The 71,626-nt window shown below is 44.4% G+C and overlaps 2 protein-coding genes and 1 non-coding gene across 3 annotated transcripts; 2 read left to right on the top strand and 1 right to left on the bottom strand.

The window, feature by feature from the left end:
• Nucleotides 1–3,541: 3,541 nt before the first annotated feature.
• Nucleotides 3,542–6,340, top strand: SLC25A5 (solute carrier family 25 member 5). Its single transcript, XM_065915232.1, has 4 exons — nt 3,542–3,744; nt 4,727–5,213; nt 5,399–5,539; nt 5,931–6,340. The coding sequence occupies exons 1-4, from the start codon at nt 3,634–3,636 to the stop codon at nt 6,086–6,088; spliced, it is 897 nt and encodes a 298-aa protein (XP_065771304.1). The 5' UTR covers nt 3,542–3,633; the 3' UTR covers nt 6,089–6,340.
• A 48,169-nt stretch (nt 6,341–54,509) lies between these two features.
• STEEP1 (STING1 ER exit protein 1) lies at nt 54,510–70,773 on the bottom strand. The gene is made up of 7 exons (XM_065914862.1): nt 70,615–70,773; nt 68,997–69,114; nt 63,559–63,600; nt 61,714–61,852; nt 61,090–61,179; nt 60,396–60,488; nt 54,510–58,542 (listed from the first exon to the last, which is right to left on the bottom strand). Exons 1-7 carry the CDS (start codon nt 70,736–70,738, stop codon nt 58,480–58,482), a joined length of 669 nt encoding a protein of 222 aa, XP_065770934.1. The 5' UTR covers nt 70,739–70,773; the 3' UTR covers nt 54,510–58,479.
• LOC136154862 (U6 spliceosomal RNA) lies at nt 58,681–58,787 on the top strand. Its single transcript, XR_010660568.1, has one exon. It is a non-coding gene; the product is annotated as a U6 spliceosomal RNA (small nuclear RNA).
• Nucleotides 70,774–71,626: the final 853 nt, after the last annotated feature.

The following is a 71,626-nucleotide window of genomic DNA, read 5'->3' as shown; positions in this document are numbered from 1 at the left end:
ATCATATTTATTTTTTCTTTGATCCTTTTGACTTTTAAAACACACACACACACACACACACACACACTCTCTCTCTCACACTCACACAGGTTAGTTAACCTATCTGACTATGCCCAGCATTCCTTTGTTTAACAGATCCAGACCAGTCAGTCTTGGTCTGTTTCCCTAAGATTCTTGTCATTTTCACTTTACAATGAGATCTTCCTTACTTATTATCAGGATTAAGCCTAGTTTAGCAATTTACCTCATTGCTTCTTCAGTTTTCTGAGAACTATAATTATCAGCAAGAAAGTCAAGTAATTCAATGTATGACAAAACCCACTGAAAAAAAAATTAAATTAAATTAAAAAAAAAAAAGAAAGTCAAGTATTTATCAGTGTGTTGCTATCAGAATAATGAAACTTGTAGCAGATACTCAGATGATTTTTGTCTCTGATCAACATTTCTCCCCAAGATGATGACTTCATGAAGTACTATTCATAGCTTTTATCTATATGGGCAGTCTCTTGTATGCTTCCACAATGACAATCACTTTCATTTCTCCCTTTCATTTTCATGGAATGCTTTTCACCCTTCTACTAATGAATTACTGGCTATACTTTCTTGATATATTACTACTCTGCTCTCCTATATGGTTATCTCTCTGAACCAGGTTTACCCTTCTTTTTACTGATGCCAGTCAGAAGTCCCATTCTACCAAGTTTGAACAATACCTATAAAATTGTCTTTTCTTGCTTAACATTTTACATTCACTTTATTACTCATACAGTGGGTGTGTGAGTACATAGATAACTGAGGCATTAAGTATCATTTCTGACCTTCTTCCTTGTTTTTTCTGAGATAGTAGGCACTGCTTTAGCTCTGTTTTCTCTTCCTTAATTTTACGTGTATTCTACACAACTTCCAGAAATATAGTAGTTACTAAGAGCTCCCACTATGTCTCAATGAAGGCATTTCTTTTGAATGAATTGACTAGTCTATATCATTATCAACATCATCATCATTATCATTGACATTAGTCCCTGTTTGCCTAGACTCTTGATCCTGGTTTCTTTTCTTTTTCCTCTTTTTTTTCTTTTGACTTTTTAATTTTTTTAACTTTCAGAAATAAAAATGTTGCCCACAAAAAAAAAAAAAAAAACACCAGTATAAAGAATTTCCATGTATCCTGCACTCAGCTTCTTCAAATGGTAACATCTTACACAACCATTGTAACTAAAAATACTATTGGTAGAATATTATTAACTAATCTACAGATTATGTATCCAAATCTCACCAATAGTACCACCATTTCCTTTTTCTGGTCCAGGATCCAATCCAGGATCACACATTGTATTAACCTGTATTTCTCCTTAGTCTCCTTTAATCTGTGGCAGTTCCTTAGTCTTTTTTTTTTCATGACCTTGACATGAACATCCAACTCCTTGAAGTATACCTGGTCATAGGCAACCAGGAGAGCTCCAGTTCACAGTGGATTCAGCAAAATACCAAGTCATGGCATGGAGTCACTCTTAAATGTATTTCACCTTCAGTAAAACTACACTTAAGCACCCAAAGACTGAGAAGGGGCAAATTTTACATAATTATTTGATCATCTTTTTGTGGAGAGTGAAATGTAACAGAACAGTAAATGTGGAGATCCTTGAAACAGTAAAAGAGCTTTGGAGTAGAATATGGCAGGCACATCATGCTCAATGGAAGTAGCAGATGTGGCCAAGGAAAGGTTAAAAAAGAAAAGGGTACATAAGTGATAGTGAGCTGGGTCAGAGTAATTAATATTTGAATAAAAATGTATTCATCAGAATGTCAGGAGTTCAGACTAGAAAGGTTTTGAATTGTATAGTGAAATGCATTCTAAAACCACCTCCCTCTAAACAAAATGCTGCCGATGTTTTGTTTTCACTGTTCACTCTCTCACCAGTAGAGGTAGAGGATTGGCTATCACTTTCAGAGAACACACTCTACCATTGAAACTGCACAGCAAGGTCATTTCTGTATCCAGCTGCATTTCTATTATAATCAACTAGCGAGAACCAAGTGGCCTCTCCAGAACACTGGTCAAAGATAGCCCCCAGGATCAACAAAGCTGGAGTGAAAATTTCTCTTCTCCGAACACGTACTGTGTGTGCTCATCACTTTGGATTGCTCAGGTTCATGAAAAGACTAATGAACTGCAAAGTATTCTTAGAGGAAGATCCTGACATGCCCGGAGGAATCTTAGAGTTGGGTCCTTTAACAGGCAGATATGGAGAAGGGGGGAGAGGGCAAGAAATTGACTGGTATGCCATCTATGTTTTCAGTGTGCTGGGTACCTAGGGCTCAGCTACATTGGGTGTTTTCAACAGTTATTTTTGTAAACATGGCTGTGATGACTTAGACATAGGATTTGTGAGGACACCTTCAGCTTCCGTTCTGAGTCTGAGGAAGGGCATTCAAGCTAACAAGTAGGTTTTTAAGGGCATGTGTGGCAAACGTTTTCCCAGTGCAGAGATTAAGGGACTCAACAAGCCCTTGTCTCTTGACAACAATGGGTGTCAATCTAGTTCTGTTGATTCCTCTAGACTTTTCTGGAGATTAGCAATCCACTCAACGCAAGAGCGCTTTACCTGGGCCCAGAGACCCAAATACCAATCTAGTTCACACAATCTCTTAACCTTAGTGATATACCCTCTATGCTTTGGCTTCTGGCTCAAATAATTTCCCAACCCTCCAGCCCAGTCCTTTTGGACGCTCCTCTGCCAATTCCCCCAAGATCTTCGTTAAACTGCATTTGCAAACACGGGTCTGGGGCACCCGAACAGTGTCCCAGCTCTGCTGCTCCTCCAATTTCCCGCTTCACCAGCGAAGTTCCAGGCCAGGGCCAGACGTAGGGTGAGGAGAGTGAGGCACTTGCCCGGGCGCCAAATGTTAGCGGACACCAAACAACTCAGGAATCAATGAATGATTCTTTTTAATGCACCATTTAAAAAATCCAAAGGAATGCAAAAATCCTTGATGAACGTTTCAAATTTCTGAATAAAGACAGGCTCTCTTCTTGCACTGGCGGGGCCCTGCCTCACTTGCCTCACCCTCACCCCAGCCTTGGGGCTCCAAGTAAACTTGATTTACAAAAACAGGCGACCGACCAGCGCGCCTCAGTTTATCTATATGAATTTTTAAAATATTGCATTCAATAAGATTTCTCTTGACAACCAAATTTGGGTAGCGGGGGGGGGGGGCGGTGTTGTTCATTGGTTCTTTGGGGTCCCCTTAAATACCGCGCCTCACTCTGGTCCAGACACACTGTGATCTCTCCCCCTCCGCGCCCCGGGGCCTCCCCCCGGGGTCCCGCGTCGAGGTCAGGTACTCTGGGGCCGCCGCTTCCTCGGGCCGGGTCAGGTGCTCCTGGCAAGCCTGGGCGGCGCGGAGGGCGGTCCCTGCCCGACTCCACGGCTCCTCCCTCCGCGCTCTCAGCCACTCAGCGGCCCCGCCGCCCCGCGCGCCGGGGCTCTGCTCCCGCCCCCGACGCCGGCCGCCCGGGCGCCGGCTCCCCCTATATAAATCAGCCATTTGCTTCGCTCCGCCCCAGAGCCCCGGAGTCCAAGCCGGTTCCTCGCCTATCTTTCAGTCGTTCGCTTACTCTTTCCTTCCAAGATGACAGATGCCGCCGTGTCCTTCGCCAAGGACTTCCTGGCAGGTGGAGTGGCCGCGGCCATCTCCAAGACCGCGGTCGCGCCCATCGAGCGGGTGAAGCTGCTGCTGCAGGTACGTCTCGGGATCCGAGAGCGTGACCAGGAAGTGGGGGGAGGGGCCGCGCGGGAAGCGGTGGTCCGGGGCCTGGGGGGAATCAGCCCTCGGGATCTGCCCAGGGAAGTGGCAGCGTGGGAGCTGGGGTGGCCGCGGGGTAGGACCAAAAGGCAGACTTGAGAGAGGTGTTTTACTGATCTGAAGTTCAGGATCTCGGAAAGGGTCGGGGGCGGAGGGTGGGCGGAGGAAGACCAGGGCCTGGGCATCCCAGAGGCAGCGAACTCGGATGGGGCAGCCCGCGAGTCAGTGGCTCCCGGGCCTTGGGGTCAAGGGCGAAGGTGCTGAAAAGAGGGACACCTGCCCGTACCGAGGACCTCAGGGTCGTGGCAAGGAGATAACAGCCTGGGGGGAGGCCATGCGGCCGGTGGAGCGGCCTCGCAGCCGGCAGCCGCGCTCAGACCGGCCGGGCCGGAAGCCGGCGCCGGGAAGCGCGTGTCCCTTGTGCGTCCGCCCCCGCGCAGCCGCCGGCGCGTCCCCGCGGCCTGGCGGCGCGCTCTGCTACTCCGGCTCTAGAGGGCGCGCCCGCACAGGCTGGCGGGTGGTGGCCCTCGGGTCACCTCCAGGAGAGGGGGACCCGAGCGGAAGGGAAGCTGCTCCCGGGGACCTGAGGCGAAGGCCACGGTCACCAGGGTGACCGCGCCTGATGTGGGACTCGCCCTAATGCCTCTGAACCAGGGTCTGAGATAATGACCTTTCTCCCAGGTCTAAAGGTCACGGCTCCGCTTGAGGGTGGCACCTCCTCACCCAAAGGGGTGGAGGCTTAATGCTTCTGTCTGTGACAGCGTCAGAAGGTTAGGAGGGACCCACCTGTGGGACACAGAAGTCTAGACTTGGGGCAGGCGGGAGCCAACTAACCTTAAAGGGTGTCTGTTGAGATGCTATATTCGCTTCCTTTCTCGTGATTGTCACTCTTTCTGTTGGCCTCCTTCTTGTCCGTCAGGTGCAGCATGCCAGCAAGCAAATCACTGCAGATAAGCAGTACAAGGGCATCATAGACTGCGTGGTTCGTATCCCCAAGGAGCAGGGAGTCCTGTCCTTCTGGCGTGGTAACCTGGCCAATGTGATCAGATACTTCCCCACCCAGGCTCTCAACTTTGCCTTCAAAGATAAATACAAGCAGATCTTCCTGGGTGGTGTGGACAAGAGGACCCAGTTTTGGCGCTACTTTGCAGGGAATCTGGCATCAGGTGGTGCCGCCGGGGCCACGTCCCTGTGTTTCGTGTACCCTCTCGACTTTGCCCGTACCCGTCTAGCAGCCGACGTGGGCAAAGCTGGAGCTGAAAGGGAATTCAGAGGCCTCGGTGACTGCCTGGTTAAGATCTACAAATCTGACGGGATTAGGGGCCTGTACCAAGGCTTTAACGTGTCTGTGCAGGGTATTATCATCTACCGAGCTGCCTACTTTGGTATCTATGACACTGCCAAGGGTAAGTTTGCCCATGGGCTTCAGAACTGTCCATATGAGATGGTTTAAAGGGTTGTCTGAAGGCAGCCAGGGTCACCCCATACAGCCCTTGGTGTGTAGAGGAGATGTTGGGGGTGGGGTGGGGACATGGAAAACAAGTCAGGAAGACTTTGCTTACTGGTAAAAGTGTCTCTCTCCTATTCTCAGGAATGCTTCCAGATCCCAAGAACACACATATCTTCATCAGCTGGATGATTGCACAGTCAGTCACAGCAGTTGCTGGGTTGACTTCCTATCCATTTGACACTGTGCGTCGCCGCATGATGATGCAGTCAGGGCGCAAAGGAAGTAAGTTCCACTGGAGCAGAAGATACAGATGTGGGCGTGGCACATGGGCACAGACCAGCCATGCCTGCCTTTGAAAATGGCGGTCTGTTGAGATCCCAGCTGGGGTTGATTGGTCTGTATCCACTGCAGTCTCCTTTCAGCGGGCCTTTTGGGTGCCTGTGCCCAAGAGGGCTTGCCTGGTGTCAGGTTAAGGCCAGCAGGTTGTCTGCACCTCCCTGTTGTCCTTTAGTCACCATATTAAGATTGCAATATTGGCCACACTAATGTGTAAATGTTGGATTTTTTAAAACTGATGGTAACTCTTAGAGGTGGGGCGCTGGGTTAGTCTAGTTAAACATAAGGACTTTTCATCAGCCTCGGGTCACCAACCCTTTGTCTTTGTCCTTTGCAGCTGATATCATGTACACAGGAACGCTTGACTGCTGGAGGAAGATTGCTCGTGACGAAGGAGCCAAAGCCTTTTTCAAAGGCGCATGGTCCAATGTTCTCAGAGGCATGGGTGGGGCTTTTGTGCTTGTCCTGTATGATGAAATCAAGAAGTTCACCTAAGTTATTTCCTAGTTTTTCTCCTGTGACTAGGCATGTTGTATTATATAACATATCTTGAGCATTCCTGACAGACTGTTAGCTGTCTATTTATCAGTGGCAACTATTTACTGGTTGAAAATGGGAAGCAATAATATTCACCTGACCAGTTTTCTCTTAAAGCCATTTCCATGACGACAATGGGACCCAATTAATTTTTTATTTCAGTCACTCCTGGCAAATAAATTTGAAGAAATAAAAAATACCTGGAATAGTTTTGTTTGTGGTTTGTTTTCATTTAAAAGTACATTTGATAATTTAGTAAGGGCTACATTTGAGTAAATGCTGCCTGTTTAATAAATGCTGCAGTATATCCTGAGGTGACAGAGCTTTCTTCTAAAACCAATCTTAAGCCATCCATTTAGCAAAGAATAGCTTGGCTGTGTGACCCATCGACATTCCAGACCCAGAGCAACCAAAAACTGTTGGTCCATTGCCTGTGGACAGTCATAGCTGATGAGCTTTCTCTAAAAAGCACTCTGGACCCACCTTTCCTATCTTGTGCTTAATAATGAAATACTAGCTGAATTTTACACTTGAATTTCATCTCATTTCATGATGAAATTCATTCCATGAGTTTCATTTAAATGTGTTATAAGGTGGTGCTAGTGTTAGTCGTGTAGTCATGTCCAACTCTGACCCCATGGACTGTGGCCCCCCAGGCTCCTCTGTCCATGGAATTCTCCAGGCAAGAATACTGGAGTGGATAGCCATTCCCTTCAGGGGATCTTCCTGACCCAGGGATCAAACTCAGGCCTGTATTGCAGGTGGGTTCTTTACTGTCAGCCACCAGGGAAGCCTATAAGGTGGTAACAGTTACCAATTTTTGTCCAGTTGCCGTCCCCCCTCCCATCTTCACCTGTCGCAAGTCAATTTAATCCTGTTCAAAGTAGAGGATTAGAACTGGCATAGTTAGGCAGTGCTGAGATGGCAGTGCTGTTAAAGATTATGGAGAGAGCTGCCACGAACTCAAATCTCACTTTACAAAAAGGAAACCGCATCTACATTTTGGCTGGCATTTTAATCAGCCCGGTTAATGGAGGATGTGTTTCTTTTGGAAAAGTCCTTCCTTGCGATACACATGAGAATGTTTGCAATTTCTGCAGGTCTTGTAGCCTCAGAAATCCAGGGATTTTACCTGGAACACGAGGTTTGTAGGAAGCACCATGGCTGGCAAACCACAACAGTCAAAGTAGAACCACTTGCACGGGTGAAAATTCCTGAGGAATGCGACACACTAGCATGTTTATCTGCCACTCGTAGATAGGGTCTGCGTGGCAGGCATTATTCCCACAGGATCCTAGAGTTTTTTGTTATGTGCCACCTGGCCAAGCACCTGAGTCAACACAATGTACACGTATCAAGTTATATACCTTAAATATACACAATGTTTATATATAATGGATTTATCCCTGACCTTCAGTGATACCTACAATAAAAGGTATCTTACTAAAGTTGCTAAAAAAAAAAAAAAAAACACCACAAAACTGCTGGTATCAAGCCTGGATTATGCCACAACTGTGCTGTTGGGGAAGTTAATTTCAAGCTCCAGGTTTCCTCATCTATAAAATGATATTAATAATGCCTGCCTTTGAGAGTTGTTTCAAGGATTAAAGAAGGAGATTCTGTTTTGCTCCCTGGGTCAGGAAGATCCCCTGGAGAAGGAAATGGCAACACACTCCAGTATTCTTGCCTGGAGAATTCCATGGACAGCAGAGCCTGGAGGGCTACAGTCCATGGGGTCACAAAGAATTGTACACGACTGAGTGATTAACACTACCACCACGTCTACCATAGAACATACATAACATTGTAAGTGGTAACTATGATAATTATTAAGAGACTGAAGATTTCAGGGGCTCCAAAATCAGAAGTACCTGGATTTGAAGTAAGCTAGCTCTGCTGCTTACTTAATTGTATGGCCTTGGGCAAGTCACTTATCCTGGGTCTCAGTTTCCTCATCTGTAAAATGGGGATATAACAGTGCTAGCCATATTTCCTTGGGGTCTTGGGAGTGAGAGTTAAATAACATAAAGCATGTAAAGCAATCAATGTAGCGCCCAGCATCTAGTAAGCTCTCTGATGTGACTTTTTCATAACTAGACATCCATTTTGTGGAATGAAGATCTGCCCAAGCAGAGAACAACTTAAGAACGAACTCAAACCCATTTCTCTTTTCTCTGCAACAGCCTAGATATACTATGTTGTGTAGGATTTATATAAAATAAACTTCAGATTGGGTCTTTTTTCAGAGAATTTGATCTTGAAAGGGGATAAGAGGCTCTTCACTTAGGGCTGAAAACCATAATACAAGAGAACCCAAGCCCCCTTTATGGTTATTACAATAGATGTGGACTCACTGAGCTGGCAGCTATTAAAATAAACCTAGGACCAAGCGTTAATGATCAGAAAGAAAGAAGTGGTGCTTCCTACAATTGGGTGGCTAACATAGATGAGGTGTTTTTTTTTTTTTTCCCCTCGCTCTTTCTATTCTTGTTGTTCAATGATATTTGAAATTTAATTTAAAGACAAAGTGGTTTTAATCTCTCCAAGCTGTGCAGGATAGTGCTATAGAATTCATTATGTCCATTATGCTCATGTGAACATTGATAGTACACAATCTTAGCAACCCCCTAATTTATGCCATTGTTTTGTTACTATTCAAAGCCTAACAGAATCCGTGAAGCCCGATTCCAGGTGAGAGAGACAGTATACAGGTCAGCTTGCACACAGCCTCGCTCTCCATTCCAGGGGCCACTCGGCTCAGTCACTGGAGGCAGTGCTCCGGGTGCTCCGACCGCCGGATAAAGAAACCAAGGGTGTCTTCCCACAGGGGCAGTTGTTGTGGATGGTAAGTCATTTAAGCCATTATTTGTGTATTAAAAGAGATGTGGATATGTTAGCGAGTCTATTGCACAATTTGAATGCATTTTAAAGCTGTAGAAAGAGTTCTGGCACTGCCCTCAGACCCAGGGGGAACCCTTTCAGCCTCCTCTGCTATTACGAATACTAAGGTACAAAAAAATTTTAAAGTACTGCTGTGCCGGATACTAGATTTTCAAGGGTCCGTGTTCCTGCGGTACGTTTCCTTTTTCCTAGGAGGTTTTAAGCATAGTATTTCTAATTTGTTTTATGGGTTTTTAACACAGTTAATATCTACATGGTCCTCAAAGTTTAACAGTAAAGATATAAATGAAAAGTAAGCATTTCCTCTGTCCCATCCCTAACCCCTGTCTTCAAAAGTAACCATTAGGAACAGTTTCTTGTCTATTCAGACAAAAAATTTGTAATGCATATTGTTGTGAGAGTGGCTGATTCGTTTTTCATCTGAATCCTATTCTGACGGCTTGAATTCAAAATGGCATGATTCTTTTAGACCGGTGTCAGACTCTGGGGACCAGGACTTACAGATGCTGTTGGAGGCAGGAGGGTGGGGAAGGGTTAGTTTCTGAATTCTGAGCAAGGATTTCTAAATGTGATCCTTTATTAAAACCTTAAAAGGAAGCCAATATTTTCCTTTGCAGTTTTAGCTTTGGTTGCTGAGTGACCTGGGGGCAAGTCACTTTTCACATCAGAACCTTAATTTCTCCTTTAAAGTTCCTTCCAGTTGAGATGTTCTCTGGCTCCATCATTTTTACATAAAGCAGAATCAGTGAAAGGACTGGGATTAGGTGATTTAATCCTCCCCGAGAACATTTTAAAATATCTAACACAGTCACAAGTGAATAGTCTCTGACTCAGAACAGTCATTTGCAGACTGTGTGGGTGGGTTGGTGTTGGCAAGTAAAATTACAAATGTAAAGATTTACATTAATTTCGAGACCAAGAAGCTGAGCAACAAAATTACAGCTTGGAGTTTGGGTCAAAGGAGGTCTGATTTACCTCAAAATAGTTAATATCCATCTTTTCAAAGCCTCATCTTATTATCTGTAATATGCACTTTGGTATGCAAGTGGAGATTTATTTGAACAACAAATACTGGATGCTACAATTTCTGGACACAAAAAAAGTACCTTGTGTTCCACTCAAAATTTTTGGAGGCGCTTTCCCATCATTTCAGCCATTTATTTGGTTTAAGTGCAGGTGAACAAGTTCAGATGCATGGTGCTCTTCTTAGCCAAAGGCTTAAAAGAGCCTTTGGTATCCCGGCAACAAATATAAACAGCGTTCAAGTGACAGATTGGGCAGTATTTTCGCTATACCCTCTTCAGAGACACAACTGAGTTACAGGCTAAAAGTATTAATCCATGACTGTCAGTTGAAGAGAGGTCCCCATCCCGGGATTTCATTTCCTTGGGTGACTTTTGTAATGAGGGGAGGAAATTTAGCACTGTTGAGATTTAAGGGAACTTCTGGGATCTAATCACAAGACACGTTTTACCATCTCTAATGTTTTCACTCCCACAATGGAGATGATTGTGGCCATAAAGACATAAGGGCAAAGTCTTTGCTTGACCGCTATTGACAGATCAGCTTCCTAGGGTTTCGTGTTTGGGAGTGCAAAGGGAAATGCTTGTCTAAATGAGTTTCCAATGCCCTGCTGGGCGAGGAGCAAATGTACTCTCTCCTAATGGAGAGAGACTTGCCGAGAACCTAATGATGCTTCAGCCTTGAAGACACCCATTGCATGGACCCCTTCCCAGCCCTCGGAGGTGCCACAGCAATATATTCATTTGGTCATTGGGTTTTGTAAAATGTTCAAAAGATATGTTTGTGTTTTTTAAAAAGGGGCACCCAAATAATATAATTATATAAACTGATATCTCCACAAAACCTGCATCTACGCCTGCTGGTGGAGCTGGAATAGTTGAAGGAATTTGGAGGCAACCCTGTACATGAAGGCAGAGGCATCACCCAGGTCTGGGACCTCCTTCTCACCTGGTCTCCTCACTGTTCCCCATCTTCTCACCCAGGACTTGCTCATAAGACTCTTCTGGACTGGAGGTCTCATTTTTCTTTTTTTTCTTTTCTTTTTTTAACTCAAGTATAGTTGCTTTGAGGGCTTCCTCGGTGTCTCAGATGATAAAGAATCTGTCTGCAATGCAGGAGACCGAGGTTCGATCCCTGGATGGGGAAGATCCCCTGGAGAAGGAAATGGCAACCCACCCCAGCATTCTTGCCTAGAGAATTCCATGGACAGAGGAGCCTGGAGAGCTACACTCCATGGGGTCGCAAAGAGTCAGACACAACTAAGCAGCTAACACACACACAACACACATTGTTGCTTCACCATGTTGTTAGTTTCTGCTGAGGTCTCAATTTTCAAAGACCAAACTTTCTCATTTGACAACTATCCAATTTTTACCTAACTGCTTTCTGCCTCAGTTTCCCCATCTGTCATACACAGATAACAACAGTACCTACCTCATGAAGATTAACACGGTTAATATGTGTAAAGTGCTTAGAACAATGTGGACACCTGCTTTACACAATTTTGCTGTTATTATGACTGTTCCTGGGCTTCCCTGGTAGCTCAGTGGTAAAGAATCTGCCTGCCAATGCAGAAGACATGGGTTTGATCTCTGGGTAGATCCCCTGGAGAAGGAAATGGCAACTCACTCCAGTATTCTTCCCTGAGAAATCCCATGGACAGAGGAGCCTGGTGGGCTACAGTCCATGGGTCACAAACAGTCGGACACGACTTAGCAACTAAACAATAACAACGACTGTTACTGTTTTATTGGAATGCCTTAAATGAGTTTTGTTTCATCCATGGGAGACTGATGTAATGGACTTATCCCTGACCTACGGATTTCTAAAACAGTCGAGAAAATGCCACATGTCCCATAGAAAGTGAATCTCTCTCTCTCCCACACACACACAAAGAAAGAAAAGGTTGTAAAGAAAAAAACACTTGGAATGCACTGAATAGGAACATGTGGTTATGTTGGTAATCCTGAACTCTTAAGTTAGAGCACTTATTTTACATTTCTAGTTATTCAAGGGAGCAGAGGCCGAAAAAAATCCATCCTCCTTCACACCCAGACCCCCACTGCCCTGCTGGCCCAGGAGTGCTATGTGATCACCAGGGTTCCCTTTGTTCTTACAGTATTTCAAGGAACCCATGAGGTCCTTGCCTGATTACCCAAGTCTATGGTGTGACTCCCTAGGGAAAGAAGCTGCTGGGGAGAGGCAACACTGAGACCTTTGGAAGCAAAAGATCTCCTTTCACTTTTGCAATTCAGTTCAGGAGTCAAGAGTTCCTTTATTATAAAATCTGAGCCTTGTAGTGGGCTGACCCTAGAAGTGAAGGTCAGAGGCCAGGGGCTTGGACTTCTGGGTAAAAGCATGCTGCTTGCCAGTTAGGATAGAAAGCTGGGAGTTTGGCCACTGAAATTGTAATCCCACTTCAGCTCCATGCTTCCCTGTTTCTCTTAGGTCATATCAGAGCTCATCATGGATTAGTGCCTCAGTCTGTCTACCAGGAAAATTGGAGGTCAACTTTTCTTGTTTGGGTTACAATATCATTTTCATTTATTTATTTGTTTTTGGCTGGATCTCTGTTGCTGTGCATGGACACTAGTTGTGGCATGCAGGGGCTACTCTCTGGTTGCAGTGCTCAGGCTTCTCATTATGGTGGCTTTTCTCGTTGTGGAACACAGGTTCTAGGGTGCACTGGTTTCAGTAGTTGGGGCACACAGGCTTTGTTGCCCCACACCATGTGGGATCTTCCCCGACCATGGATCAAACCTGTGTTCCCTGCATTGGCAGATGGATTCTTGACCACTGGATAACCAAGAAAGTCCCCATTTTAAAAAAAATTTTTGTTGAAATATTGCTGATTTACCATGTTGTGTTAGTTTCAGATGTACAGTAAAGTTATACACACATATGTGTTTGTGTGTGTGTGTTTTTTAACAGTATCAGCTGCAACATCATTTCTTAAATCTTCTACCAAGGGCTGTGACTCTTTTCAGAATTTCTAGAGCTAGACAGATTGGATTGTTAAGCCTGCTTCTGCTGATTAAACAATCAATACAACCAAATGCTATGATTTCTCTAAAACTACAGAAGCACGATCATAACTAATTATTTTGACCTCCTATATGCCAATGTTGTGCTATTCACTTTGCCTGGATTAACTCTCCTGATTCTCTCAATAGTCCTGAGAAGTAGGTATTATTATAAGCTCCATTTTACAGCTGATGAAACTGAGGCTTTAAGAGGTGAGGTAACACTCTGAGCTATCCTTGACTTTCAAAGAGAACTTTAAGGTGAGCCTGTCCAACTATTTATTTTGAGTCATGATATATTAAAATATGAAAACTGACTAGTTTCAACCACAGACAACTACTTGGCAAATATTAAATAGAAATTGTAATAACCAAATCACTGTTTACAGAGTTCATTTTTAGAATATGAGTTGTTTACTATTCCACCCAATTTAAGAATTATTGTTCAAGAATAATTACTTTAACCTAAAGCTACATTTGATTTATTCAAATTTCTTTAACTTTTTCAGGACAGACCCTCCTTTTAAAAGAAGGCTCTTAGCAAGGAATGCTGAGCCCCCTACTAAGGTTACTTGCCTGCGGCAGGGGCTATTGTGTTATTGGACCATTGGGTAAGGCTCAACCCAACTAACACAACCCCATAACCAGGTGGTGTTTGGCACCCCCTCACTTCTTGCCAAGGGTGGGGTGCAGGTCTCAGAAAAATGCTGACACCAGGGCGCTGGTCTATTTTAGCTGATCGAACCATCTATGGAGAGACAGTAACTTGTGCCTTTTGTTCTGCTACATCCGTGCATGCTCCAAAGTCCCAAACCAAACCACTTGCCATTCCCTCACCAGGTGTTCATGCTCATATTTCTAAGATTTGATGTTAGTTTACTGCAGAAAAACCACGACCTAAAAGGTGTGAGGTTTGTTTTATTCAGGGACCTTTTTGAGGACCATACTCAAGGAGATGGCCTCTCACATAGCTCCTAGGAAATGTTCCAGAAAGGCAAAGGAGGAGCCAGGATACAATGGAGTTTTTGCTGGAAAAAAAATATATAGTCAAACATCAGAAGATTACTGCTAATTACAAAAAAACAGACATCTCAAGTTAATGATTGAAGCACTTTTGTATGTATAGAAGATGCAAGAATCTGGGCCCATTGAAATTTTTCCTCAGATATGCATCTAGGGTTGGTATCTTCTTTTTCTCCATTCTGAATTCCTCCCCCAGGGCACACTATGTTAATGTGGGAGGGTGGCAACTGCAGTCGCTGATGGCTTGATGGCAGGCAACATTCTTTGTCTACTGAAATGGACAGCAGTTTTGTCCAGTTACTTGCCACCCCGCCCCCCACCCCACCCACAAACTGCCTTTCCCTACCTCTCTGCCAAGGCACGGTCCTTCAAGACCCAGTTGAGATCATCCCTTTTTCCACAAGTCTTCCCAGACTCCACTAGCCAGTGCTTGCTGCCCTTTCCTCTGAACTGCTAAAGTAGTCTATTTATGCTCAGTTCATGGTTGTATCCCCAGTGCCTGGAATAGTGCCTGGCACATAGTAGGTATTCAAGAAATAATTAAGTGAATGAACTCTAATGTTTGTGTCATTGTATAATGACTAAGTATTTGTCTGGCCCCATTAGGGACTGTGTCTTGTTCCTCTTAACATTCCTAACATGGAGTAGAAAACTTTGTGTGGTAAATGTCCATTAGAGGGAGAGATGAATGAACGTGTGAACTTTGCTCCTTGGTTATTGATCTGCAGGAGTAAATTTTGACTGGATCCAGCCTCTTGCACCCTGGGAACAACTCTGCAGTAATATGTTGCATTGGGCCTTCTTGACTGGCATCTATTGTTTGCCCAGCTCCTGGGCTTAGAGCGAGGCTCTGGATACAGCAGGGATTGGGGAATCACCGTGTTCCTGTATTGCTGCTATGTGGTCCATGCTAGAGCCAGGGCCTTGGAAACCCCCCTTCCCCAAATCTATGTGAAAAATAGATATGACTCCATAGCAAGTGCCCCTAGCTTCCTGGGAATATATGCTGCCTATTTGATCATGAACCCCAAACACGGATCCCTCCATCAAGTAAATACTTGATGGATATCTGGTTGTGATGGTGACAGTGCTGAACACTGACTGTCACACAACATGACTCAGGCCACTCCAAGGGGAGAGGAATAGGCATGTTACTGGGGCACCTGAGGACGCTGCCATCAGAGCTGTACCGACTGCACACCCACGTGATATATTAGGGCTGATTAGACCAGACATACTCCTGTGCCTGGGCCTGATGTTCCCAGCTTCCAAGACAGCCCCGGCCACAGAAAGCCGAAGAGAACCCTAGAGTGAAGGTGACCCTCTGATCTACTCTGAAGGCAAGTGGGTTTGCTCCCTGTTTTGAAAGTGGGTGGGAAGCCCCCAGGGATTCTGTCTCTTATTGCTCACCCATTGTCACTTCTTGAGCTTTTTATCGTGGGCCAGACACTCTTCCAGTGGTATGTGGGTTCTGTTATTTAATCCTTTCAGCTGCTTTTTGATGCAGGTGCTGTGATTACCATTTTCCAGATGAGGATAACTGAGGCAAGCCACATATGTTTATAAATAGCACCTGCAGCTAAAAACCCTGAAAGCAGAGCTCAGCCCCCCATGTAAGTCAGGGCCAGGAGATGATGTGGTTCCTGGAAAATGACCAGGGAGTCCCGAGGAAGGAGAGTGGTATGAAGGGAACCATCCGCCTGGGTGGGGAAGGACCTGATGTCTGCAGCGTCAGGAGACACCTTGGTGTAGTGATTAGAGGATGGCTCTTCTTCTTTCCAGGTGTGAGGCCAGGAGGTGGACAAGGTACTAAGTTCTCAGTGCCTTAGCTTGCTCAGTGGTAAACTAGGGTCAAGAACAGAACTACTGTGCTAAGTACTATGAGTTAGTACTTGGGAGGCTCCTGGAACTGAGCTGGGCACAGAATTTGTGCTTAGATGTGAAATGACCACGGGGTTCTCTGGAGACCGCCAGCCTCGTCCGTTTAGGTGCCGGATTTTTCAAGGGAAACATTGTAGTGGGCGCTCTCGGCATGTTGGCGACAATAGTCTTTGCGGCGGATGGGGAGTGGAGGCAGTAGCAGAGGGAGATGTCCCCTCCTGCCACGGAGGCGACTGCAGGCAACTAAGAGAGAGGAGGGGTGGGCACGCCCTGAGGGGAAAACGATGCTGTCGTGGACCTGATGGCGACTGAAAGCTGCTGGAAATGCAAGGCTGGCTGACAGATACAGGCTGGGAGACCCGCCGCGCAGCCGCCGCCGCGACCAATGGCGAACTCGCCTCTCCGGGCTCAGTAGCCTCCTCGCAGCTGCCTGCAGAGGGCGCGCTGCGTCTCTGCTCTGCCGGGCACTGCCGAGCTGGGTCCGGGCTCGGGGTCGGGGCGGCGGGGTTGCGGCGCCCTCCACGCCGGCTGCTCTCCACCCAGCTTGTGCCAGCCCACTTCCTCCAAGTATCCTGCTCTGACCTCTGTGGCCATACTCTTCCTCCCCTGATCCCCCAAAGCATCATCCACGCTTGCATAATTTAGAACTCGGATATGTGCCGGCTGGCTCGCTAAGTGTGTCTGGTGTCCTGGGAAGTCTTGGCTCCACAACAATATCAGAAGGGTTGAAATATCAGCCCTCCTCACCACCACACGCGGCCCCTGGCACACTGGTAGCCACAGAGCGAGTGCCCAAAGAACACTTGACTCACCTCCATGAAGTCCCACTGTAATGACTCCCCAGGAGAGTGTCGGGGTCCTCCATGTCAGAGCACGGAGGTGGCAGAAGGGGTGCCTAGCAGGATGTCTGCGTGTGCTCACTTGACACCTGAGCCTTCACTAACCGGGTGGGACTGGTATAGCCCTCCTCCAGAGGCAGTGAGTGCCTTGTGCAGAGGAAACCGGTGTGTGGGAAAGCCCACTGACAATGGAAATATCTGCTGAGTCCCAGCTTCAGTGCAGAGCACCGTGCACAGCACCCGGGACACAGGTATGTAAACAGGGTCCTTTTCCTCATGGGAGGCAGCGTGCAAAAATGGAAACAAGAGATTCAGAGTCAGAAAATCGCCACACACTCGCTGTGTGACCTTAGTCACTTCTCTGAGCCTCAGTGTCTTCTTCATCTGTATCTCTAACAGAATCTGGAATGGGAAGGCATAGGGGTGGTCAACAAGTATGGTAGCCAGACCTATAGTATTTCCACTTTCATGAGGAGAATATATTTATTAAGTAATCTAAATTACCATTTCTAAGTCAAAAAATAAAATGGAAGTGGTAGCATTTTGTGACAATCAAATGATAAATTAATTATGAAAACTTTTTGTTAATTCAAAGATGCTCCACAAAGGTTTATCACTTTCTGCACGGCTAAAAATACATAGTAGGTGCTTGGATAAATGTTTCTTGAGGAGTGAAAATGTTTCCCATTATGAGATGAAAAATCAAGTTGTTACAGAGTCCAAGCTCACTCAACCCGCTGCACGACAGGCCAATGAATCCAAGAGATGAGGTGTTGAGGCAAGGAGAGCCAGCAGACTGAGAAGATGGCAGGGTAGTGCCTCAAAATAACCATCTTTTTGGGGTCTGGATGCCAGGTTCTTTGATAGATCAGAGATGAGGGTAGGGGAGGAAGCAAAGTAAAAAGGCCATTAATTTTGCAAACATCCCTAGAATGGCAAGCCTCAGGCAGGGGATGTGTTAATTTCTTCCTTCCTGCCAGGTGCACAGGGTTCTGAACAAAGGCACTTTAGTTTAACAGTTAGGCAGAGAGGCAGGATTCTCTGAGGCTAACCATTCTGTATGATTAGCAATGAAAAGCAAGTCAAAGAAACAGTTCCAACATGGAGTCAGAATTGGCTTCCTCCCTGCAACAAAGTCAGGGTTACAAGATCCATGCATAAATGTGGAAGTTAAGGATACAAGAAGGTCTTGCATGTGTCAAGTGACTTGTTCAGATGGTAAGTGTTGAATGACACCACCAATCACTATGGGTGGATGGTCAGGCAAGGCTCCCCAGCAGGCAGGAGACTCAGACTCGAGATCAGCTTTGATGATTGGATTGGATTTTGGTAAAGAAATACAAGGAAGACCATCTAGACAGAGGAATGGCCTGAGTAAAGGTGCAAGGCAGGAAGGAATGAATGGCTGTAAACTGCAAGTGCCAGAGTGTAGTTTTTTGCTCACTATTGTATCCCCAGTGACTAGCTCAGTCCTTGGCACATAGTGTAGTAGAATCTTGATAAGTGTGGAGGGAAGGGAGGAAGGGAGGGAGGAAAGTAGGAGGGGTGGAAGGGAGGGAGATGAATGAATTTAGCCAAGTGGAGACCAAAGCTTCCCACACCTCACAAGTCGGAAGAGACAAATGGAGATTAGAGGGATACTGACTTGTCTAACATCTCTGAGACTCATTTTCCATTCTGATAATAATACTTCGCAGAATTGTCCTGAAGAATCAAGGTCAGAATGTGTATAAAGTGCCTGTGGCAACCCTCAGAAACTTAGTAGCCATTGTGATTCCAGCCCTGAGGTTGGAACAGATTTCTAAGGAGCACTTTGTATACAATAGACCATCAGTCAGTAATTTCGGCTAAGAGGAAGGTTGGGGATTTTGAACTTGAACCCTGTTGGCAGCGAGAACCTCCTATGCAAAGTGGGGTGAGGCGAGGGCTGCAGGGCGGGAGGGGAGGAGGTGCAGGTGTAGGCTGCTCTAACTGGCAGGGGATTAGGACAAGCTAGGGCGGGGGCAGTGGAGACGGAAAGAACGGAATGATGGGAAAAGGAGCAGGAAGGGAACTTATTTTTGAAAGGAGACTGCTGAGAGCTGGCTGCAGACTAAAAGGGGAGACAGGTATGAGGTCAGAAAGATACAGAGACCTGCTAAGTGGGTTTTACTGCAAAGTGCGAGGAGCCAGGTGCTGTCGGAAGCCCCAGTCAGAGTAGAAGAACTCAGAAGGCTCAGAAGGGCTTCTGTAGTCCCTGGTCAGTGAACATCACCAGTTCCCAGGCCCTGCACGATTTTCAGACAAAGGTATTTTTCCAGGAATTTTAGAGACTGCGTCTGTTTTCCTCTCCTCTTCTCCCCAGGTGTCAGAGGAGCACAGTCCACAAGGGGGCAGATGATGTCTGGCAGAGTCTGGTTGCCGTTGAAATGTAGTGATATTAAAAGGTGATCTTCCCGCATAGATAGCCCAGCTGTCCAAACAAGCACAAGCATGAACAGGATGTCGGTGTCATTTATTTTCCCTGCCTCATTAGCTGCACTGCCAGAGATGTGCAGTGTGATGTGGCCACGAGGTGAGCAGCAGGAAGCCACGGAGCCATTGCCTGATTTCAGAGGGATCATTGGTCATTGGTCACACTTGCCGCTGCCTCCTGCTTCTAGCTCCTGGCTGCCTTGCTGTTTGCATCTCCCTCTCAGAGCTAAGTAGAAGCAGAGGCTGATGCCCAGAGGGGTATGATGGTGAGAGCAGAGCTCCTGCAAACTGAGATCAATTGGGCAACTGCCCACTCCAAGCAGAGCTCAGGACTGGGTGTTTGGAGGAAAAATCTGGAAGAAACAAAAGACTCCCTTAACGAACTGAATCTAATGGAAGAGAACAGGTAAACTCACATTCGTTCAAAGAATGGCTCTGGGATCCGAGAGACCTAGGTTCAGATCCAGGTCTACCACTTCTTAGCTCTATGTCCTAGGACAAGATATTTAATTCCCCTGAGTCTTAGTTTCCTCACCTGGAAAATGGGGAGAGTAATTGTTATTGCACCTGTCTTATAGTGTGGCTGTGGGATTTCAATAAGATAATGTGTAAATGAAAGAAAGTCTAACAACAGCTCTCAATGAATGTTAGCTGAAGTCCTTGGGATTTTTGTGTTGTTTTCTTTTGTTTTTGTCCGGTTAGTTTTTTTGACTGCACCACGTAGTATATGAAGTCTTAGTTCTTTGACCAGGAATCAAATCCATGTCTCCTGCAGTAGAAGTGTGGATTCTTAACCACTGGACCACTAGGGAAATCCCCTGAAGATTTTGTTATTGTTAATAGTAATAAGAAAGCAATGGGCTACATATTGAATACAGAAAAAACTTGGAAGACACAATGGCGTGCATAGGAGGTAGGTTTTACCGTGAGTCATTGAAGGTGAAGAGGCAGGAGTGGTGAGAGCAGAGTGGGGAGGGCATTCCAGGAAGAGGGAAAGAGTAGATGTCCTCAGACTTGGTGGGCGAGTTCACAGATTGGCCCACTGTGTCTGTGCTAGCAAGGACAGGGCTGCTGCCCTGGGGTTGGTGCAGCAGGACCCTCGGGCCGGCCTGGGAGGCAGTTGAGTTCTTACCTCAGCAGGAAGAAGCCAGGGAAGAGATATGAGGGAAAGAGTGTCTCCAGTGACTATTGCTAGAAAAGTCTTTTGGTGTCCAGCCTCAGCATGTTAGAAGATGAATGCAAATCCATGAGAGTAAGTATATTAGTCTGGGTTCTCCAGAGAAATAGGATGTGTGTATATATTATAATAGACATTGGCTCATGTGATCCCTGGTGACTCAGATGGTAAAGAATCTGCCTGCCATGCAGGAGACCTGGATTCAATCCCTGGGTCGGGAAGATCCCCTTGAGGAAGGAATGGCTTCCCACTCCAGTATTCTTGCCTGGAGAATTCCATAGAGAGAGAAGCCTGGCGGGGTGCAGACCATGAGGTCACAAAGAGTTGGATATGACTGAGCGACTGAGCGACTAACACTTTTTCACCTTCATGTGATTATGGAGGCCAAGAAGTCCCAAGACCTTCCATCTGCAAACTGGTGATGTAACTCAGTTAGAGTCTTAAGACCTGAGAGCCAGGTCAATGATATAAGTCTAGGTCCAAGTCTAAAAGCCCAAGAATCAGGAGCATCCGTGTCTGAGCCCAGTAGAAGATGGACAAATCAAAAAGAGCAAATTTGACTGTTTTTTCTGCCTTTTGTCCTTTTTGATAGGAGGGTGGGGGACCTGCAACAGTTTGGATAATGCCCGCCTACACTGGGGAGGTTTGCCTTTTTTACTTCTACAACTGATTCAAAGGCTAATCTCTTCCAGAGACACCCTAACAGACACATCTAGAAACAATGTTTCACTAGCTATCCCTCAGCCTAGTCTACACAGAATTAACCACCAGGACAGCAAGCTAAGAAGGAGAAGAGTCCCAGGGACTGTCGGCCTGCAGGAGTACCCACTGTGGGACTAAACCGAGAATACAGAATAAGGGAGTCAGAAAGTTTCTTTGTTCTGAATCCTAAATGCGCATCTATAGTTCCAAGGTGATGACCCAACGGGACCTAGAAGTTGGCTTCTCACCCACAAAAGCCTCAGCTATCAGCTACAAAATGCTTATCCCCAGGCAGTACCCTCCCCACCCCAACCCAGGGGCAATAAACTGGAAAGACGCTCTTGGCATTTTTTAGTCCCTGGGGCCTGGTCTAAAGGCTTTCATTTCCATGCTGATCTTATAAAGAGATCTTTTTTCAGGCCCTGATTCAGGGTCAGCTGAGCTGGGCTCATTTCCTGTCTACCAAAATGGCATGCACCCACATAACCCTTGGGTACCTAGGCCCTTGGAAGAAAGCCTTGGCCTAAATAGCCCCAAACAAGAAATCACAGAAAAAATTTTATAGTTAACTTTAGGATATCATATGTGATTTTTTGGCAGCACACTTCCCTTCCTAAATAGGGTTGGCTTAGGCTAATATTAAAATTAACTTTATGAGAGGCAGTACCGCAGAGTACTTAAAAGCCTTAATAGCGCAGTGGTTATAGGCTTGTAACCGCTGTCTGGTCACCACCACTTACTAGCTGTTTGTCTCTCTGAGGCTTAGTCTCTTTATCTAAAAAGCCAAGAGGAAAAAAAAAAAAGAAAGCCAAGAGGGCCACAGTCCCTTCCTCACTGGGTGTTTGTAAGGACTGCATGAAATAAAATACATGTAAAGCACTTAGCCTGAGCCTGGCCCACAAGAGCGTTCCATAAGGGTAGTGATCATAGTGAGCAAGGAAGCTGGCAGGTAGCGAGGGGCATGTGAGGGAAAGTCAGCCCAGGATTGAAGACTGTCAGCATACAATCCAGAAAAAAAGTACTCCACACTAGAAAATTGACGATGTCCATTTGTTACCCTGAAAACCACTAGAACCTGCTTTTTTGACCCTTGTTCTCAGACTTGGGCCAGCTCCTCAGCCCGGTGAGACTCAGTGAGCAGGCAGCATTGGCCGACGACCAGCCAGACACCCAGCCTGTTGAGAGACACTTCTCTGTGCCTGGGGCAGGCCTGGCTGGGGAGCCGTGTGTGTTTGCCAGGTGAATGGTTCTTACCAAGCAGTTACCTTTGTCCACGAAACAGGGAGGAGGCCAAAGCTGCGGAAGGATAAAATCCCTTCTGTCTTGGGCAGGTCTCACCTGCCTCCGCATTCTTGTCAGGTTTGTAGTTTCTTCATGGAACATGTTTGGGGGAAGAAAAAAAAAAGACTAGAAAACACACTTTTTTTTCTCTAGTGAGGACATTGTAAAAAAAAAACCTCTTGAAAATAACCGGCATGGCTAAAGCCTGGCCTGTGTCCCAAGCCAGGAGGACAAATTGGTAAATTCAGTCTTTCTGTCCTGGTTCTTCCATTACCCACAACCCACAGCTCTTTGAACATGTCCTTGTGAGCCCTTATCCTGCTGTTGACTTTCCTATTTACTCATCTTCATGTTTCTCTCTCCCTCTTATGTTATTTATTTTTTGCAGAGGTCATATACAGGTAACATGTGCCTCTGAGACAAAACTCACAAGGCAGAAAGGGTTTGCACCCTCCCACCACGGGTCCCTAACTACCCCCAAGTGATCTCTGTCCCCAGATCCCACCGGTACCCCACCCACCCACCCACCAGGGATCATCTTTGTAGACATGAGCATGCAAGAGGTCAGCACAAATGGTAGCATTCTTACTCACATTTGTATTCCCGGTGCCCAGAAGAGGGCCAGACACACAGGCCTGCAAAAAAGGTATGTTGATTGCAGGATTGTTTGCTCCAAAGTTTGTTGCCCTCACCCATGCCCTGGGAGTCCATTCTGTCTATTTGAGGTTCCCACAGGCATACCAACATGTTACCCATTTGGCCTCTGACTGTGCTTTCTCAGGACTAAGCTTTATGAAGAGGTCATTGGGGCCTTGCTGACTGTAAACAGCAAGCTCAGAAACGCCATCCTGGTGCACTCGCTTTCTTCCCTGCTGTTTAGTGACAAGCCAAAGCCTAGCTTTGGCTGCTCTTTGGTGGTGGTTGTTGCTTGAGGCTAGGGTTAAAGAGATGCCATGCTCATCTCTGGGGAGTCTCTAAGCACATTCAGCTCAGAATTTTGGCTCAGGAAATAAAATGCAGGAGTTTCGGAACCATGGCGGTATGTCTCAGCCCCTGCTAGAGCTGGCTTTTCCAGAAGCATCCAAGCATTCACAGAGTGCCTTCATTCGCATTCTCTCTCACACTCTTGCTGTCTCGCTCACTTCTCCTCATGTGAGTAGTGGACAGGCTGGACTCCACTTGATCTGTAATGAAAGTGCCCAAGGAAGAAAGGAGGGTGCTGAGGGAGAAGGGCCACTCCTTATACTGCTCTGTGCTCACAAGGTTCGCAAACCCAGGGCGGGCAGCAGGACAGAAGGGTAAAGAGAACAGGGTCTGGGGTCACACTACCTGGGCTGGAGTCCTGACTCTGCCACTGATCAGCTATGTGACCTTAGGCAAGTTATGTAACCTCTCTGCGCCTAGGTTTTCTTCAAATGTAAAAATGGGCATGATAACTGTACTTACTTTAAAAGATTGTCTTGAGAATGTAATGAGTTAGATTGTGAAGCATTTAAAACAGTCCCTGGCACACTGTTAATGCTATATAAGTGCTTTTGAAATAAAAAATAAAACTTTTAATGTTAGTGGTTCCCATGTTATATCTATTTTCCTGAATTTAGCCATTCCCTAGCTGTAAGTTTCAAGAGTTTCACTTAGCTGATCTTGGGCCCCTGGGTGCAATTTTTTTTCCTACTGGGAAAAAACTGAGTGCTGTCTTACATAGAGAGGAAAACCTAAAGAACAGCTGATATCTAGGCTAAAATTTCAGCATAAAGCTGGAGTTGTCTCACTACGCTGACTCCTGCCTGGGGCTGCTCTTGAGGCTCCACTCTGCCTCTAGGGGGCTGAGCTGAGCATTCTCCAGAGCTCCCCCAGCCAGTGCCTTCTGGGAAGAGTTGTTCTAGTTGCCAAGCTGGGGCATGGCTCAGCCTCCCCAAAGATGTATGTGCTGCTATGGCAATGGGCCTCCACTCTGAGGGGCTGCCGAGCAAGATGAAAGCCTGGAATCCAGGTCCAGATCTGGGCAGTCATCAGAGGTCATTCTGCCTGAGTGGCAGGCTAAGCTCCAGACAAAAGGGATGGGTGGTCAGCCCAGCTCCTCCTAGGCTGTCTCACTGGGTCTCTCCTGCTTCTGCATCAACCCAACCACAGAGCACCGTGCCTTCCAAATGGTCTAGCACCAGAAAGGCATCCAAGATCAGCTTGCCAACTGTGTATAGTTCAGCCAGGAGCTCCTGGGAAGGGTCCCTGGGAGGAGCCAGGGACTGTCATCTGGGAAGGCTTCAGGCCTCAGGATGGGTCCCTGACAGCCCTCAGTCACTCTCAGAGATGCCTCAGTAACAAGAACCCTGGTGACCACCACCACAGGCCCCTGCGTTCCCTGTGCTTTGTGACCAGGCAGGGCTGGGCCCAGCTGGGCTAGAAGAGCGGGGTACAAAGGGCTCAGCATGTGGTTTATAGGTATTTCCCACAGAGTTCAGTGCAGTTCTGTGGAAAGGGAACAAACACGTTTCCTTAACGACCAGTATACACATGAGGACTCATTCAACAAAGGTTATTTCCACACCTGTTACAAACGAGGCCCCGTGCCAAGTACTAAGGGGAGGGGCAGAGGATACAGAGATGAATTAAGTGTGGTCCTTGCCCTTAAAGATTTTGTCCTCTACCGGAGAAGTCAGCCATATATATAGGTAACTAGCTGTAATACGAGACCCACCTCTGTAACTGCTTTGATGAATATATCTTCTGGGTGGGGCACAGCAGAGAAGGAGAAAGAGAAAGTTCTACCCTTGACAAGTTCGTTTCCCAATAAGGGAAGCAGATAAGTAAGAAGACAATGATAATATAACATGACAAGAATGCTGATGGGGTCAGCAGACAGAGCATTGGAAGCAAAGAGCAGGATTGCCTAATTGACACTTGGGGAATCTGGGAAAGCTTCCAACAGGAAATTCCAAGAAACCAAGACCCAAGCTGCCACTGGGCATGGCTACAATGTAAAGGGTGCCCCCTGCAGTTGCACACCACAATTTGTGGTAGCCCAGACTGAAGGGTGAATAGGAATTAGCCAAGAGTCCTTAGCAGGTGTGAAAGTGAAAGCCGCTCAGTCGTGTCTGACCCTTTTTGCCCTCATGGACTATACAGTCCATGGAATTCTCCAGGCCAGAATACTGGAGTGGGTAACCTTTTCCTCCTCCAGGGGATCTTCCCAACCCAGGGATCGAATCCAGGTCTCCCACATTGCAGACGGATTCTTTATCATCTGAGCCACCAGGGAAGCCCATGAGTACTGGCATGGGTAGCCTATCCCTTCTCCAGGGGATCTTCCCGACCCAGGAATTGAACCTGAGTCTCCTGCATTGCAGGTGGATTTGTTACCAACTGAGCTATCAGGGAAGCCCTTAGAAGGTATGGTGAACCAAAAGTGGCTCAAAATGGTTAGAGTGGTAAATTTTATTTTATTTTTAAATTTATTTATTTATTTATTTTTTTGCCAAACTGTGGCATGGTGGGGATCTTAGGTCCCTGATCAGGGACTGAACTGGTGCACCCTGAGTGGAAGCACAGAGTCTTAACCACTGGACCACTAGTGAAGTTCCCTAGAGTGGTAAATTTTAAAATTAAAATTTTGTCCTGTTTCCTTTATCATTTGGGCTCTTTCTCCACACACACGTTTTAAAATACAGTTGACCCTGGTAAATGTGGAGGGAGGGAGTGTGGGAACTGGAAATGCATCATTTTATGGCAATCATTGTAGAGATTATATTGGACAAAAACCATCCATAGGTGCTAAATTTAGTGGAGATTTTAATGAGACGCAGGATATTTGCATGATCTTAAAGTGTTTCCCCACAGGCTGCTTATTATGGGCAAGGGAGAGATTGAAGAGTAGGTATAAAGTCAAGTGTCACTGACTCGATGGACATGAGTTTGAGCAAACTCCGGGAGTTGGTAATGGACTGAGAAGCCCGGCATGCTGCAGTCCATGGGGTCGCAAAGAGTCGGACATGACTGAGCGGCTAAACAATAAAGTAGAGAAATCAGGCACCACCTTGAACTCGTGATCAAAATTAAAATCACCAATGAGAGACAGACGTACACTGAGTACCTCCACATCAGAAAGAATATTAGCTCCACAGCAGCATGCCAGCAGAGAGGCACGACCCCAGTTGACTCATGAGGAAACAACATGAGGAGCATTCATTATGTTAAAAGTGCTAGCAGGAGAAGAACTGTAGTCTTCAGAAATCACTGGGTCATAAAAGACCCCCAAAATGCTGTGGAATGTTCCAGTTTAATGAAAGCTAAAGAAGGAGCAACTCAGTTCAACACCCGACCCTAGAGTAATTCTGGTACTAGACAGGGAGGAATGTCCTGAAGGACATCAGTGTGTTACCTGACAAAAGAAAAATACGGACAGTAGAGGCAAGTACTGTGACCGTGTTCAATTCATGAACTGAGAATTGGGCCATGGCTGTGGCAGAGGGGATGCCTCTGTGCTTGGGAGATAGAAACTGAAGTGGAGGCGTAAAGGGTCATGATGTGTACTCCTTACTCTCAAATGGCTCCGAAAAAGTGTGTATGAGTGTGTAAAAGATGGATATACAAATATGTATATATGTGTATGGTGTGTGACCATATACTGTATATACATAATTAAGTGTGTATATATGGATAGAGATAGATGGAGAGAGACAGACAGAAACAGAGACAGCCCTTGAGATGTACAGTTGGCCTATGAACAACATATGTTTGAACGGATTCATTTATATGGGGATTTTTTTCAACAGTAAATACTACTGTACTACACAATTCTTGGGTGTAGAAATACAGACACAGAGGAAACACATATATGTATAAGTTATACAGATACTCTAAGTTATACATGGATTTTCAGATTTTTTGACTGCTCAGATGGTCAGCGCCCCTAACCGTATGTTTTGCAAGGGTCAACTGTACATACAGGTTGTGTGTGTGGAGAGAAAAGCCAAATGATAATGGAAACAGGATTTTAAACAATTGTTTAAAATTGTTAAAATTTTAACAATAGGTGAATCTGGGTAAAGGGTATACAAGTGTTCCTAGTGCTATTTTTATTTGCACAACATTTTAAAATTTGAAATTATTTCCAAATAATAAAACAATTATGATCAGGTGTCACAGACAGAGGACCAGGGTATAGGACATGATGGTTTGGTACACTTTCGTATTGCCAAGTGATTACCATCACTAGTGTTAGCTAACGCCTCCATCATGTCACATAATTACCATTTCGTTTTTGTGCTGAGAACACTTAAGATCTATTTTCTTAACAATTTTCAAGTATATAATGCACTATGATTAGCCATAGTCAGCAGACAGTATATTAGATCTCCAGAACTGACTCATATCTGGAAATTCGTACCCTTTGACCAACATCTCCCCATTTGGCAGCAGCCAAATCTTGAAGTGACTTGAGTGCCACAGTGGGAATCTGGGCTTTATCTGGAGGACAATGAGATACACATAACAGAAATACTTTTTAAAAAAGACTTCGCACCACAATGTTGATTCATGTTTGGATTTCTAATTTGTAGGTTTTGGTAGTTTACAGATTTGGAATCATTGTCACATACACTGTATAACAGGGCTGGGAGGGAAGGTAAAAATGTATATTCTTGAGACTTTCCTGGTAGTCTACTGGTTAAGTCTCCATGCTTCCCCTGCAGGGGGGCACAGGTTCAATCCCTAGTCAGGTAACTAGGATCCCACATGCCATGCAGTGCAGTCAAAAAACCTTTTTCTTTTTCTTTTTTTTTTAAAAGATATAATCTCAACAGAGGGCAGGGAAGGGGCTTGGCTTCAGAGGATGCTCAAGGATGGAGAAAAAAAGGCAGCATGCTGTAGGCTGAGCAGAGGGAGGCATACGGCTAATTTTCTGAGCACCTGTTATGTTTAGGGGACACTTCACCCAAGAGGTACAAAGATGAGCATGGTGGTCCCTTCCCAAGAAGTCCAGTGGTGTTATCTTGCTGGAGGACTGGCGGGGTGGTGTCCTGAATCTGTCTGAGCAGCCAAAGAGGGCTTGGGCTTCAACCTGGTCTTGCAGGACGATAGTGGGGGACTGGTGGAGCTATTGCTGTAGGGGGCTGTCTCTCCGGCAGACCTAGAGGATGGGGGTTGGGAAGACAGCCTTGTGTTTTGTGAAGACTTACCAGGAAAGAAAGGCGCGACACCTCCTTCAGACTCTGAGAATCAGGCCCCACCCACCCAGAGCAGAAACGTGGGGCTCTCACCTCCTCAAGTCAGAAGTCTCAGGGGTAGAATGGGAACTGCTTTTCCAGACTCACCCTAAATTTCCTCTCCCCGGTTCTTCCCTCTCTTCTGAAAGGAAGCTCCAGACCACATTCTGGAAGATCTGAGCACCTTCCCTCTGGGAAATCTTCAGTGACTCCACCCCAGAGAGACCTGGAGCTCCCCAGTCACTGTAGGAGCTGCCCACCTGAGACCTCTCCGTTGCCAGGGTAGTCTTCCTTCCAGGTGGTCCCTGCAGGACCCAGGTCACCCCTTTTCTGGAAGCCACTTCCCCAAATCCCAGGAATGCCCTCTGGCTCTGTGGACAGGTGCATCACCCTATTCTGGGCATGCTCTCGACTTCCTCATTGGTGTCAAAACTTCCTTTCCACTTCATGTTCTGTCCTTACTGTCCAGGAAAATCTTATGTCAGTAGGATAAATCATATAAACTGGGTTGTGTTCACCCACGAGCTAGCTGTGAAGTCAGCGTCTGTCCCCAGAATTGACTGGAACTTCAGGTACCTGAGACTCCGAGAGAAAGACCTATTCAGTCAGGCAGGGCCTTCTTCCTGTTGCCTTGGGCGCATCATTCAGGACTGGTTGTGGACAGAGTAGAGAATGGAGATGGGTGGGTAGGGATGGTGGGGGACCTGGAGGCAGGAAAACACATCAAGAGGCTGAGACTGCATGTCCAGGTGATGGTGGCCTGACCTCAAGTCTTGCCAGGGTGTGCAGGGCTAGGTTGATGAAGTGAAAATGTGCAGAATGGAAGAGGCCTGACTTGGTGCCCAGACATGTGGACAAGTGGGATGAGAGGTTGCCCAGGTTTCCTGCTTGGCCATATAGGTGAGCAGCAGTGCCTTTATCGAGAAAGGGCTCATCGGGTGGGACAGACTGTGGGTTTGAGGGGGAGAGAAAGGAGTCTAGTGTGGTTGGGCCTTCAAATTTGAGTTGCCTCTGGGACAGCCAAGTGGGGCTGGCCAGGAGGTGCTTGAATTGAGGCCACAATGTGTGGTCTGGAGCATAGGAGCAAAGTTTGGCCTGGAAACAGAAAGTTTTAATATTTTAACCCAGACACACACACCAGAACTTCCAACTTGGTACACTCCCCAGGTCATCCAGCCCAGGGCCTGCTAATAGAATAAGGCATGGTTTTACAATGTCTCCTTAATAGGTGGTATGGAGCCATAAGGACAACAGTCCTAGTGACCCGGACATGTGGGAGTCCAGAGAGTCATGCCTCTCTGCAAACTACACAGCAGGCCTCTCCTCTTCTGTAAACCCCATGAATGGTATGGTCAGAAGGCACCGGCTGGAGATGTGTGTGTGGGGGAGAGTGGTTTGGGTGGGACATGGGTGCCCAGCAGGGAGTGGGACTTTTGTAAATCTGTTTGAACCCTCCCCTTTCAGAGCCTATTGAGCCTTTGTGTCTGCATCGTTACCCTCGCCAGTTCCCATCCCCTATACCACAGGAGGGCAGCACTGCTCTCAGCTGCCCAGGATGTTCTCAGACTGATGCCAAGAGTAGATGGCTCCCAGTTAGCACTTCCGTTGGCCTCGGAGGGCATGGGGTGGAGTGGGGGCTGGGGAGGGGTGCAGGGGATGGTGGCAGAGGTGACTTTTCTCCTAGGTTGGAAGAGCAACAACTGGTGTCTGAACTTCCCGATTACAGAACACCTACATGCATACTAAGTCACTTCCATCATGTCCGACATAGCCCACCAGGCTCCTCTATCCATGGGATTCTCCAAGCAAGAATAGTGGAGTGGGTTGCTATGCCCTCCTCCAGGGTCCACTGCTCTACTTCCTGCCTGCTAGCTCTACTGATTGGCCTAGGCTAGCTTGGCACCTGCACCCAACAAGTAGATAGAATGAAAAGAAATTGAGGGGTGGGATGGAGAGAATAGAGGCAATGAGGGAAGTCCAGAAAAATACAACCTAAATGGGAAACCATTTGGCTTGGGAAGAAAAGTACAGGTCAGTCTTCTGACCGGACGTCTATGGAAATTTCCAGTTTTACCTACCACCTAGTATCTGGGAACAAGTCACTTCATGTCTCTGTCTGTCTCAGTTCAGTTCAGTTCAGTTGCTCAGTCATTTCCGACTCTTTGTGACCCCATGGACTGCAGCACACCAGGCTTTCATCAACTCCCAGAGCTTGCTCAAACTCATGTCCATTGAGTCAGTGATACCATCCAACAATCTCATCCTCTGTCGTCCCCTTCTCCTCCTGCCTTCAGTCTTTCCCAGCATCAGGGTCTTTTCCAATGAGTCAGTTCTTTGCATCAGGTGGCCAAAGTATTGGAGCTTCAGCTTCAGCATCAGTCCTTCCAGTGAATATTCAGGACTGATTTCCTTTAAGATGGACTGGTTGGATCTCCTTGAAGTCCAAGGGACTCTCAAGAGTCTTCTCCAACACCACAGTTCAAAAGCATCAATTCTTCGGCATTCGGCTTTCTTTACGGTCCAACTCTCTCATCTATACATGACTACTGAAAAAAACCATAGCTTTGACTAAATGGACCTTTGTTGGCACAGTAATATCTCTGCTTTTTAATATGCTGTCTATGCTGGTCATAGCTTTTCTTCCAAGGAGCAAGCATCTTTTAAGTTCATGGCTGCAGTCACCATCTGCAGTGATTTTGGAGTCCAAGAAAATAAAGTCTGTCACTGTTTCCACTGTTTCCCCATCTATTTGCCATGAAGTGATGGTACTGGATGCCATGATTTTAGTTTTTTGAATGTTGAGTTTTAAGCCAGCTTTTAGAAAATTATCTAAAGGGGCTTTTCTAGAAGATCTCCTTGGTTTCCTCCAGCCATGCTGTGTACTGCTGACATACAAACCTGCAATCTGGTGGGCAGAGGGAAAGGCTGATACCCTAGAAAAAGGGCATCATGTGAAGTTTGGGAGAGGCGTGGTTTTTTTGTTTGGCTTTGATTTTTTGGAAGGGAGGATGGCTGTGCCACATGGCGTGTGGGACCCTAATTGCCCAACTGGGGATGGAATCCTCCTGCACTGGAAGCGTCGAGTCTTAAACACAAGACAACAAGGGAAGTCCTGAGAGGTGTGTTTTTAAGAAAATAATTTCTTTAGAAGGAAGCAAACATGTGGAAAACATCCCAGTTGATGAGAGAGGCTGAAAAAGACAAGTTTCTGAAAGAATTGGGTAAACTCATGGCTGACAGTTTACTCAAGGACGATGGTGGGGTCTTTGCATCTAATGATGCCCTCGTCTGGGTTAGAGGAATGGGGCCTCACCCACAGGGTGGCATTTTTATACCCTTGTGTTCTCGTGTCCTTCAAACACCCTGGCTCATGTCCTCGATGCAGTATAGACATACCCACACCTTTTCCCACATCCTGAAACCACTGCCCAAAGACAGGCAAGGTGATCTGAAAATGAAGCCCAGCAGCTTCCAGGGTGCAGAGAGGAGGATTCCTCCCAGCCCCTCCTCCCTCCTGCTACTTCCGGTCCCCAACTGCAGTCTGGGCTCAACTCCTGATGAGCCAGCCCTTGGCCTCTTGCTCTGCCTGTGCTTTATGATGTTCATAATAACCCTGTGGAAATGATAAGGCTGGCCTTTTTCAATCCTGCCTCTACACTGCAACCTTCCCTAATAGTGTTTTTCTCCTGCTACTCTTCTGTTCAGAATGCCTCCAACTGCCTGCTCTCTTGAGTCCCAATTCATGGCCTGACATTCAAAGATAATTTACCATTAATTCAGCACTTACAGCGTGCCAGGGATTAAATCTAAGCATCGTGTGCCCTGATTGTAGTAGCAAGTCTAGGATGGGACTTGCTAGGACCTCCGCTATTTGTCAAATGGGGATGAGTAAGTGGTCAGGACAACCCTGAAAAGCAGGTATTATTATTCCCCATGATACTAATTATGAGAGTGAGGCTTAGGGGAGTGAGTAACTTGCCCAAGGTCATGATTAATAAGAGGACATGTCAGGATTCAAACCCAGGTCCTGATTCTAAATCCTGGGGATGTTTATATAGATGGCTCTTCAAGTCTCCCCCACCCTCAGCGTCCCTCACCCAGGAAGGTTCTGGCCCAGTGAACACATCCTTGTGATATTTTTGGTTCCAGTTATTCCTGTGGAGATGACTGCAGCCTTCCAGACAGAGGGCACGTAGGATAGATGCCCCACCTACAGGCAGTTGTTTAGTGGCTCAGTCGTGTCTGACCCTTTGCAACCCTGTGGACTATAGCCCACCAGGCTTCTCTGTCCATGGGATTCTCCAGGCAAGAACACTGGAGTGGGTTGCCATTTCCTTCTCCACAGGATCTTCCCGACCCAGGGATAGAACCCACATCTCCTGCATTGGCAGGTGGGTTTTTTTTTTTTTTTTTACCTCTGAGCCACCTGGGAAGCCTGCACCTACAGGCACTACCTGCCACAACTGGCTCATCATGTCCTGAGGATTGGCCATACAATAAGGCAGCTGCCCCTGGAAACATCCACAGCCTTCCCAGGAGAGGCACACCCCTGGCCTGGCACAACCTCTTATCTGTCTGGGGAGGAGGCACATCCTGGAAATGCTGTGTAGCAGGATTTCCTTTTAGGGAGCTCCCATGTGGCCAAGGCTGTTATCACAGAGAAGAGCTCCACCTGCCGCTGCCGTGGAGCCGCCTTCAGGTGTCCCCTCTGCTCCTACAGACCCTACTGACCTCTGGTGGGCAGAGTGTAAAGGTACTGTGCTGGCTGGGCACTCTTAGAGGGCTTGACTCTCAGCCAGGCTGTGCTCTCACATCTTCTGGTGTGGGGGAAGCCAGCTACCCGTACCAGGTTGATTCATCTATGCCGTACTGTGGCTGGGTCTCAACCTCACTATGCCTCAGTTTCTTCATCTGTGAAACAGGGATAAACAAAGTCCCCTCCACTGTACCTGAAAACCTGAGACAAAGCTTTAACTGGGGAGAAGATGGATGGGTTAATTCAAGATGCCAAGGCCCCAGGGGGGCACTTGTGAAATTCTTGGTACTTGACCAGAGGGATTAGATATGATTTATTAATAACAATGTGAAGCCACCTTTTTCATGTTGCAGCACACAGAGAACTTTTGTCTAGCACCCTGGGATGAAAAGGAAGAGCCATCTCAGGCTCTACCCAGCGCCAACCCCCCCGCTCAGTCCAAAGACTGACAGCACCAACATCTCAGCATTGCTGGAATCCTTTTGCAGCACCTGGGTGGCAAGCTCCATCTGCTGTATACAAAAGTTGTCACAAAGGCAGTGGTGAGCCTTGTTAGGATTCGAATTCCCTTCTTTCTACATGAAGACAGTCAGCCAAGGGTTTGGTGGGTGGCCCTGCAGTGACCATAGGTGCAGGTGGGAATGGCCGCTGAGCAGCAGGAAAGGGTCTTCTATGCCTGCCTTGGCCCCCAGGCAGAGCTCTGCAGACTCAGCTTTACTTGGGCTCCTTTTCTGAGGCAGAGAGGCAACAAGATCACAGCCACCCCACAGGCCTCTGGGCCAATGCAGATTGCATCTGGGGATAATGTGCGTGGAGCAGAGACCAAAGACATGGCATCTGCTCAGAGCAGAATCGTGGGACCAGAGCATCTGCTGTCTGCCACCCCACAAGCTGCTTCTCTTCCCTCCTTCTGCTACACTCAGGCCTTGTTGACTCATTCATCCCCGAAGTCCTTAATGAGGGGCAGCCGACTGCCAAATACCGTGTCAAGTACTGGGACCACAGGCTGGGACTGTTGGCTTCCAGCAACTCAGCCAGGTAGAAAGAAAGACATGGAAAGAGGGGCACTGAATAGGGAATGTCTATAAAGAGGAGGGAAGGTGCAGGAGGGCCTAAGACAGCCTCAGGGAGTCAGGAAAGTGTGCAAGGACACTCGAAGAATAAATGGGAATGGGGGAGGGAAGAATAACTGGGGAGTAATGAGGCAGTTTTCCAGAGAGAAGGACATGTACAAAGGAAGCTTTGAGATGGGAAGAGTAAGGCATGTTCAAAGCACGTCAAGGAGTCCAGTTGTGATAGAATAAAAAGTGCTAGATGGGAGTGGGAGTAGGGTGATGAAGCCAGGCTGGCAGCAGTCAGATCAGAGAGATGCCAGTGAAAGGAGTTTTTTTAAACTTATTTTTATTATTCTTATTTTATTTTTTAATATTTTGGCCACACCATGCAGCACGTGGTATCTCAGGTTCCTGACCAGGGATTGAACCCACGCCCCCTATGTTGGGATTGTGTAGTCTTAACCAGTGGGCCACCACGGAAGTCCCTGAAAGTTTTTACTTCATTCTGAAGGCAGTGGGGGGGGGGTGGTCACTGGAGCATTCTGAATAGGGGAGCACTGTGATCCAAGGCACTATTAAGCAACACGGTTCTGGCAGCAGAGAGACGGGCAGGCTGTGAAGGGCCTGCTGAGGAGGTCGCTGCAGTTGTCTGGATTCTGTGGGTTCAAAGTCTGAATGAGGACGTTGTCAGGGAGGGTATAAAGGAGGGATTTAAGAGCCCTGAAATAAACAGAATCAACAGAATCCGGTGGGTGTACAAAAGTAGGTGATAAGGGAGAGATCATGACAAAGGGCTTCCCAGGTGGCGCCAATGCAGGAGACATAAGAGATGCGGGTTTGATCCCTGGGTGGGGGAGATCCCCTGGAGGAGGACATGGCAACCCACTTCAGTATTCTTGCCTGGAGAATCCCATGGACAGAGGAGGCTGGCGGGCTACAGTCCATAGGGTCTCAAAGAGTCAGACACAACCAAAGAAACTTAGCATGCATGCACATGTGTGTAAGGGGAGCTGAAGTCATGCTCATGAATGAGATGAGGAATAGAATTATGAATAAGAAGAGAAGAGGGCTAAGGATGGAACTCTGGAGCTAGTGCACAGGCACTTAAAACATGAAAAGGAAATGAGAGCGAGCCAAGTGCCCTAGCAATGAAGGGAGGAGAGAATGGCTGTCAGAGCCAGATGTACCAGAAAAGAGCAGGGACACAAGGAGAGACATTTCAGCAGAGTAATGGAGGCAGGAGCCACACTGCAGAGGGCTGATTCCAGCAGCTGAGACTGAAGGGCAAGAAACGACTGAAGCTGCAAGGGAGCTCTGTGTCAAAGGAGGGTTTTGTTGAAGGTATTTATTCAAATCTCCATGTTGAGGGGAAGAGATGGAGAGAGAGGGAGAGCTTAAAGCTAGGAGCTGAGACCAGGGGCTGGGCCTTTACACCCCCTCATCAGTCAGTCACTGGATACAGGCTGCCCCAGGAAGTTGGCTGGCCTTTGGGCAAAGCAGCTCTCTTCCGTGGAGGCAGTCCGCAGAGGAGTCTGACAGCTAAGAGCTGTGGGCTTAGGCACTGAGTCCTTCTGTCATGAAGAGGGTCCAGGGAAGTACATACAATGCCCACCACAGAGAGAAAGGGGGCGCCATTGCACTTGAGTTGAATCTGTGGGCCAGTCAGGCTGAGGCTGAAGTTTACACTGTTGGCCTGAATTTTGCTTCATGAAAATGGAAACAGGTCGTTCTGCTGAAAGGGGGTGCTGGCAGGGGTTGTGGGCTGGAGGCAAGTGGAATGAATGGTGGTGGGATGGCTGCTTCGGGACCCAGAAGAGGAGCTGCCCAGGGACATGGGGCTGGATCGCCAGGTGGCGTTGGGGTCTATGAAACTAGAGAAGGAATCATTTTGGCAGGCTCAAATAGCATTCAGGTTTCAAGGTCTCTCATCCTCAGCTATATGGCTCTGTCCTCCCTTGGATTTAGTTAGTTTGTAACAGGAAATGTCTATGTGTCATTTCAGAAGAATATTATGTTGCACTATGTTCCTAAATTCAAAAACTTTTAACCTCAACTATTTTCTAAACAAGGGCTTCCCTAGTAGCTCAGCTGGTAAAGAATCCACCTGCAATGCAGGAGACCCCAGTTCCATTCCTGGGTTGAGGAGATCTGCTGGAGAAGGGATAAGCTACCAACTCCAGTATTCTTGGGCTTCCCTGGTGGCTCAGCTGGTAAAGAATCCACCTAAACAAGACCTAAATTCACGAATGCCAGTATCTAATTTTTGTTATGATAATAGTTAATTATGCTAATGGAAACAATCTGGCTAACTGGAAGTAAAACAATGTGGATATTAAACATTGCAAACCAATCAGAAAACTCTTTCAGAGTCGACAATAAAGAAAAGATACATGTCTATGAGCCGATGAATGAAAATTACAGGAGTCAGGATTAAATCTAATTAGTAGGCAAATCCAAAATGTAGGAAAATTCAAAATCCAAAATTAGTAGGCAAATCCAAAATGTAGGAAAATTCACTTGAATTCAAAATTCAAATGTAGGAAAATTCAAAGGAAAATTAATTAGGAAGTCACAAAAGCAAAGCCATTGCTGTGATGATGAAATCAGAACAGGTAGCTTGTCGGGTACTAGAGTGACAAAAAACAAGTACACGGCTCAATTAAATGGGCTTTTAAAATCCACACAGGAAGTATGTGGGAGTTATTTCAAAATGATGCTTTGCTTTTCAGAGAAGAGAGGGTCCCCACACGATGGGGAGTGGTTAGAATGAGAACTCACTCAGCTGAGAGTGTGGGCTACACTGCCAACTGTGCCTCTCGAAGGAAACCAGCTTGTCATCCACGAGTAACTGAGTGAGTAGCAACAACTTGTGTAACTGGCAGTAGCAATATGACTCCTAGGAAATAAATGACACAGCCAAATACAGAACAAAGTCAACATTTGTGATGGGGCCTCACCCTACTTCCCTGCACAGATTTGCTACTGAGCACATGTTTTTGCCCAAGCTATCAGCAACTCTAATTGTAGAAAGTTTAGGACACAGAGAATGGCAGACCAATTTGGCAGACCAAATTCAACTCAATTGCCTTGCTGCACCCTAAAAGCATTCTAGATATAAGGGGAGTTGATCTTGCTTCCAGTTGTACCTTAGAAATACAATGGGGCTGCCCAGAGCCTCCAGTGCTGGATAGCTCCTACAGCTCCTTCCAGCAGCCTGTCAGATCTAGGCAAGAGTTCCAAGATCTCCAACCACTGCCCACCATCCCTCAGCCTCTAGACTCAGAAATGCACATGCACAGAGTGTAATGATAACGCCTACTTGATCATGCTCCGCACAGTCGATTAAGGGCTTTTCTTTTTAAAAAATTATTGCTTGTTTATTCTGGGCTGTGCTGGGTTTTCATTGCTGTGTAAGCTTTTCTCTAGTTGCAGTGAGCAAGGGCTGCTCTCTAGTTGTGGTGTACAGGCTTCTCATTGCGGTGGTTTCTCTTCTCGTGGAGCACAGGCTCTAGGGCTTGCAGGCTTCAGTAGGTCGGACACGTGGTCTCAGTAGTTGTGACTCCCAGGCTCTAGAGCACAGGCTCAGCAGTTGTGGTGCATGGGCTTGGTTGCCCCTCGGTACCGTGGGATCTCCCCAGATCAGGGGAGCAAACCTGTGTCTCCTGCATTGGCAGGCAAATTCTTTACCACTGAGCCACCAGGGAAGCCCCAGGGGTTTGCCTTTATGACATAATTTTTTTTTCCTCTGAAGAACTCTCTACAGCAGGTACAGGCAGACTTTGCATTTTTTTTTTAATTTTTCAATTAAAAATTGGGGTATAGTTGATTTACAATGTTGTGTTAGTTTCAGATGTATACCAAGTGAATCATTTATATATATATACCCACTCTTTTTTAGATTCTTTTCTCATATAGGCCATTACAGAGTAGAGTTCCCTGTGCTATACAGTAGGTCCTTACTAGTTATCTATTTTATATATAGTAGTGTGTATCTGTCAATCCCAATCTTCCAATTTATCCCTCCTCTCTCTTACCCCTAGTAACCATGCTTATGTTCTACATCTGGAACTCTATTTATGTTTTGTAGATAACTTCATTGGTAGCCTTTTTTAAGATTCCACATACAAGTGATATCATATGGTATTTGTCTTTCTGTGTCTTACTTACTTCACTCAGTATGACAATCTCTAGATCCATCCATGTTGCTGCAAATGGCACTATTTCACTGGCTGAATGATATTCCGTTGTGTATATGTACCACATCTTCTTTACCCATTCCTCTGTCAGTGGACATCTAGGTTGCTTCCATAGTACTGCAGTGAACACTGGGGCATATATCTGGAGAAAACCAGACCTTGTTTTATTGTGCATCACTTTACTGCACTTTGCAGATACTAGGGGGAGAGGTTGTTGTTTGTTTTTTTTCTTTTTTTGGTGGCTCTGCATGTAGGATCTTAGTCCCCTAACCAGGGATTGAACCCATAGGCCCTGCAATGGAAGTGTGGAGTCTTAACCACTGAGCCACTAGGGAAATCCTGCAGATACTGTGTTTTTTGCAGATTGAAGGTTTGTGACCACCCTTCATTGAGCAAGGGCTTCCCAGGTGGCTCAGTCATAAAGAATCCACCTGCCAATGCAGGAGACGGAAGAGACTCAAGTTCAATCTCTGGGTCAGGAAGATCCCCTGGAGTAAGAAACGGCAACCCACTCCAGGATTCTTGCCTGGAAAATTCCATGGACAGAGGACACTGGTGGGTTACAGTCCATGGGATCTCAGATAGTGGGACACGACTAAGCCATAGAGCATGCATTGAGCAAGTCTATTGGTGCCATTTTTCTAAGAGCAAATTGCTCACTTCATGTCTCTGTGTCACATTTTGATAATTCTTGAAATATTTCATATTTTTCATTATTATATTTGTTACTGTGATCCATCATCAGTGATCTTGATGTTACTAATGCAAAAAGATACTTCATGGAGGCTCAGATGCTGGTTAGTATTTTTAGAAATAAAGTCTTTTTAAATTAAAGTATGTACATTTTTTTATTTGAGACATAATGCTATTGCACATTTAAGGGACTATAGTGAAAGTGAAATCGCTCAGTTGTGTCTGACTCTTTGCGACCCCGTGGACTGTAGGCCACCAGGCTCCTCCATCCATGGGATTTCCCAGGCAAGAATACTGGAGTGGTAAAAATAACTTTTATATGCACTGGTAAACTAAAAAATTCATATGACTCACTTCATTGCAATATTTGCTTTATCGCAGTGATCTGGAACCAAACCCACAGTATCTCCAAGGTGTGGTTGTACTATTAGCCTCACTTTCTAGATGAGGACATTGACGCATTAAAAGGTAAAGTGACTTGCTCAAGATCACAGGCAGTACATGACAGCACCCAAACAATCTGATGGCAAGGTTGTACATTTCCCAGGAAGGCTATGATATCTCCCATATTTTGAGGACTACACCAGTGATTTTTTTAAATTAACTAATCTACTTAGTTGACTGCACTGGGTCTTAGTTCAATCCCTGGGTCAGGAAGATCCCCTGGAGTAAGAAATGGCAACCCACCACAATTACAGAACACTAACCAAACTGATCACATGGACCACAGCCTTGTCTAACTCAATGAAACTATGAGCCATGCCATGTAGGGTCACCCAAGACAGATGGGTCATGGTGGATGGAGAGTTCTGACAAAACATGGTCCACTGGAGAAGGGAATGGCAAACCACTTCAGTAATCTTGCCTTGAGAACCCCACGAACAGTATGAAAAGGCAAAAATATGTGACACTGAAAGATGAACTTCCAAGGTCGGTAAGTGCCCAATATGCTACTGGACAGCAGTGGAGAAATAACTCCAGAAAGAATGAAGAGATGGAGCCAAAGCAAACACAACACCCAGTTGTGGATGTGACTGGTGATGGAAGTAAAATCCAATGCTGTAAAAAACAATACTGCACAGGAACCTGGAATGTTAGGTCCATGAATCAAGGTAAATTGGAAGTGGTCAAACAGGAGATGGCAAGAGTGAACATTGACATTTTAGGAATCAGTGAACTAAAATAGACTGGAATGGGCAAATTTAATTCAGATGACCATTATATCTACTACTGTGGGCAAGAATCCCTTAGAAGAAATGGAGTAGCCCTCATAGTCAACAAAAGAGTCTGAAATGCAGTACTTGGGCACAATCTCAAAAATAACAAAATAATCTCTGTTCATTTCCAAGGCAAATCATTCAATATCACAGTAATCCAAATCTATGCCCCAACCACTAATGCCAAAGAATCTGAAGTTTAACAGTTCTATGATGACCTACAAGAATTTCTAGGACTAACACACACACACACAAAAATTGTCCTTTTCATCATAGGGGACTGGAATGCAAAACTAGGAAGTCAAGAGATACCGGGCCTTGTTTGGCCTTGGAGTACAAAATGAGGCAGAGCAAAGGTTAACAGAGTTTTGCCAAGAGAATGCACTGGTCATAGCAGACACCCTCTTCCAATAACACAAGAGAGGACTCTACACATGTACATCACCAGATGGTCAATACTGAAATCAGATTGATTATATTCTTTGCAGCCAAAGATAGAGAAGCTCTATACAGTTAGCAAAAACAAGACCGGGAGTTGACTGTGGCTCAGATCATGAACTCCTTATTGCCAAATTCAGACTTAAATTGAAGAAAGTAGGGAAAACCACTAGACCATTCAGGTATGACCTAAATCAAATCCCTTACAATTATACAGTGGAAGTGACAAATAGATTCAAGGGATTAGATTTGATAGAGTGGCTGAAGAACTATGGATGGAGGTTTGTGACATTGGACAGGAGACAGCAACCAAGACTATCCCCAAGAAAAAGAAATGTGACAAGGCAAAATGATTGTCTGAGCAGGCCTTACAAATAGCTGAGAAAAGAAGAGACACTAAAGGCAAAGGAGAAAAGGAAGGATATATCCATCTGAATGCAGAGTTCCAAAGAATAGCAAGGAGAGATAAGAAAGCCTTCCTAAGTGATCAGTGCAAAGAAAGAAAGGAAAACAATAGAATGGGAAAGACTAGAGATCTCTTCAAGAAAATTAGAGATACCAAGGGAACATTTCATGCAAAGATGGGCACAATAAAGGACAGAAATGGTATGGACCTAAGTGAAGCAGTAGATATTAAGAAGAGATGGCAAGAATACACAGAAGAACTATACAAAAAAGATCTTAATGACCCAGATAACCACAATGGTGTGATCACCCACCTAGAGCCAGATATGCTGGAATGTGAAGTCAAGTGGGCCTTAGGAAGCATCACCATGAACAAAGCTAGTGGAGGTGATGGAGTTCCAGCTGAGCTATTCTAAATCCTAAAAGATGATGCTGTGAAAGTGTTGCATTCAATAAGCCAGCAAATTTGGAAAACTCAGCAGTGGTCACAGGACTGGAAAAGGTCAGTTTTCATTCCAATCCCAAAGAAAGGCAATGCCAAAGAATGTTTAAACTACCACACAATTGTACTCATCTCACACGTTAGCAAAGTAATGTTCAAAATTCTCCAAGCCAGGCTTCAACAGTATGTGAACTGAGAACTTGCAGATGTTCCAGTTGGATTTAGAAAAGGCAGAGGAACCAGAACTCAAATTGCCAGTGTCCACTGGATCATAGGAAAAGCAAGAGAATTCCAGAAAAACTTCTGCTTCATTGACTACATTAAAGCCTTTGACTGTGTCTGATCACAACAAACTGTGGAAAATTCTTCAAGATATGGGAATACCAGATCACCTGACCTGCCTCCTGAGAAATCTAGTAGAGGTGATGGAGTCACCTCCACTAGGTCAAGAAGCAACAGTTAGAACTGGACATGGAACAACAGACTGGTTCCAAATTGGAAAAGGAGTACATCAAGGCTGTATATTGTCATCCTGTTTATTTAACTTATATGCAGAGTACATCAAGAGAAATGCTTGGCTGGAAGAAGCACAAGCTGGAATCAAGATTGCCAGAAGAAATATCAATAACCTCAGATATGCAGATGACACCACCTTTATGGCAGAAAGTGAAGAAGAACTAAAGAGCCTCTTGATGAAAGTGAAAGAGGAGAGTGAAAAAGCTGGCTTTAAAACTCAACATTCAAAAAATTAAGATCATGGCATCCAGTCCTATCACTTCATGGCAAATAGAAGGGGAAACAATGGAAACAGTGACAGATTTTATTTTCTAAGGCTCCAAAATCACTGTAGATGGTGACTGCAGCCATGAAATTAAAAGACACTTGCTCCTTGGAAGAAAAGCTGTGACCAGCATAGACAGCATATTAAAAAGCAGAGATATTACTGTGCCAACAAAGGTTCATTTAGTCAAGGCTATGGTTTTGCCAGTAGTCATGTGTGGATGTGAGAGTTGGACCGTAAAGAAAGCTGAGCACCAAAGAATTGGTGCTTTTGAACTGTGGTGTTGGAGAAACCTCTTGAGAGTCCCTTGGACTGCAAGGAGATCTAACCAATTCATCCTAAAGGAAATCAGTCCTGAGTGTTCATTTAAAGGACTGATGCTGAAGCTGAAGCTCCAATACTTTGGCTACCTGATGCAAAGAGCTGACTCATTGGAAAAGACCCTGATGCTGGGAAAGACTGAAGGCAGGAGGAGAAGGGGATGACAGAGGATGAGATGATTGTATGGCTTCACCGATTCAATGGACATGAGTTTGAGCAAGCTCTGGGAGTTGGTAATGGACAGGGAAGCCTGGCGTGCTGAAGTCCATGGGGTTGCAAAGAGCTGGATACAACTGAGTGACTGAACTGAACTGGGTCTTTGTTGGAGCATGTGGGTCTTTGATCTTTCTTATAATGTTATGGAAAGATATGTATGTGGGTTCTGGCTGCTCGCTGTTCAAAAGCCAATAAACAGGCCAGGTTGGTGAAAAGGAAAGTTTGCTTTATTTCAGATGGCAGCCACTGGGGAGGGAGGGTGGCAGACATCTATCCAAAGGCCAACACCGCCCCCCCCTCAACAAGCAGGGGGTGAGAACTTTTATAGACAGAGTGGGTGGCTACATGTGGAAACAGCACAATCATCTCTAACAGTCATCTTCAAATTGGTCATCAGTGGTCTGATTAGCACCATCTTGGTTGTTTTAGGTACACTTAATCTTCAGTTCCAGGGTCCACTTGTTCCCATTTCTTTGAGGTCAGTTCTTGGAATTGTGGCAGCTCATGTCCTGGGTACAGTCTGGTCATCATGTACTTAACTTCTCCACCTGGTATTTCAGTATCTATAAGACAGCTTGCAGGATATGGCTCAGAATATTATCTATAGCCCTTGAGAAAGAGCTAAACGTCGTTGACTATGCTCAATGACTACATTACTATTATTTAATCTCCTTTGTCTGTTTTCCTTTGTTTCAGCATTTCTCACTTCTCTGATTAAACTTATTTTTTGATTAAAGTTTTCCACAAAACTTTAGTTTTTGTCTGCCTGACATAAGACATGGTGGGGGGGGGGGGCGGCAAGGACCATAGGATCCTGCTCAGGTTCAGTAGCACGGGAAATCTAGTTCCCTGACCAGAGATGGAACCTGGGCCCCCTACATTGTGAGTGTGGAGTCTTAGCCACTGGACCACCAGGGAAGTCCCCTAGACCAGTGATTTCTAACTGTTGTGTCTTCTTGGGCCTCTCTGAAAACCTAGTGAAACTAATGAATCCTCTCCACAGAAAAATGCCCACCTGCTTACATATACACACAACATACTTCTTTCAAAGAATTCAAGGACTCTCTGAAGTTCAGCCTGAACTCTGTGGAGCCCAGGTTAAGAACCTCTGCGGTAGGCTAGTCCACTCCAAGGAAGCAACTTGGCTCAGACCCTCACCTGGCTCAGCAGGCCCCCAGCTTCCTCCGGGAGAGAGCATGCACGTGTCTCAAACTTCAAGGGTTCTCTCACAGCTGAAGTTCAGGATGCTCTGGCTCTGTAACCTGACCTTGCAACCTTACATATCCCCACTACCATGCCCAGGGTCATCTCTTGCACCAGGATGAGGTTTCTGGTGGGCTAACCCAGCCCTGACCTGCAGACAATAAGAAAGTGCTAAGCTTTTTCCCAAAGGGATCAGGGCACCATGCCCCAAATGCAAAAACAGAGATGGAGGGAAATGAAGCTCCCTGGCAGAGCAGATGAAAACTAGGGACCCCAAGGGCGCCACAAGCACTGCTACAGGGCAGAAATGGAGATCAAGTCAGGAAAGGATGCAAGAGGACACAGAGAGAAACCTGCTCTGAGGGTGGCCAGCCTGGGTGCTGTGGTTTGGTCTCCATTTGTTTTGCCTAAAGTTTTCACTTGCGTCTCAGGTTCAAAGGATTTGTTAACAAAATAAGTGACTAAAAAGGAAGAAAAGAAAAAAAAAAAAGAAAAAAACAAGTGACTTGTTATATACAAATAAATAACACAGATATTTATTAGAGAATTATCTAGCTTACATTCAACATACTAACATTAAAAGAAAAGAGAACTAGAAAGAGCAGAGAATACATCACCAAATTGGGTTTTGACCAACATCCAGACTTAAAGTCCCGTGTCACAGCACATCTGGAGTCCAGACTGGGAAAAGGGTCCTAGGCAGCACGTCTGCTCAATGAGTAAGACTTCAAAGATCGCAGTTCAGAGTTCCTGCTTATAATCCCTGGACGGACGCAAACTAATATCATCATCAATCTGGGACCAAATTGCAAGCCTGGTTTCCTGTTAGTGCTGTTTGTTTTGTTTTGTAAAACTTGGAATGCAGCTAAGCCTGAGGCTTGGTTGGCCAGGCCCCCTCCAGGGGTTCAACAATCTCAAGATGTCTCCCCCATCTTATCTATGGTGCTGTGAGTCTTGCACTCAAAGCAGGCAGTCACTCCCAGTCAAGGCAGTGTCCAGGCAGGTTAGAAGCAAGGTCAGAAGCCAGCTCTGCTTTGTCTCTGAAGCCTAAAGAAGACTACTTCTTTTTTTTAAATTTCCCTAACAACATTACCAGAAATTCAGTCGATTTGAGCTGTTCCAGAGCTAGAGACACGTGGGATCCACGTTTAAGCTCAGCACAGGTTGGGGTGACTATCACTGCAGTTCATTCATTCAAGCAATAGCTAGTATTTAGCATGTGTCTATTTATTAGGCACTTACCATGTGAAAGGTACTGTTCCAAGCACTTTGCAATATTAACCCACTTCATTCTCATAACCCCATGAGAGGGGTATTGCTATTGTCTCCATTTTCCAGATGGAAAGTCTGAAGCATAAGCAATATTAAGTGACTTGCCCCAGATTATACAGGTGGTAAGTGGCAGAGCTGGGATTCAAACTAGGGCAGTCTGGCCTGCAGTGCCCGTGGTCCAGGGCCTGGGCTAGTAGACAGCGAGAGAGGTTAGAGCCATGAGCAGCACAGACTTGGCCCCTGCCCCTGCCCTGTGCTTACCTTCTAGCGTGGCCCCAGGGCAGTTGATGGGTGATTACAGCACATGGTGACGAGTCCCTCAGTCAGGGTGGGGACGCTGTGACACTGCTGCAGAGGGCCCAGTGGTGGGGCTCCAGTGCAGCAGCCAACAGGTTACAGGGACTCCTTTCTCAGGCCCAGCTTCAAAGAAGCCAAGCAAAAGGCAGGGACCCATTTCTGGTGGTGCAGTCTCCTGTTCGGCCCCCAGTCTGAAGCCTGGAAACCAAACCGCTGTGAGTGGGGCTCCCATCAGGAACTGCAGGAGTGCAGGAACCAAGCAAGGGTTCTTCCTCCTGTCTGGGGTCTCACAGTGGGGGCTCCCAACAGACCTGCTTCCTTGTCGCTCTTTCCTTGAAGAGACAGCAAATTCCCTGAGGAGCCAAGGCCTGCATCTTTCTCAATCATACCCTCAGCACCCAGCACAGGCGGGGACCTAGTCAGCACTCAATAAGCACTGATTCATTCATTCAACCAGTATTTACTGAGCATCTCTTACATTACCAGGAACTACTGGGCTCTGAGATACAACAGTGACCCCCCCCCCAAAAAACATCCCTGTCCTCACTGTGGGAGTGCCGGACAGTATAAAAAAAAAATGAGCAACAAAAATACACAGGAGGGCTTCCCTGGTGGCTCAGTGGGGAAGAATCTGCCTGCCAATGCAGGAGAAATGGATTCAATCCCTGGTCCAGAAGATCCCACTTGCCAAGGAGCAACTAAGCCCATGTGCCACAACTACCGAGCCCACAGGCCCTAGAGCCTGTGCTCCACAACAAGAGAAGCCACTGCAGTAAGAAGCCCATACACTGTAACTGGAGAGTAGCCTACATAGTAACAAAGGCCCAGCACAGCCAAAAATAAATAAATAAATAAATAAAATACACACAGTCTTAAGGGAAAAGGAAATCAAGGAAGGAAGATAGGAAGTATTGGGGGGCGGGTAATGAAATTTTAGATAGAATGGGCAACAAAGACTTCCCTGAGAAAATGACACCTAAGTCAAGACCCGAAACAGGGCAGGGGATGGGCCATGCAGATACCTGTGGGAAAAGTGTTCGAGGCAGGGGAACAGCAAATGCAAAGGCCTCAGGGAGGAATGTGTCTGACATGTCTGAGGGTCAGGGAGAAGACCATCAGAGCAGGAGGGAGTGAGCTGAGGGGGGGGGGTCATAGCAGGAGCTGAGGTCAGAACGAGTGAACAAGGAGTGAAGACTGTGTCTGGTGCCTAGGAGCGGGAGAGCCAAACCAGCTGCCAGTGTGGCAGCCCTCCAAACCCTGCTGGGCCTCACAGGGGAGGCGGGGAGGTCCCACAGGAATGCCTATTAATAACTCCCTCTCTCTCCAGCTCCATTCCAAAGGCCTCACTGGATTCTCAGGCCTGGATTCCCCACTCCACCCCCAACCTCGAGGCCTGGGAGGATAAACGGGGGCTTCCTTGAAACTCCTCCTCCTCTTCAATCTGGAATTAGGGCTGAGCCAGCAGGAGCAAGCTGAAATTAAGAACTGACCTTTGAGATGGGGAGGGAGGTGGGAGGGGGGTTCAGGATGCGGGACACATGTACACCCGTGGCTGATTCATGTCAATGTATGGCAAAAACCACCACAATATTGTAAAGGAATTAGCCTCCAATTAAATAAGTGAATTTTAAAAAATAAATAAATAAAATAAAATCAATCCCCCCTCTCTAGTCCTTCTGAGAGAAAAAAATCTTTTCAATTAGGGTCTTTAGACAGCAAATTCTCTTTCAAAGTCCCACTTTCCCACCTCCCTCCCTGACTCTGGCTCTGCCTTCAGAGGCAAAAAGAATAAGTGGCCTTGGGACTTCCTTGGTAGTCCAGTGATTAGGACTCTGAGCTTACACTGCAGGGGGCACAGGTTCCACCTCAGGTCTGGAACGAAGATCCTGCAAGCCTCAAGGCCATCCCCCCCCCCCAAAAAAAAAAAGAATAAGTGGCTTTGCCTTCCTTTGGGGATCTGGGGACTGCACTGGTGCCCAAAGAGTCAAAAGTCAAGTCTTCTATTATCTAAAAGATGATTTGTAGTTCTTTAGATATTTTGGCTACGAGTTTCTATATATACTTTTCTGTATCACTTCCTGTATTACTTCTGTATATACTTTTCTGTATTACTTCCCACTGGTTCAGACGGTAAAGAATCCGCCCGCAATGTGGGAGACCTGGTTCAATCCCTGGGTCAGGAAGATCCCCTGGAGAAGGAAATGGCAACCCACTCCACTATTCTTGCCTGAAAAATCCCATGGACAGAGGAGCCTGGCGGGCTACAATCCGTGGGGTTGCAAATAGTCGGACACAACTGAGAGACTAACATTATTCTGTGGCTTGCTTTTTCACTTTGTTAATAACACAAACTCTTAATTTTAATGCCATCAAATGTATCCATCTTTTTTTTATTAGTAGTATTTTTGTGTTTTAGAAGGGCCTTCACTTCCCAGAAACAATGAAAATATTTTGCTGTATTATTTTCTAGAAGTTTTATATTTTACTTTGCACATTTAGATCTATGATTTACCTAGAATTGATTCTGTGGATGATATAAGGAAGTGGTCAACTTTTATTTTTGCCATATGGATAGACAGTTGTCCCAGCAAAGTTTTTTTTTAATCCTTTCCTAGTGGCACCTTTGTTGTATATCTGTTATATCTGTGCAGGATATGTCCAGGTGTTTCTGGACATTCTATTCCATTTCATTGATCTATTTGCCTATCACTGCTTATTTGCTGTTTTAATTATTTTCACTATATAATAAGATAATATCTAGTAGAATAAGTCTTCCCACTAGCTCTTCAAGAGTGCTTTGGTCATTCTTGGACCTTTTTATTTCCATATAATTTAAATTAGCTTGTCAGTTCTCCTGCATTTACGCACACACATACAAACCCTGGGATTTTTGAATGGGGTTTCACTGAATCTATAAATCAGTTTGCAGAGAATTGACACCGCATCTTCCAGTTTGTGAACACAGTATATCACTCCATTGATTTAGGTTTTCATTTTTCTCGATAATCTGTTATAGTTTTCTATGTCAAGGCCTTGCATGTGTTTTTCTAGATTTATCCCCGGGTACTTTTTATGCTATTGCAATGACTTAACATTATATTTTTGAAGTTTCCAACTGTTTGTTGATCATATACAGAAATACAATTGATTTTCAACGTTTTCCACATGTTCAGCAACCTTTCTAAATTCATTTATCAATTCAAATGCTTATCCTTCAATTCTTTTGGATATTCTATGTACACAATCCTGTTTTCTACTAACAATGACAGTGTTGTTTCTTCCTTTCCACGTCTTTTAACTTTTTGCTTTTTTTCCTTCTCTTATTGCACTGCCTAGGATTCCCAACACAATGGTAATATGGGGAATCCCTCTCTCATTTCCAGTTTTAGGAGGCAAGATTTTAAGTATGATACTTGGTGTAAGATTTTTTTTTACACATACGTTTTATCATAACTAAGAAATATCTAGACTCTAGGTGCCTGGGCTCAGTATTTGTGGCACACAGGTTTAGTTGCTCTGTGGCATGTGGAATCTTTCCAGCCTAGAGATGGAACCCATGTCCCCTGACTGGCAGGTAGATTCCTATCCCTGTGCCACCAGGGAAGCCCCTCTCTCAATTTTCTGATTTTATCCAGTGAGGTAGAACTTCCAGAATAATATTGAGTAATAACAGTGATGGCAAGCATCCTAGATTTGTTCCTGACATTAATGAAACTGCCTCTAGAATTTCATCTGGATCCTATCTGTTAATATTTTATTTAGAACTTTTAGAACTATACTCAGGATTTTTATATCTGTTTGCAGGTGAGATTGGTCTATATATTTCTTTCTCCTGTATCACAGTCAGGTTTGGTATCAGTTATCCTATTTTCATATCAAAAATTTGGAAAAGTTATCTGTTTCTATTCCCTAAAACATTGTAAGATCTATTTACTTAAGTTCTACTAGATCTCAATGACATATACTCATTACCCAAGATCACCACTGTTAATATCTTAATGCATACATATACTTTCAGATCTCTGTTTATGTGCATATGTATGTGAGTACACATGAATATATAATACACCAAATAAGTTTTCACTCTCCACACTGTTCTGCAAACTTTTTTTCAGCCAACAATCTCCACCATTTTAATAAATTTTCATCTCATCTAATACCACATATTTATATTTTCCCAATTGACCCCCAAATGACCCTTATAGCTGGTTTGTCCAAATCAAAACCCAATTTAGAACAAGGCATTAATTGAATCTGATTGTTTTGAAAGGGGAATATTTTTCTAACAACTATATTTGTCTTAAAATGGTAATGGCTGCTTTGAGAAATTGTAAGTTTACCCTCACTGGAGACTTTCAAGCAAAGCCTGGACCAATATGTGTCTGAATCCCTGCATGTGGGACATTAGAGCACGTGATGTTTAAGGCCTGTTCTAAATTTATGAATGACTTTCTCCAAATCCTATTTTTATGCCACTTCTGCACTGGATCTTATCCCCTCCTGCCTACTCAAGTACATCACTCCAGTAATTCTTCTCTTTCCTACATTATCAACTTTTATTTCTGTCTTGGCTTTTTCCTCATCACCATTCAAATATGCTGTTATTTCTCCCTCTTGAGAATACCTACTGTCAACCTTATTTCCCACTTCATATATTCCCAATTCTTTCTTTTCCTTTTATAGCAAAACTAAAAAAAGTTGTCTGTATTCACGGCTTCCAATTCCTCTTCTAGTCTCTCTGGAACTCACTCCTCCAGGCTTTTGCATACCACTCCACTGAACTGCTCTTGTCAAGGTCTCCAATGACCTCCATATCGCTAAATGCCATAGCCATTTCCAAGTCATCATCTTACTTACATGTGGATGACAGTTTGCTCTCAGAGCCATTCCCTCTTCTCCTGCTCTGCTGCATAGAACAGACATTTCCCAGCCACCCTGTCCCTCTGACTTTCTGATACATTTGGCTAATGAGAATCAATGGCTTAAGATTAAAGAGCAGGAGAAGTGGAGAAGGGAAGGTATTCCCCTTCCTTTCCCTATGTTTGGAATGTCATCTCTAGTGGTGACTGTACATCCTCTATGGTTCCCACTGGATAGGCCCTCCCTCCATGGACAAAACTCCTGCAGGGCTAGCCTTCCTGCTTCTGCTGTGTGGTCCCTGATCTTGGACTTGAGCGACATCACTTTTACCTCCAGTAGAGCCACCAACTCAATGGACATGTGTTTGAGCAAGCTCCAGGAGTTGGTGATGGACAGGGAAGCCTGGCATGTTGCAGTCCATGGGGTTGCAAAGAGTCGGACATGACCGAGTGACTGAACGGAACTGAACTGAGAGGAGAAGCAGCTTTCTGCTGTTGCTAAATTTCTGGGTTAATTAACCATCACCTCCTTGGCTTCTCAGCTCTTCCCAGGAAGGTCTCACCTAAGTAAGCAATTCCTCATGCTAAATTTTCCTGTTTACAATTCTGAGTGTGGCTTCTGTTTTCTAACCGGCCCCTGTCTGATATAAAACACCTACTTCTCTTAGCTGTCAGGATATTTCTGTTTTCCTTCGACTTGACTAGCCATTTCTATTCAGTCTTCCATGCTGATTTTTCCTCATCTCTTTACCATTTAAAGATGGAGTGCACCAAGATTCAATCTCTGGACCTATTTTCTTTGCTATTTACACTTACATCTTTGGGAGTCTCAGCCTGTCTCATGGATAACATCTCTTTAAATAACACCGATGTGCTGAAAACTCCCAAATTTCTATCTCGAGCTGGACCTCCCCGCCTGACTACATATTCAACTGCCTAGCTGACATCTCCACTTCAATAGCCAATAGGCATTTCAAACATAACATGTCCAAAACAGAGCACTTGGCTATCTCCTGAATGGGGTTCCTCCTCATCTCAATAAATCAATAAACTGCACTTCAATTCATCCAAGTTATTTGAGCACAAATCAAGAAGTTGTCCTTGATTTCCCTCTTTGCCTCACTTCTCACAGTCTATCAGCCAGTACTGATAACAAAACCTCCAGAACACTGCTCCATTCACTTTTTCTAACTCTTTCTCTACTACCCCAGTTCAACCACTCTCATCTCTCACCTGAGCTACTACACTAGTCTCCTCCTTGCTCTCCCTGCTTCTCTTCTTGCCTCTCAACAATAAACCATTCTCCATGTAGCAGCCAGAATGATTTTAAAACATAAATCATGTTACTCCTCTGCTTGAGAGTCTCTAGTAACTTTCCCCTGTACTTTTGGGACCCCAAATCCTTATTTGGGCCTGTAAGGCCACACATGGCCTGGCTTCTGTGCACTCCTCTGACCTCACCGCTTGTTGTTTGTTCATTCTCTCACTCATTACAATCTAGTCACATTGGCCTTCTTTCTGTTCCTTCAACATGCTCAGCTTCTCTCTCCATAGGGCCTTTATATTTTCCATTGCCATCATCTGGAATGCTTTCTCCCTGGTCCTTACCTGGCTGACTTTGTATTATCATCTTTCAGGTCTTATATGGCTCAAATGGTCCCTCCTTAGAGTCCATCCTGACCACTGTCACTCTCTATCACATCACACTATTTTAACTGATAATTTTCTCTTTTTTAAAATATATATTTATTATTTCATTCCAAGCAGAGTCGCTGGAGAAGGAAATGACAACCCACTCCAGTATTCTTGCCTGGAGAATCCCATGGACAGAGGAGCCTGGTGGGCTACAGTCTATGGGGTCGCAAAGAGTTGGACGTGACTGAGTGACTAACAACAACAAAGCAGAATCTCAGGGCAATTTTAAAAGATATGTTTTTCATGAGTTGACCAGCTTGTGAACTCTTTCTCTATTTTTTCTTTATTTCTGGCTGTGCTGGGTTTTCACTGCTGCATGCAGGCTTTCTCTAGTTGCAGTGTGTGGGCTTCTCATTGTGGTGACTTCTCTTGTTGGGGAGCACGGGCTATAGGGCACTTGGGCTTCAGTAGTTCTGGTATGTGGGCTCAGTAGTTGTGGCTCCCAGGCTCTAAAGCACAGGCTCAACAGTTGTGGCACACAGGCTTAGTTGCTCCATGGCACATGGAATCTTCCAGACTAGGACTGAACCCATGTCTTCCTGCATTGGCAGGCAGATTTTTTTACCACTGAGCCACCAGGGAAGCCCCTGATAATTTTCTTGTTCACTTGTTGGTCACCCCTGCCCCCAGAATGTGAATTGCTTTGTTCTCCACTATATCCCCAGCTTCTAGTGAAATATGTATATAATAATAAATACTTAATACATATATTAAGAGACTGAGACTAAAGAGAGAAAATGATGGAAGCAGATGCAACCAAGTGTGTCCCTATGTTCTTGGTGCTTTGGGGAGGAAAATCATCTGCAGAGAGAGAAGCCTCATAGGCAGAGAAGCTTGAGAAAAGTGGTGGAGGCTCTGAATTGTTCCTGAGGGGAACAGGAGAGTGGCTAACCCAAAACACATAGTAGGATTAACCAGCTATGGTGAGAACCCATCTGATATGGGAACCATAAATTCACAATGTCAAACTCCACTAATTTATAAGATGTGGACATTCATCTATTTGGGTAAAAGAGAAAGCAGGTTGTAGGACTGACTCTAAATTGGGAGCTTGCAGGGCAGATGTTATAATATTCAAAGAAGGTAAAATGTATTTATTTTTCAGTTAAGCATGGCTGCCATAATAGAAATCAAGTTCAAAGCTTTAGCCAAAATGTTTGATCATTAGGACTTATTGGCAGTGGCTTAAAATATTTGGGCAGAAGATTGTTACCCTACAGATTTTTGTAATTTTTTTTTGAAAAAATAAAGAACTATAAGTCTGGCCTGTGTACACCTAACTCTAATCATTGTTGCTATAATGAAATGTTACTGTCCACTTCCCAGGCCTGTTACCATTCCAGACTGGTTGACTCAGAGACCTCTGAACCAAGAGTTGAAGCATCCCCTTGACCTTGCCACAAGTATGTAACATGAAGTTTCTGTATGGCCTTCCCCAAAAGCAATGATCAGAGTTACTGTCAGCTAGAAATGGGCGATACTCAGACACTGGTTCTGGGGAGTCAGAACACCACCATAAGACAAGCCACACTGAGGACTCAGGGCCTGGGATCAGGAGATAAATGGAAATTACGGCCTGAGTTTATGTAAGAATAAGCCTAGCAAGCTTGGAAATACATCCTGAGATGATTTCCCTTGCTTGAAAGGAGGTAAGCTTTACAATTGAAAGCAAAAGGAGAAGAGTGCAGCAGAGGATGAGATGGTTGGATGGCATCACCAACTCAATGGACATGAACTTGAGCAAGCTCTGGGAGATAGTGAGGGACAGGAAGGCCTGGCGTGCTGCAGTCCATGGGGTCAAAGAGTCAGACACAACTTAGCAACTGAACAACAACAACAAGGTTTACAATAGCATCAGAAGAAATGAAGGTATACATTTGAACCAAATATTGGCAATATCTGTACACGAAAAACTATAAAACACTGACAAAAGGAATCAAAGATCTAAATAAATGGAGAGATAGACCATGTTCATGGGTTGGAAGATGCAATATTATTAAGAAGTCAATTCTCCCCAAGTTGGATCTTTTTTTTTTTTTTAATCATATTTATTTATTTAGCTGTGTAAGGTCTTAGTTGTAGCTCATGCGATCTTCATTGCATCATGCACAATCTTTCACTGCTGCGCACAGGCTCTCTAGTTGCGGAGCACAGGCTCAGTAGTTGCAGCTCGCAGGCTTACTTTCTCCTCAACATGTGCGATCTTAGTTCCCTAACCAGGGACCAAATCTGCGTTCCCTGCATTGCAAGACAGATTCTTAACCACTGGACCACCAGGGAAGTCCTCCAACCTGATCTTTAGATTTTACACAGTTCCAATCAAAACCCCAGCAAGAATTCTGGACATACCATACCATTCCACTAAATTTATATGCAAAGTCGGAGGAACTAGAGTAAGTAAAACAATTCTAAAAAAGAACAAAGAAGCGTCATACTACCCAGTTTCAAGATACATATAAAGCTGTAATACTCAAATCAAAATAGTGTGGTATTGATGCAAGAATAGACAGAAGACAAAGTCCAAAAATATAGTCAACTGATTTTTTTTTTCTTGCTGGGCGGTGCCATGCAGCTTGCATGATCTTAGTTCCCCAACCAGGAATCAAACCCAGGCCCTGTGGCAGTGAAAGCACTGAGTTCTAACCACTGGACCACTAGGGAATTCCCAGATTTTTGACAAAGGCACAAAGGGAACTGAAAGGTGAAAGGAACGTCTTTTCAACAAATGGTGCTGGAATAACTGGACATGTTTATGAAAGAAAAAAACCTTAACACATGCCTCACACATTATACAACAATTAATTCAAAATGGATCATAGATCTAAATGTAAATATAAACCTTTTAGAATATAGGAAAAAAATCTGCATGATCCTGGGTCACACAGAAAGGCACTACACTATTAAGAGAATGAAAAGACAAACCATGGACTGGGAGATATTGCAAATCACATACCTGATCAAAGATTGCTATCCAGACTATATAAAGAGCTCTTAAAACTCAACAATACAAAAACAAACCCAACTTAAGAATAAGTAAAAGATCTGAGCATATGCTTCACCAAGGAAGATACATAGATGGAAAATTAGCAAGTAAAACTATGCTCACAATGAAAAAAATAAAATAATCCAATTTAATAAATGGGCAAAGGACTCAAATAGACATTTCTCCAAATATAATATACAAATGGCCAAAAAGCACACGAAAAATTGCTCGACATCATTAATCACTGAAGAAATGCAAATCAAAACCATTATATATCATTGCTGTTAGGAATAGCTACTATCAAAAAAAAAAAAAAAAAAGGGAATTCCCTGACTGTCCAGTGGTTAAAACTCCATGCTTTCACTGCCAAGGGCCCAGGTTCAATCCCTGGCCAGGGAACTAAGATCCTACAAGCTGGGAGAAACAGAAAAAAATAAATAATTAAAAAAAAACAAAACAGAAAATAAGTGTTGGTGAGGATGTGGAGAAATTGGAGCCCTGTATATTACTGATGGGAGTAAAAACGGTACAGTCACTGTGGAAAACAGTATGGAGGGTTCTCAAAAAATTAAACAGGCTTACCATATGATCCAAGGAGCAAGTGTCTTTTAATTTCATGGCTGCAGTCACCGTCCACGGTGATTTTGGAGCCCAAGAAAATAAAGTCTGTCACTGTTTCCATTGTGACTACAGTCATGAAATTAAAAGACTTATTCCTTGGAAGAAAAGCTATGACCAACATAGACAGTATATTAAAAAGCAGAGACATTATTTTGCTGATAAAGGTCTGTACAGTCAAAGCTATGGTTTTTCCAATAGTCATGTACAGATGTGAGAGTTGGACCATAAAGAAGGCCGAGCGCCAAAAAACTGATGCTTTCAAACTGTGGTATTAGAGAAGACTCTTGAGAGTCCCTTGGATTGCAAGGAGATCAAACCAGTCCATCCTAAAGGAAATCAACCCTGAATATTCATTGGAAGGACTGATGCTGAAGCTGAAGCTCCAATACTTTGGCCACCTGATGTGAAGAGCCAACTCATTAGAAAAGACCCTGATACTGGGAAAGATTGAAGGCAGGAGGAGAAAGGGACAACAGAGGACGAGATGGTTGGATGGCATCACCAACTCAATGGACATGAGTTTGATCAAGCTCCGGGAGATGGTGAAGGACAGGGAAGCCTGGCATGCTGCAGTCCACAGGGTCACAAAGAGTCGGACATGACTGAGCAACTGAATAACAACAGCCACATGTTCCAGCAATCCCACTTCTGGATATATAATCAAACGAATTGAAAGCAGGGTCTTGAAGAGATATTTGTACCCAGTGTTTTTACAGCAGCACTATTCACAACAGCCAAGAGGAGGAAGCAACATGAATGTCCATTGATGAATGAGTGTGTAAACAAAATGTGGTCTATGCATAATTCTATCATATGGTACAACATGGATGAAACTTGAGGACATTATTCAATGCAAAATATAAGCCAGTCACAAAAAGAGAACTACTGGGATGATTCCACTTATATGAGCTTTCTAAAGTAGTAAAATCCATAGAGACAGAAAGTAGAATGGAGGTTCAAGGAACTAGGGAGAGGGGAAAGGGAGAGTTATTGTTTAACAGGTATACACTTGCAGATTTATAAGATGAAAAAGTTCCAGAGATCTGTTGCACAACACTGTGCATTTCAAAATGGTTAAGACAGTAAATTTTATGTTACATGTTTTCTACCACAATAAAAAAAGGAAAAATATGTTCAACATCATCTGTCACTAGGGAAATGCAAATTAAAAGTAGGAGATACCACTGAAAAACTGTCATAGATCAGAGGAGACTGAAGAGACATGAAAGCTAAATGCAGTGTGAGATTCTGGTCACACAGCCCCATACCGGACTTTCCCAGGACTCCCACCCTTCTTTTTTCCCAGTTCTTGCTAGCTCACATCTACCCTCACTCCAAACTACTTCTCCTTCTAAATTCAGAAATCAGGAGGGAAATAGCAAAGAAAAATGCCCTACTATTTCCCATCGGCCTCTCACTACATGCCTTATGCTAAGTACAAACCATGTAAGTAATATAAGGAGGTTAAAGTACTCTTCTTGCCCCAACACCTTGCAATACAGACGAATAGATAAAAATATGATGCAAACACTACATAATGGTGTCACTGAAGCAGCGTGACATTAAATATTTATGTATAAAACACTCCTTCACAAACAGCAAATGTGAAATAAGAGAGTCAACAGATAACTTTTATCTCAGTTATCATTTCTTACTCTATCACGTCTCCCTCCCACATGCCCACACAAGGGAGCAACATTCTCAGCTACTTGACAGGATAGTAGCTCCCTTGGGTTGCATACCCAGATCCCATTTTCATTCAGATCTGAGCTATCTTGCCCCCTCACTGGAATCTGACTTTTCCCTCTGTTAGTACAATGTCTGATGAGGGCTGGTTTGCCTGCAGTTTTAATATTTGAGGTAAAGGGAACTTTATGCAGATTCTGGCTCGTTACAGATTTTCTCAGACACTGGAGAGATTCAAACCCTAGCCAATACCTGCCAGTCTAAGAACAGAGACAGAGCCATGTAAAAGGATCTGGCCTGCTGTAACTTTAAATATAACTCATGCAGCTTTTATCTATGACACATCACCATATTTTTTTTCAAAAATCTTTAAACATTTCATTAACTTTGAAGAAAGAATAAGAACAGTTCCTTCAGAAACTAGACACACAAGCACTGATCTATTCATAGACCTGCTTCTACACAGATGAAGTTTACATCAAATGAACAAAAAATAGTACAGAAGACATAAATACAGAAAGACTGAGAAAAATCTATCTCTAGAAATCAGGTCAGATGGACTCAAAGAAGGATAATCACTGGGAAGCCACGTAAAGCTTTCTGCTGGAGTATAAAGGTAGAATAAGTTCACGTAGTCAAGAAAACACTCTTTTTCATCCTGATATTAAATGCTTGCCTCCAGCCTGGGTCAACAGAAAGATCCCAATCACTTGAACTGGTTGTCAATCAAGGTTCCCTTCATTTTTGCTTTCTTGGCTTCTAGTTCAGCCTGGAAAGAAAGAAAAGTTTATGTCCGGATACATGACATGAAACTCTGATTTTCCTGCCTTATTCTAACTTCCCCAATACTATCCCCTCATGCTCATTTAGTATACAAACTAGAACCGTGTATCTAAAATCATGATGGGTGCTCGCTTTGGCAGCACATATACTAAAATTGGAACGATACAGAGAAGATTAGCATGGCCCCTGTGCAAGGATGACATGTAAATTCATGAAGCGTTCCATATTAAAAAAAATAAAACACAGGGGATACATGCTAAGACCATCAGTGGTTGCCTGAAACCATGAATGGCACCAAACCCTATATATACTAAGTGTTTTCCTGTATATGATGCCTACGATAAAAGTTAATATATAAATTAAGCAGAAGTTGCTAATAATAAAACAAAACAAAACAAAATCATGATGGACTTCTCTGGAGGTCCAGTGGCTAAAACTCCCTGCTCCCAATGCAGAGGGCCTGGGTTCGATCCCTGATCGGGGAAAAAACTAGATCCCACATGCCACAACTAAGACCCAGTGCAGCCAAATAAATAAGTATTTTTTTAAATAAAAATAATTGTGATGAATAGCAACTGCTTTCCAGCCTTTCTGATGTTATGATACACATAGAAGATGATAACATCTGTATGGTAAAATGGGGTAAACACACAGGGCTGCGGTCAAAGGCAATCAGTATAAGGATTCCACAACTCCAGGATCCCTGAAGAGCAGGAGGAATCAATATTATGACATACCAGTATCCTGTTCTTAGCAGAACAGGAGGAATAATCCTGTTCTAGAACAGTGCTACTTAAAAGTTACGCAGTCCATGAACAGTTTGTTATTAGTCCACAAAGATACAAACAAAAATTGACAGTAAGCATTTAGAAGCTTTTATAGCTTCTAATTTGACTTCCCAAGTGGCACTAGTGGTAAAGAATCTGTCTGCCAATGCAGGAGACACGGGTTTGATCTCTGGGTCACAAAGATCCCCTGGAGGAGGGCATGGCAACCCACTCCAGTATTCTTACCTGGGGAATCCCATGGACAGAGGAGCCTGGCAGGCTACAGTCCATGGGGTCGCAAAGAGTCAGACATGACTGAAGCGACTTAGCATGTATACCCACATAGCAATTTGACAGAGTAATAAAATAATTTCATAAAAAGAACTAAGGCAAATTCCTTTATGACATTTTATAAATTACAAACCTGCTCTTGACAAATTTTTTATAAAGAAGACGCACTGGCCCTTCACTTCAGAAAGTCTGATAAGCATGGCTCTCTCTAGATCACTATGGCAAGGTCAACTGGCTCTCAAGACCCACTACCTGTGTCACCAAAAATATCCTCTACAGAGACATCAATGTCAGGATGTCTTATTTTAAAGAAACATCATAAGTAAATTACTATCAGGAAAACAGAAATATAGGCTCCATCACACAAGGACGGGCGTGCTCAACAAAGAGCCCAGACAGTGGTGGTGGGAGCAGTGCTTTAAGCAGCAGTGAAAAGTTCCAATCCTGGTCCCCCAGTGTAGCCTGACTGTACACCTCCCATCCTGCGGGAGTGCCCATGCACCCTGATCTTGGACTCCTGACCTTGGACCACAAGTAGCAGATTAAATGATCGTTCTGGTTGGGGCTGGCTAACCAGAACTATTATTGGGGGCTGGGATCTTGCTCACTATCACAGAGCAGGTTATGTACGGATAGCCACAGCCCAGGGTTAGACACCTGGCAGCCAGCTACACCATATCCCCGAAAGACTTCCTAAAGGGTTCCCCTGCCCACCCGAGGGTCTTTCAGATGGAGGAACTGGAACAGTTCAGTGCCTGCCCCCCCACCCCACGCCACTCACCAGCTCCTGCAGACGCCTTTTGCTCATGCCTTTGCGCTCCAGCTGCTTTTCAATCACCTTGGCATTCTGCGCATACGAGTCAGCAACTTCTCTCTGAGGGAAGAATGAAGCATCCTTAGGCCAGCAGTCTCACCCAAGAGGAGTAACAGAGACCTCAGGAGAAGTTTATACTCCTCAGGTTATGAAATCACTACTGAAGTAGCTGAATTCAGCTCCCTTTCCACTCCAGCTTTTCAGTAATCTGGGGGAGTCAGGTTTCAACTGAAACCATGTTTAAATAACAGAGAACATCTCTGTGTAAACATCATTATACTTAAGTACCATAAAGGGAATTGCTTCTCCTGCTAAGGACAGATGCCCACACTGTCAAAGCTGGACTGAAAGGGACCGGAAATCCTTGAGTCCGGTAATTTTTCAACTGAAGAGGGATGCGCTCCCTAAGGCCTCTCAAAAAACAGTATGTAAAAAATGACTGATTTAGTCCAACTCCCCGTGCCTCATCCTACAGATGTCCCTGAAACAGATTTCCCTGAAATCCAGGGAAACAGGAACTAGCCCACTGTCACAGTGTTCCTTAGTAGCTAGAGCGAAATCTAAGAGGCAAGTTTCTAGCTTTTCTGCTATTCAATGGTCTAGTTTGAGAGTCCCCCTTCGTCCCCTCCCATCCAACTCCCCTGAGGGCAAAAGCACTTACAGCCTCAATCTCTTCTTCTTCTTCATCAATTGTAGACACAGTCACAGAGCTGAACTTGCCCATGTCTTTAGTTCGCTTGGTCATCATCACCTGGAGATGCAGGAAGAGGAACCAGTCTAGTTCACCTCTCTGAACTGTGTGTGCGTGAGTGTGTATGAATCTGAGTGTGCAAGTGCCCAAGCCTGGGTGTTGGGGGCAGGAGAGGGATTGTTGGGGAACATCCGCCTCTTTGGGACAGGTCGGCCTATCTAAAAGTGCCCATCTTTTAATCTGCACTATCGTTTTCTAATATTTGACATCAAGGGTTTTCAAAATATATTTAACGATTAACTTTCTGCATTCCATCTCTAATTGCTCACAATGGAAAAAGAAGAAATTTCAAAGGAAGTACATGTGAATAAAAGTCATACAACTTCCTACTTTATTCATAAAGCAGACTGTAGGAAAGAAAAAAGAACACACGATAGGTGTTAAAATTTTGTAACATCTGCTTATAGACAAAAATGGCATCCTCTTAATAAAGAGAGCATACACAAGGGGCACGCTCTCATGCACCAGAATCTAAAGTTTTAGGACTATATCTGTAGCTCCATTAACCCATCTGTCTCCTTCATTTATAATTACCTTCTTAGGAGGCTCTTGTTTCTGAGTGTAGATGTTCGTTTTCCCAAAACCCTGGCCAAACTTGACCACTGCTCCATCCACAATGAAGGTCACAGGAGCATTCTTGGGCTGGGACTGGTAGAAGAGCGGCAGCCCACACCTGCAAATAGCAGAGTGAATCTCAGGCAGGCCTCAGGATCCAAATCCCCCAAACATTGCTTCGCAAAGTGGGCTCAGACTCTGCAAATATGTGTGTTTGTGGCATCAACTAATGATCAGCTCTTCATGATGTTTCTCAGAACTACTTGATAAGAATCACTGAGGGTGCTTGTTACAACTGCCGATCAGATTCCGAGGTCCCACCCCCCAGGGGATCCTGATTGAGTTACTCTGGGGGCTGAGGCCTGCAAATCTCTCTTAGCATCCCATGCAGTTCTGATCATTAGACAAGTATGGCAAACGCTGGCTCCTGCTGCCGATTTCTTTCCAGTCAAAACTGCTGCCATTCTTCCCAGAAGTCTGGGGAACTAGTGTGGGGTTCTGTCTTGTTCTGTTTTATCAGGGTCAAGAAGCAGCAGAAAGGCTCCACTGTGGCTGGTCCGCCAACTAAGTTTTGAGCAATCAGAACTAAGTTCACAGCATATTTTCTGTGGTTGGTTATTTCTATTCTATTTTTTCAGCTAAATGAAGTAGACCCACACCCATAAGATACGATTAAACTCATCTAACAAATCTAATGTGGCTGTAAACTAAAACGTCCTCTTAGCCAGTTCCCTGCTTTAATTCTCCTAGTCTGAGTCTTCTGAGAGCCAAGTTCAGTTCAGTCGCTCAGTCATGTCCGACTCTTTGCAACCCATGAACCACAACACGCCAGACCTCCCTGTCCATCACCAACTCCCGGAGTCCACCCAAACCCATGTCCATTGAGTCAGTGATCCAAGAGTGACCTGTAATTACATCAACAAGATTAAACTTGTTGAAGTTTAATATTCTCACTGCTAACAATCTAAAGCTGGATATCATTATATCTTTAAATAATACTCTCTAAAGTTCTTGGGTCTGTGGTCCTGTAATAGACTTTATAAATAGGTTTAGATTAAATTACACTATGTTATGTTTATCACAAGACTGAGCAACTCCACTCCAGGAGAAAATACATGTTCCCACAAGATTTATACTGGAATGTTCATAGCAGCTTTCTTTGTAATAGCCAAAGTCATTAACAACTCAAATGACCTTCAATGGGTCAATGGTTAAATGAACTGTGGTGCGATGGAATACTACTCAGTGATAAAAAGGAACAAACTACCATTACACATAACTTGGATGAACCCCCAAACATCATGCTACGTGAAAGAAACCAGATGAAAGAGATACACATTGTATGCAGTAGAACACACACTGCAGAGTTTATGTCACATTTTAGAATAGGTAAAACTACAGCAGCAGAAGGTAGGCCAGTGCTGGCCAGGGGAAGGGGGACTGACTGCAAAGGAGCCCTGGAAATGTACTATGTCACAGGAGGGGTGATGTTATGTGGCTGTATGCTTTTGTCAATACTCATCAAACTGTCCACTTAAGAAAGCAAATTTTATTATATATAAGTTACACATCAATTAAAAAATAATATGTTTCAAAACCCATTTTTTGTGGACAGTTGATCAGAGGTGTAATTTGGACAACTGCAGCTCTTCAAGAAGCCTACTTGCATAACTGAAGTCTGAAGGCAGGTTAAGATTATAAGGATAAAAAAAAGATTATAAGGATAAAGACATAACAGAGAATTGTCTCCAAATTATGCTTTTCCTAACACATCACTACCTCAACTTTCTTATGCTCGGGGAAACCCACACTGTTAATACTTACTTTGCACATTTCTTCCTGTACTGTCGTTCAATGCCTTCAGGTCTGCACAGAAAATGGAAGTTAAAAAAGATCCGAACAAATCTCATAACCTACCAACCTCACTTGCTCATTTCCTCAAATGTTAAAATGGCTTTTCAAAAGCTTTCCTTTCCTAGATCAGCTGTTGGTTTACATATGTATTCATTTTAAAGCACTTCTTCCATCCACAGGCACCCTCCTGACAGAGGAGGTAGTAGTTACAGTCACAGAAGCAGTCGGGTTCACAGTAACAATAACACCAACAATGACAACAGTGATAATCACTTGCATAGCTTTTATTGTGTACCAGGAGCTGTTCTAAAGTGTACGTGTATTAACTCATTTAATCCTTACAACCACCCTATGAGGTAGGTCATGTTATCATTCCCATTCTACAGATGAGGGCGAAGAAGCACAAAGCAGTTACACAGTTTGCTCAAGGTCACAGAGCTAGGAAGTAGAATAGGTTGAACTCAAGCCCTAGGTTGAGCTAAGGTGGTCAAGCTCAACGGCCCACACAACATTGCCTTAGATAGATAACTGGGAGGTAAAGACTTTTCCACCCATCCAGTTGTTTCATAGAAACCTGGAACTCACCTTTGTCTTCTCTTTCCCTCATCTCCCACAATCTACTTCATCCACAAATCCTGTGGATTTTAGCTACAAAAAAGGTCTTGAACCTACTTTTCTCCACCCTCCTGCCACCGTCTCAGCCCAGTCCACTAGTATCTCTTCTCCAGATTATTGTACCAGCTACCCCCCAGTCTCCTCACTTCCCTCCCTGTTTCAACTTTTTAAATAAGCAGTATACGCACATGGTATAGAAAAGAGTACAAAGTGAAAGGTAAATATCCTCTCCACTCATCTTCCACACGCCTGGTTCCCTCCCCCAGCCCCAGAGGCAAATACTGTTACTGGTTTCCTCCGTTCCTCCCAGAGTTGATGACACAGCAAAGTTTTCTCTTCCTTTTTAGACAAATGTAGCCCACCTGTTCACTTAAAGTGAAACAGCCTCTCTGTTCACTTAAATTTATATCTTGGTTAAAAAAATATGTGATCCTTCCCAATCAGTTGATAAAGTATTGCCTCATTGTTTATCAGGGCTCCATTCTATCTATTTGTATGGATGAACCAAAATGTCTTACCTGCTGGGTAAATCCTCCAAGTGTATCCACTTCAGATTCTGATAGATAACAGCCAAATTACTCTACACAGAAGTTGAACCACTGTATACCCCACCACCAATGTGAGACTTCCTGTTTCCCTACAGTCTTACCAACACAGTATGTTATTAAAATGTATGACAGTCAATCTGGCATGTGAAAAATGAGATCTCAAAATCTGCATTTCTTTTTTTTTAAAGAGTGAAGTTAGGCACCTTTTCATATATTTAATAGACATTTGTATTTTCTTTTTTTTGATAAACAGTCTATTTTTGGCCTTCTGAGTTGTCATTTTATTTTATTCTATTTATTCTTATTGTTTTGTGCTGTGTTTTGACTAAGCTGTGCAGCACATGGGATTTTATTTCCCCACCAGGGATAGAACCCGCGCCCCCCCTACAGTGGAATCGTGGAGTCTTAACCACTGGACCACCAGGGAAGTCCATCTCTTTATTTTATATTAAGGAAACATGCAAATGTTAAGGGTTCCTGCAAATATTTCTTCTCCAGCTAGACATTTGTCTTTGACTTTTTCCCCCACGTGGAAATTTTAGATTTTTACGTGATCAAATCAATCGTGTATATGATACTTAGTTAGGACTTCTCCACTCTAAGTTCATATCTAAAATAAAAATTGTGAGCACTTATTCTAGAACCTGCTTTCATTACTATCTCACTCTCAATCATTCTCCAAAGAGAGGGAAGAGTGGCTTCCCAGGACAGCTAGAATAGAACACAAACTCCTCACCATGGCCTTCTAGGCACTGGCTGGGCAGAGAATCTGGTCTGGCCTCGTCTCCTACCTTCCTTCCCGCTCACTGTGACCTCTCCACACCAGGGAACAAATAAGTGCTTTCCCATCTCTAATCTTTCACACACACTCTTCTCTCTGCCTGGAATGCACTTCTCACCTGTTGCAGTCTCATCTTTTTTGGTGTCAGTTCAAATATCGCCTAGTTATAACAGCCTGCCCTGATCACCTTTTTGAAGAGGTTCTCATGTGATTCTGGATGAGCCCTTTATTTGTATGACTTTCCATAATCATAATTACTTTATTTTTTTGTCATCCCACTAGACTGTAAGGACCATGAGATCAGAGATCAGCAGAGACCACGCCTGTCTGGCTCACACTCTATTCCCAGAGCTGAGCACAGTACTGGAATAAATACTGACTAAATGAATTCTTAAAAGAATTTAACTTTAGCGAGGAAAATTATAACCACAGAGGTAAGTTCTTAGATGGAGGAAAGTGAACGGGGTGACAGGAACACAGAGGTGGCAGCACCAAATCTGTCTGAGGCAGTTATGGAAGGCTTCGTGAGGAGATGTCAACAGTCCTGATAGAAAAATGGGATTTCAAGCAGAGGGGCAACTCTGTGCAAAAGGCCAAACAGCAGAGCATATTCAGAGAATTACAAATAGTCTAATGTTCTTGGGACCTAAAAAGATCAAGGGAGTACTACTGATCTGATAAGACATTAAAAAAAGATTTTAAGATTATACTCTGAATAACTATACACCAACAAACCAGATAATCTAGATGAAAAGAACAAATTCCAGGAATGAGAGAATGATACAAACTACCAAAACTCACTGGAAAAAGAAAATCTGACTAGACTATGATAAATATAAGGAGATTGATTTAGTGATCAAAAAACTTTGTGCAAAGAAAAGGCCAGGACCAGTGGCTTCACTGGGGAATTCCTCCAAAAGTTCAAAGAATTAATACCAATGCTTCACAAACATTTCAAAAGAGAAAGAAACACTTCCCAATTCATCCTGTGAGGCCAGTAACATTACCTGAACATCAGGCAAAACTATCACAAGAACAACAAAAACAACAAATTAGAGATCAACATTGCTTAAAATTATACAGACAAAAATCCTCAAAAAAAAAAAAAAGCAAAAACCGAATCAAGCAGCATATAAAGGATTACATATACCACATGGCCAAGCAGAATTTACCCCAGGAATGCAAGATTGGTACAACATACAAAAAAATCAATGTGATACACTATTAACAGAATAAAAGAGAAAAAACACATTATCATCTTAGATGCAAAAAAAGCATTTGACAAAATTCAAAGCCCCTTCAATATGTTAGAAATAGAAGGCAACCTCCTCTACCTTATAAAAGGCATCTATGAAAAATTCACATCTACTAAGCCACATAAATGAACATCATACTCACTGGTAAACGACAAACCTTTTCTCTAAAATCAGTTGATAATTCCAGTTACAATAGCATCAAAAAGAATACAATACTTAGGAGTAAATTGAACAAAAGAAGTGCAAAACCTGTGCACTGAAAACTACAAAACATCACTGAAAGAAATTAAAGCCCTAAGTAAATGGAATCAGGTTCCATGTTCATGACCTGAACACTTAATGTTGTTAAAATGGCAACACTTTCCAATGAATCTACAACTTCAACATAATCCCTAGCAGAATCCCAGTTGGCTTTTTTTTTTTTTGGCAGAAATTGACAAGCTGATCCTAAAATTCACATGGAATTGTAAAGCATCCAGAATAACCAAAAAACAGTCTTGAAGAAGAACAAAGTTGGTAGACTCACACTTAATTTCAAAACTTAATACAAAACCACTGTAATCAACACAGGGTGGTGGTGGATGTGGAAAGTGACAGGTTGCAGGGCACGTGATTAGGTAGACTGCCATATTTTCGGTAACCAGGGCTCCCACATTCAGCTGGCTAAAGAGGAAGGGTACGATCAGATTGAAATTTCGCCCTGGCTAGGAAGGGAGCATGCTCAAGTGGGCCCTTGGAAAGACTGTATATGATTAAAGCAAGAACTACATCAACCAAGGAGGAAGTCTTCCATGCCTTGTTGGTAAACTCTGAGAACTGTGGCCCAACAGAGGCACCTGGCCAGAGACCACTGGTCTGGGCAATACCAGGCACTAAGGCTGGACCCAAAGTTGCCTCACTCCCAGATCAGGCTGATTGGATTCCAGGGTTGCCACTGCAGTCTGGGGCCACCCAGTTTTCTGGCCTGGAGGTGAGGGCATCTGCCTTATAGTGCCACAGGAGCCTGTGGCCTAGTCTTGTTGTTAGATCACTGTCTGTATTAACTAATATAATACATGTAATAAATAGTTTGGTAATCCTAAAGACAATCAGTTAGTAATTTTCAAAATCAGAAACCTGAATAAAGGTTACCAGAGAGAGAAAAAGCACAAGAGAATGAATTTGCTTTAGATGGAGCATGTTATTTATAAATCTTCCCCAAGTTACCTGGGGGGCCTTCTTTTGTGAATTTCATATGTTTTATAGTCTGCACCCTCCATTTGTATTTTGTATATAACCAGTTTTCTCTTCAACTGCATAATTCTAGCCTGATTTGGCACTGAATGTTGCCTAGCAATAGTTTCTAACTCTTTTCATCAGTGTGGGCTGATAACAGTTTGGTTTCTTAAATACACATAGCTAGATGTCAGCTGGTAGTTTTTTCTGGTTCAATACTAGAATATAAGCTCTGTAAGGGCAGGGTTCTTTGCTTGTTTACTGGATGTAGTGTATTGCCTATACATAAAATCCAAATTTGTCTACTTTAGCATTTTATTCTGTCCCTACTCCAGGCTCCATGAACCCCTTCTGGTAAAGTAACCTGGGCTCCAGCCACAAGGGACTACTTAAATTTCCCAAGCACACCATATTCGATGCTTTTAATGCTTCCATAGTCCTTCCACCTGGAATGTTCCTCACCTACTTGGTGAAATCCTAGTTCAAGGCCAAACACAAATGCCATCACCTTTTGGTGTCTTTCCTGACCACCAGTCAGGCAAGATGACCTGCTCCTGTTTTCCCAGAGCCTTCTATTCACACCAGTATTTTATCATATCACAATAGTGAATGTGATATCATATCATATCACGTTCCCTTGTTGAGCCACGAACTCTTTAATGGAAAGGACGGTGCCTTACTCATCTTTGCAGATCCAGTCCTTAGCACAGTGTGTCCTGGTGTGCTCCAAGAGATTACAAGTTGAATAAACTTATTTTACTTGCAAAAGCCCCAAATTACAGCTATCAAATGGCAATAGAATCACATCTCACCATTTCAGCAAAGCACAATAAAAACATGGCTGTATTAACAGAAGTTGAGAACCACCACAAATGTCAAAGTATTGGGCCCCAAATACATGACCTGTTCGATACTAGATGGGGTATCTATACTTCTCAGAACTAGACCCCAACACAAGCAGAAAATCCTAGACAGAGAAAATCAACGTCTTACCTCCGAAGATATATAGTCTCCTCATCTTCGGTGTTACAAAACTTGTGGGCGTGTTTGGCACCATCAATCACACGGGACCGGTCCCGGGGCCTCATGGGCAACTTCTCTAACTGACAGTCTAAAGGAATGAAGAAAGATTTGGTCACAAGAGTCACTGAAAAATACCTTAAGGCAATCAGAACTTTTCAAGGGGGCCCTTTGCACTGTAATTTTTACTAAAATTACCACATTTATTGAAGGCTATTATTGAATTTTCCAACAAAAAATGACTTGGTGTCAGGAGATCTGGATTTTACCTCCAGCTGTGCTACTGGTGATCTTCAGCAAACCACTTCCTCTTTGGGGGTCTTTCCCCTTATCTGATTATATTACCTCAAAAGTCCTTCCCAGCACTGCCTTTCAAGTTTTCTATGAGTCTTTCTGTTCCTGGTACATATGCTTAGGAAAGGAGGGGCCTGAACTACAGTGGTAGAAATGGAGGTGGTAAGTAGCAGTCAGATTCTGGATAGCTTTTCAAGGAAACACCTGAAGAATGTATTGATGGGCTGAATGCAGAAGTCAAGAAAGATTTGAGATACTGGGTGAATAGCGGTACCACTGATGCAATAGGGAAGTCTGAGAGGAACAGTGGAGAGCAGAAAGTAGGGGATCAGGAAGTTAATTTTGAAAACGGTCTCTTTTTAAAAATTTTATTTAAGTATAGTTGATTTACAGCATTGTGAGAACATGGTCTCTTTTGAGAGGCCTATTAAACATCCAAGTGGAGATGCTGAATAGGCTGAAGTTTGAGAAAAGGTGCAGGTTAAAGAGGAACATTTGAGAGTCATCAGCATACAGATAGTATTTAAAGCTTGGAAATGGTTGAGATCGCCTAAGTAGTGAGTACGGATTGAAAACAGGTAAGAGGACTGAGCCACAGGGCCGTGCAATGCCTGAAAGTCTGAGACAGAAAGAGGAGCCAGACACTGAGAAGTGTGAAAATCGAGGTAGGAGGAAAATCAGTAGAGTGCAGAGTCTTGGATGCAAATGAAAATGTTTCAAGAAAGACGGACTGATCATCTCTGTAAAATGCTGAGAGGGGGATTTAAATGGGCATTGATAATTGATCATTGAAACAGGTAACACGTTCGTTAGTAACTTTGACAAACAACGTTTATATGGTTAGGTGAAAAAGTGAGGGCAAGAAGGAATGGGAAATGAAGATGCAGAGACAGCCCACAGACGCAATTCTCTTTAGAAATTTCCTATAAAAAAAAAAGCAAAGAAATGAGGTTATAGCTCGAGGAAAATGTAGGCTCAATGGGGAGGGGTTCTTTTCACTTGATAAAAGCTATTACAAAATCCTTGTACCGGGCAGAAAGGTCACAAAGTTTCTAGAGGCAGAGAGGGAGAACAGGGAGTATATTTTTTCTAAACGAGGAATTTCCTTTTGAAGGCGGTCTGCATACAGAATTACAAGATGAAGCACAATACAGAAAAGCTCCCTGAAGTGAGGCGGAGATGGGTACGGAGGATTTTAACGGAGGGGAAAATCTTCAAAGAGACGCGGCTCTCAGATCACAGCCAGGGGAAATCCGCCCTCGAGAACCCGAAGTTGCACTCCTTGCAGACCACTCACCCAGCACCAGGACCATCTGGCCGCACAAACAGTAGTAGACGTGAAGGGGCTTCTCGCCGTCGTCATATTCCTCCCGGTCCCTGGTGTCAGAGCAGACGACGGACCGGGACACTACTTTAGGCATACTTCAGAGCGGCAGCCAGGAAACGCTAAGCCAAATTAAGGGTCGCGCAAAAGTGACGTCACACACGCGTCGCGGCTCTTCCAACTGAAAGGTTGGTCACGTGTCAATAGTAGTCACGTGAACTTCCGGGCCTTCCCATTAGTCTAAGATGCACGGGGGATTCCTGGTGTCTGCCAGAACCTCCTTAAGTTCTGGGGGACTGCTTTACTTGGGACTTGGGACACTCTTAATCATTTAAATTATTCATTTATATTACTATATGCATTGCATATGTATATGCATATATGTAACTAGAAATAAAAAAGGGCTATTTAAACTTTATATGCATAATACAGATTTTAAATGTGCCTCTAAATGTGCTCAGACAGTAAAGCGTCTGCCTATGTGGGAGACCCAGGTTCGATCCCTGGGTCAGAAAGATCCTCTGGAGAAAGAAATGGCAACTCACTCCAGTACTCTTGCCTGGAAAAGTCCATCGATGGAGGAGCCTGGCATGCTACAGTCCATGGGGTCGCAAAGAGTCAGACACGACTGAGCGACTTCACCTTCAAAGGAGCTCAGTCCTGGGTGTTCATCGGAGGGACTGATGTTGAAGCTGAGACTCCAATACTTTGGCCACCTGATGCGGAGAGCTGACTCATTTGAAAAGACCCTGATGCTGGGAAAGATTGAGGGCAGGAGGAGAAGGGGACGAGAGAGGATGAGATGGTTGGATGGCGTCACCGACACAATGGACATGGGTTTGGGTGGACTCTGGGAGCTGGTGATGGACAGGGAGGCCTGGCGTGCTGCCATTCAAGGGGTCGCAAAGAGTTGGACACAACTGAGCAACTGAACTGAACTGACTGATTCAGGATGAGTACCTAATGAAGTCAGGAATCTTAGAAC

This window comes from Muntiacus reevesi, chromosome X (assembly GCF_963930625.1).
Source record: "Muntiacus reevesi chromosome X, mMunRee1.1, whole genome shotgun sequence".
Taxonomy (NCBI): domain Eukaryota; kingdom Metazoa; phylum Chordata; class Mammalia; order Artiodactyla; family Cervidae; genus Muntiacus; species Muntiacus reevesi.
This window is presented reverse-complemented; position numbering and strand designations above follow the sequence as displayed.

Coding starts and splice junctions, on each gene's coding strand:
- SLC25A5 (XM_065915232.1), top strand. CDS start 3,634: ATGACAGATGCCGCCGTGTCCTTCGCCAAGGACTTCCTGGCAGGTGGA. Junction 3,745..4,726: donor GGGTGAAGCTGCTGCTGCAG/GTACGTCTCGGG, acceptor CTTGTCCGTCAG/GTGCAGCATGCCAGCAAGCA. Junction 5,214..5,398: donor TATCTATGACACTGCCAAGG/GTAAGTTTGCCC, acceptor TCCTATTCTCAG/GAATGCTTCCAGATCCCAAG.
- STEEP1 (XM_065914862.1), bottom strand. CDS start 70,738: ATGCCTAAAGTAGTGTCCCGGTCCGTCGTCTGCTCTGACACCAGGGAC. Junction 60,489..61,089: donor AAGAAGAAGAGATTGAGGCT/GTAAGTGCTTTT, acceptor TTCTTCCCTCAG/AGAGAAGTTGCTGACTCGTA. Junction 58,543..60,395: donor AAAGGCGTCTGCAGGAGCTG/GTGAGTGGCGTG, acceptor CTTTCTTTCCAG/GCTGAACTAGAAGCCAAGAA.